Genomic DNA, 72,089 nt, shown 5'->3' on the forward strand with positions numbered 1-72,089 from the left:
AAATGAGAGTTTAGATTACATAACCATGTATTCCTTGAACCGAAGTTTTCGAACTTTGTTGATCAAGAGAAATCGGAAGGATTGTGGAATTGGCTTGCCAAGTCCGCGAACTCAGTCCGTGAACTGTCGGAAGTTCTCGACCGAGAATTTCTGCTAGATTTTCCAAAACTCGTTTGTGTGCTAAGTCCGCGAACTCAGTCCGCGAACTGGCGGAAGTTCTCTTTCCGAGAATTTCTGCTGAGTTTGGAAAACTCAACCAATTAACTTAAGTCCGCGAACTTGTTTGTGAACTTAAGAGGTTATGATCTAAAGATGTGCTCTGAACATGAAACTTAAATTACTAAGGAATGATTTATGCAAACCGTGGCTATAAAGTTCATGAGCCGATTCATCGAATCGAATCATCTTTGTTTCAATTGTGTCTTGTGTAGTTACATGAGATCTCATAGCAATTGAACAACTCTCTAACTAGTTCATTTGAGTCAATTGAACTAGTTATGGTGAAGAAGAATATGATTTATATGGAAGTGATCATATGGCTAGATACCACATGTATGAGTCTTAATTACCTAACTTGATTTGTGATTGAAATTCTTAAATATAACAGGCTAGAAGCAATTATCAAAGCCATGCATGCTGGTTTTTATTGTCAAAGAAACTTTTCATACTCTTATGGTAACCATTCTTGGTGTAAATCCTTGTGGAAAAGTTTATTCTTCCTTCTAAGCATATCAAGTCATGTTTATACAAGTTTGTATCTTAGAAAAGATGATCACATATTGTGTACTGTTACCATGAGATAGTTCTAAACTTTTTAGTAACATGATATCATGAGAGACTTTCAATGATTGGTTCTTAAATCATATCTCCTTGTAGGATTTCTAAGATCCATTATAAATCCTTCTCTCTGAAGTAAGGTCGCTCTTGTTGTTATTTCGGGAATGACATCAAATGGGGGAGAGTTCTTTTGAACTTGTGCTTAATGATAATATCTTGCGGGGTGTGCGGCTGTGGAATCTTGTAGGGGTTATCTTGTATCTTAAAACTCCTTGATGAATGCATTTAGCTTCGGCTTTATGATTTCATTGGTATGTATTTTTCTTTTAGTCTATGAAATGTCTCTTGTGGAAATTTCATTATGATCCCGTTCTTGTACCCTTGCCAATTTTATTGACAAAAAGGGGGAGAAATAATGTAGTTCACACTACAAATACATATGGTTTTCGGATCATTGTGTAAGGGGGAGTGGTTTTCATGATCGATATGGAGTATTTACTAAGGGGGAGTGATACATATCACCGTAGTATTATTGTCAAAGTTGTGATACAATGAAACTTTGATGTTGTGTAATAATACTATGATGGATCTTCAACAAGTACAAGATGAACACATGAAGAGTTCAAGAACCAATGAAATCAAGATTGTCGTTTTTACTTTTAACAAGTACAAGCCATATGTAAAATGATTTTGTCACTAAAATTGACAAAGGGGGAGATTGTTAGAGCACTGCTCGGTCAAACTCGCATGCGTTGCTATCTCAAGCATGTTTGTCAATGTTAGTGACCAAAACTATAAGTCTTGATTTCTAGTCTCTTATAGCTAAGTCTCGGACTAGGATAGTAAGTGCAGTTGAGCTCAAGGACTTCATGGCGATTCATCATACAAGTAGAAGATCTACTCAAGGAACCGGTGGAACTTCTCGACAAAAAGGTATGTGGAGACTTGAACTTATCTGTCACTCAAAAGTCTATCTATTCTATCTCCTACTCTTTGAGAGAAAAGTCGTATGCTATATATATAGACTAGATCATACACATTTGGTATTTCGAGCCGAGTATATCTCGCCTATTTATATCTCGAAATATGTGTTGGTAAGCTTTTCGCTTCGACCAAGTTTATCTTTACCTAGTGACGAAAGTCATGACTGTTTCAATCACTTTGAAAATTTCTTTGACGAGAAATAGTGTAACAACTATATAACGTCCTCTAAGAATGTTTCAATGATTGGAATAAGATTTTAGATTACATAACCAATGGATTCCTTGAACCAAAGTTTTTGAACTTTGTTGATCAAGAGAACCGGAAGTATGGCAAGTGACAAGTTCGCGAAGTCAGCCCGCGAACTGCCGAAGTTCTCAAACCCGAGAATTTCTGCTGGAGTTGACAAACTACTTGCGTGAGCCAATTCCGCGAACCCAGTTCACGAATCGGCGTAGTTCTCGAACCCGAGAATTTCTGTTGGAGTTTGTAAACTCTATCCGGTGTTTTAAGTCCGAGAACCTAGTCTGTGAACTTGATAAGGTTATATATCTAAAGATGATTTCTGAACTTAATCTTAAAAGACTAAGGAATGCATTTGCAAACCGTGGCTATTAAAGTTCATGAACCGATTCGAGTGAATTAAATCATCTTTGCTTCAATTGTGTCTTGTGTAGTTACATAAGATTTCCTTGCAATTGGACAACTCTCTTAACTAGTTCATTTGAGTCAATTGAACTGGTTATGGTGAAGAAGAACATGGTTGGTATGAAACCTCATATGGTTAACCTCTTTGGGTAGACTATTGTTGAACCAACAATGTACTCGTTTGGGTGTGGTTAACAAACCTAGAAGCGTACAGTCATTTGTGTATGAAAAAAATAAGTTTTCGATCTAACGGTTGAGAAATATTAGCTTGAATCTAAATCAGGTTTTCATCTAACGGTGAATATTGATTGCTTTGTAACTAAGGCAAAACCCTGATTTGAAAGGCTATATAAAGGAGACATCTAGTATTGTGCAAAACTAATCCCCACACCTTACGTGTGATACTAGTTTGCGTGCTAGAGTCGTTTCTCGTTTAACCTTTGGTTTTCTTCTTCTAAAACCAGGTTAACGACTTAAATACTTCATTGGGATTTTGAAGCCAGACCGATACTACTTTTATCGTAGTTGTGTGATCTGATCTTGCATTTTCTATCGTACGAGTACAATCATATTGATTGGATTGAGATCGTGAGAGTTCTATGATAGGCAAGATATAAAAAGTAATCACAAACACCTTCGTCTCATCGTTTGTGATTCCACGACATCTTGTTTCGCTACCATACGATTAAGATTATTGTGAGATGATTTATTAATCTAGGATGTTCTTCGGGAATATAAGACCGGATTATCAATTGGTTCCTGTTCACCTTGATTATTATCAAAAGACGGAACAAAAACTTTTAGGGTTTTTCTGTGGGAGACAGATTGATCCTTTGATAGACTTGTCTGTGTGAGACAAAAATTTGTTTATTGTTAAAGCCTGCGATTTTGGGTCGTAGAAACTCTTAGTTGTGGGTGAGATCAACTAAGGGAATCAATTGTGCAGTATCCTTCTGGGATCAGAGGCGTAGGGAGTACAACTGTACCTTGGATCAGTGAGAGACTGATTGAGGTTCAACTATAGTCCAGTTCGAAGTTAGCTTGGAGTAGGCTAGTGTCTGTAGCGGCTTAATACAGTGTGTATTGAATCTGGACTAGGTCCCAGGGTTTTTCTGCATTTGCGGTTTCCTCGTTAACAAAATTCTGGTGTCTGTGTTATTTCTATTTCCGCATTATATTTGTTTATATAATTGAAATGACGCAGGTTGTGCGTTTGAATCAATCAATTGGAAATCCGACCTTTGGTTGTTGATTGATATTGATTGATCCTTGGACATTGGTCTTTGGTACCGTCCAAGTTATTCCTTGTGTTTGATTATAGACTCGCTGATTTTATTAGCTTGAGTGCAAAACAAGAGAGATATATTAACTCCTTGAGATACTTTTATCTAGATTGAGTCTGACTGTCTAGTTGATTCTCTAGTAAGTGTTTCGGAGTTAGTCCATACAGATTGTTAATCTAAATATTGAGTGGTGTTGTTAGACCCCCGTTTTTCAGGAGCAATCTGATTCTGACAAGTTTACGGAACTTTCTTTCAAAAGGTTTTGGTGCTGTCTATTCAATTGTATTTCAGAATTTTGAAAATTTCGTGGGAGTGAATGATAAGGGGTGGATTTATATTGTTGGAAGGAGTGAAGTCCAAGATATAAATTCTGTTCCGGTGTTGGTTCATGAGCAGTCACCTGATCAATTACTTCAATGGATTGCAGGGCTTGATTTTGAAGTGTGCAAGGGCATTACATGGAAATATTTTTGGCCCTGCTAAATTTCTAAAGTTTCCTAGTTCGTTTTTGTTTTATAGGGGAAAATTTCTTTTAAGTTATGTGTGGGGATTGTGGTACCAACCGAGAAGGGATTATAGTTGGATATAATCCATCCTTGTGACGCTAGTACAAGTTCATCTTATAAAAATTGAAGCTCATTTTTATGATGAGGGTGGAAGATTAATTGCGTCTGCACCAAGGCCAGAATCCAAATCACTTTTTCTCCGTAGGGAATTGCGCACAAGAATGGCAGGCCCATTGCTTGCATTTCAGGGAGGCAGCGAGACCATTTATAAACTGTACACTTTGTAGGAAATTGGTCAGTGGACTGATGAGTCTTGTGTTGCAGAGTACAAGGGACTCACATGGTATTCCGATGATATAATGGCTACTTTTCTTCTAGTGCGCGACTGTCCAACACTCCGATTGACTCATTTATCTCTCATCCTTGAGGACAAGGATGTTTTGAAGGAGGGTGGAATGTCATATACCCGGTATAGTATTGGAGTGCCCATATCGTACTCAAGGGGGTAGTTAGTTGTTGTTGTTGGTATTTAGCTTAGAAGTGGGTGTCTTTATCAATTGTGATGAGTGGGTTATATATAAACATCTGGTGTCATTGTAGCCTTAAATGCTAGGTTCTGTCTCTAGCTTTATAAGCTAATCGAGTCTGTAAGAGAAACTCAATCAAATTATTAATCAACAGAACTTTGTTCTTAGGCTGTGTTCTTCCTGAACTAGAGAGGCTTGATTCGTGAGAATTAAGAGAGGTTTATCCTCAAATCTATTCACCCAACCTTGTCATCATACTTAGGTACATGACAGAAGTTTAAAGCTCAACTAAACATTATATCCTAATCCGAGACATAACTATAAGTAGACTAGAAATCAAAACTTATAGTTTTGACAACTAAACTTGATAAACAAGCTTGAGATAACAACTCTTGTGAGTTCGACCGAGCAATGCTCTAACAGTTATCGCTACGGATCTTCAACAACAACGATGGAGAGTTAAACACGTTTAGAATCATTGCAACTTGAAGTAACGAATAATTTAAGGAGTTGGAGAACCAAGGGAATCAAGCATGATGTATTCTGGAGTTTTGAAGCCTTATTTTTTTAATCAATTTATATTGATAGTTTTGTCACTAAAATTAACAAAGGGGGAGATAATTAGAGCGTTGGTCGGTCGAACTTACAAGTGTTGCTATTTCAAGCTTGTTGTCAAATTTAGTTTATCAAAATTATATCTTGATTTCTAATCTACATAAAGTCAAGTCTCAGATTATGATATAAATGTATAGTCGAGTACCAGACATCACTGCGTTCTACCGTTTGAAGGCGAATATCAGCCGAAGCTTTTGGAGAAATTCATAAACAAAAGGTAAGTGAAGACTGAACCACATATTACTCAAGTTTTCACCTTTATATCTATGAGAAAATGTATCATGAATAAATAGGACATTACATGCATAATATAAATTTTGAATCAAGTTTATCTTGTTAATCATTCTCGAAATATGTTGACTAAGCTTAAGAACATTTGTTCATACTTGATGAATTTGGTTAAGAACAATCTATTGTTTATGACCTAAATTATGATTCAAGATTTAATCACTTGAAAATATCCTGGAACAGTGATATGTGTCGTTGATGTTATTCGAGAATGTTTCAAATTGATTATTAGAGAGATATAGAACTACTATAAATCTCTAAAACCACTATATAGACATATTTGATCACATTATAACCTATGGTTGTGACTCAAGATTAAAGTCTTAAAGTGTTATAGTTTTTGCTAACTTTTCATGAACAAGTCATTGTACACGGTTGGGTTACGGTTCATCATAAGCAGAGTGTATATTTTGTTATGTTAATCTCAAGTCAAGTTTCTTATCTAATGGTGATTATTGATTGCTTGATTCCAAAGTTACCTTAGCTTAAATCTAAAGCAACCTTGATCTTGAAAGTCTATATAAGGAAAACCTCAAGCAGCTGGGATCTTTGCATCCCCGATACTGTTCTTGTGTGTCCTAGTTGTAACCTAGAGTCGTCCCCTCCTTTAAATCTTTTTAGGTTTAGCGACTAAAAAGACTTCACCTAGGGATTCATGAAGCCAGGTCCAACTATCTTTATCTTGATAGTTTGTGTATCCTGATCTTGCTACTGATTGTCGATCCTTTATCTCCAACAGACGAGATAGATAGAAATCACAAAGTTCTTCGTCTCATATTTTGTGATTCCACAGGTATATTCTTCTATAGCGATTCTTTGTTGAAATCGAAGTAAGAATTACTTGTAAGTTGAAGAATAATCTAGGATGCTCTTAGGGGGTCGTAAGTACCAGATTTTGAGGTTTGCTAAAATTTATCTAATACAATCGATTTCATATCTCACCTTGATCTTTGATCATAATGGAAATCACATATATGCTTATCTGTGGGAGGAAGATTGGTTTAAAGTCTTCAATTGATTTGAAGCAACTCTTAGGCTGTAAAGGACGTCAGCTAAGGGATTCAATTGTGCAGAGTCTTGAGAGATTCAAGAGGCGTAAGGAAATCGACTATAACTGAATCGCTGTAATGGTAGATTCAGTCTCAACTATATTTCAGTCTGAAGTTTTGATAGTAGGCTAGAGTCTGTAGCGGCTTAATACAATTTGGTGTTCAACTCTGGACAAGGTCCCAGGGTTTTTCTACTTTTGGGGTTTCCTTGTTAACAAAATTTCTGGTGTGTGTTTTTTCCGAATTATATTGTTTATCTATATAATTGAAATATCACAGGTTGTACGTAAATCAATCAAAGTAGATACATCCATCGTAATTGTTGGATATGACTTGATTGATCTTTGGAATCGTCCAAGAACTCTCACGATATAATCAGGTTTACAGACTTGTTTCCGAATGCATATTGATTGTGAGAGTAAAAGATATAAACTCTTTATATAATTCATGATTGAGATTCATTAAGTTGTAACTCTCGGAATTGTATTTGAGTTTAGTCCATACAGGTTGCCTAAGAAAAAGTTGGTGCTTTATTTTGGTACCCCTGAATTTTCAGACTCCTTCTCGCCAAGGCTGTGCTAGCTAGTATGGTTCATTTATGGCTTTCTTGTTTCCTTTTACTAAGAGGGCTATGAAAGAGCTTAATATAATATTTAAAAGGTTTTTGTGGGAAGGGTCATAGATAGGTAAAAAGCATAATCCCATTAGTTGGGATGTCATTTCTCTTCCTTACAATGAAAGAGGACTTGGTCTTAAAGATCTTACTGCCACTAATATTGCTATAACTATAAGACATGTTTGAGGTCTACTTACAAGTAAGAATACTATATGGACTCATCGGGTCCAAATAAATCTTGTTAAGGGAGGAATTTTTGGGATTTGAAGATGCCTAAGGATTGTTCTTGGTGTTGGAGAACACTCCTTGATGTTAGAGACATAACTAAAGGTCAAATTTGGTTTGTTTTTGGGAAAGGTACTAAGGTTAATTTTCTTCATGATGATTGGAATCATACTGGTAAACTTATAGACTGGATTTTTCGTGTTTCTGTAGACTTCATTTTTCATGATAAACCAAAGGTAGTTGTAGTTGCAGGAAATCCTACAACACACCCCTTGTATTATCATGACTATGATTTCTAGATCTAAACTTATTTGATATGAAAATAAAGATAAAGATAATGAAAATAGAAAATAAGACACAATATTTACGTGGTTCGATCAATTTGATCTACATCCACGGGGTTAGGTTTCACTATGATCATTGAATTACATATGAATTACATTGAGACTCCATTAATGAGTATTTGGAGCTCTCTCTCTCTCTCTATCTCTGGTTTTTGGGGAAGAATAAGAAGATAATAATACCAGTTACTTTTCTCCCTCCTACCTTTCTCTTTATATAGGATGTTACCTAGTGGGTGACAGCTCATATTTCATTTTATTTCCTATTTTCTTTTATTTCCTATTCTCCGTGCGACATTATCGCACAACCTTTTATGAATCTCGCACACTTACAAATACTTGTGCGATATTTGGATCCTACATCTTGCCTCTTTTTTCTTGAATATTGCTTGAAGAGCGATCTACAGGAAAAAATCCGTTGTTGTAGTTGTTGGAGCGAGATACGTGTTTTTGGAGTAGTCTTTGATCTTTGTTGATGAAGGAACAAGCGAAAGAATACTGGATTTGAAAAGTACGTACTTGCCTCTATTCTTTTGTGAAGTTCCGGAATGTTGCGAAGTAAATAAGAAGTATCATCTTTTGAAGTATGCGAAGTATGAAGTATCCTTGAAGAAGTATAAAAAGCATGAAGTATCCTTGATGAAGTATAAGAAATATTCAATTCTCGAAATATAAGAAGTATCTGTCCTTGAATGAGAACAATAAGTATTGTCTCTATTCATGCGAAATTATTACTCCATTTTTGGTGATTCTTGCCGAGAAGATAAAGAACATAAAATGTTTTCTTGGTAATCCATAGTTGCCTCTGTTCTTTATCTATGAGGGTAGAATCTTTGAGAAAATGTTGAATGTGCGAATTGTTTCTTCATTCTCATCTTTCCTCTGTCTCATGTTTTGTGCTCATGCGATAGTATAATCTCTTCAAGTTGCTTATAATTGTGCGAAATAATTGAGCGAAATGATCATATCGTTCGGAATAATCACATTCTGCAAAATTCTGACACATTCTGCGAAATTCTGACACATTCTGAATAATCCTACGAAACTCTAAATAATCCTACGAAATTCTGAATAATCTTGCGAAATTCTGAAAAATTCTGCGAAATTCTGAAAAAATCTGCGAAATTCTGAACAATTCTGCGAAATTCTGAAAAATTCTGCGAAATTCTGCGATATTATTGCGAAATTCTGCAATATTATTCCGTACAGTTTTGTAAAGTACTTGTGCGAATATAATGCTTATGTGATGATTATGTTATGAAATGTGTATGCGATGTTTATGCTATGAAATGCTTATGCAATGCTTTTATGATGCGAGTATGATGTTTGTATGATGAGAATGCTTATCTATTGCAATGTATAGCTAATGTTTGCGTTACTTAGCTCATTTTGCACGCTAAAATTGATGTATCTTTAAATTGCCTCCATTCTCTATTTCTCTGGCTTTTTCTTTAGTGTATGCATTCCTCTTCGTGTAGTTATTATTCCTCACAAGTTCTTACTTGTGTTTCATCTTTCCTTTTTCCTGCACTATTAGTATCTCATAACAGTATGATCATAATATCAAGTCTGCGGCATTTTCACTGCCTCAGTTTCATTTCCATGTACATATTCGCAAGCTTGTTTGCTTACATATAATCATTCTCACAAGCTTACTTGCTTACTCATTTTCTTATGTGATCTTATTTTTCCTTCCTAGTTAAAGGTTTTATTTTGCCACCTCTTGTCATTGCGACAAAATCGCAGGACGTCTTTGCACTTTCATGCAAAAACCCATTGATCTTGCCTTAACTTTTTCTTTTGTATTATTGCCTCTTCAGGATTGTTGCGACAATATGACAGGCCTAAATATTCTTGCAAAAATAAAGCCCCATGACATTGCCGTCTTGCGACAAAATCGCAGGACGTCTTCACACTTTCATGTAATAACCCATTGATCTCGTCTTATCTTTTTCTCTAGTATTATTTCCTCTTCAGGATTGTTGCACAAATATGACAAGCCTTAATACCCTTGCGAGTAAAAAGCTTCATGACATTTGCGTCTTAAGACACTTATCATCTCCCTAATGGAGGGTGCCGCCCTTATCTCCCCCTGGTTACCCCTTCAAGGAGGCGTACTTCTACCATACAAGGTTAGCTCCTCCCATCCGGTCTTAACAACAACCAGTTGTTTTCGCAGTCTCTTATCCCTTTTACCTATAGGGCTTATGGTTACGAGACTGCACCCTAAGTGATGTTTTCTTCGGGCCGAGTGCAGTATAAGCCAAGACTTGTCAAGAATGGCAAGGACGCTTCAAACGCCCATGACACTCTTGACTCAACCGTGTAGCTCGACGCCTTGATCAGATTCTGCACTCCTTGGGAGAGTCCTTATTACCTTAGTCTCTCAACCTAAGTCATATGCTTAGGCTGAGAATCCAAGGTGCCTCTCCCGGATGGGCTTTATTGACCCCAAGTCTCCATGACTCAGGTTCCAGGGGCGGTGTAACCTTTTCCCTGAGTCATGCTACAGGTACCCCCTTCTATGACGTACTTTAGGTCTTACATTTGCCTCTTGCGAAATTTTATTCGCGAACTAGGGTGTACGCCATAAAGGTTCGCCCCATTCTAATCTTAGATTTTTATGGATCTTAGATTGTCTCTTGCGAAATTTTCGCGTTTCTTTGTTCTTTTATTCTTTCATTCTCATAATATCATATCATTTGAAGCAAAGTAAATATTCAAGAAAAATTCTAATACATTATAATTATGAAATCTTTGTAATTCTGCGATTGTTTCGCATTTTGTAAATCAAATCAAAAATCTTTTTTTCTCTGTAAAAGAGATATTCTAGAGAAACATATAAATTAATTTTTTTCAGTTCTCTGTAATTTTGAAATCTCGCAATCTTTGTAATTTTGAAGTCTTTGTAATCTTGAAATCTTAGTAATCTTTATCATCTTTGAAATCTTGAAATCTTTGTAATCATGCGATTGGATCGCTTTTTTGTAAATCAAATCAAAAATCTTTTTATTCGTTCTTAGTATAAAGTAAAATGTTCAAGGAAGTGGTACTTATCTTTCATGTGAGTCGCTGTTGTTGTCAAAGAAGTGAATAAATGCCTTAAAATGTATGAATTTCGTGCAGCAAAAAGAAGTGTGAGAAGTGAGACTTGAACCCTCGATCTACTTCTTGGATTTTCTCGCACCATACCAACTGTGCTAAACCTCTTTTGCGAAATAACCAAAGTTTTTGCGAAGTAATCAAATTCCAACTGTGTAAGAGGCAATTCTGTATAAATTTCGCATAATAAAAATAAACATGCGAGAAGCAAGAATTGATCCCGCGACCTGCTTCTTGCATTCATGCCTCCTGACCAACTGTGCTAACCCTCTCTTGCGAAATAATCAAAGACTGTGCGAAGTAATCAAATATCAACTCTGCGAAATGAATATTTGTGAAGCAAAAATTATTTGGTCGCAGGAGAATCGAACCCATGTCCTCTAGTTTGCATACTCCTTCTCTGACCATTTGCGCTACTTGTTACTTGCGAAAGAAACACACAATGTTGTACTTTATTCCATTTCTTTGCCTTTAGGATTTCAAAAATGTGCGAAAATTAAGCTTGATGAGGGATTCAAACTCGAGTCTTACAACTCACTCTAGCGAAGCTTGACCAACCGTGCTACCTCATGTTTGCGAACTAATGAAACAATATTGCGAAATTATTCATTTTTTCGCTATCTGTAAAAAGAAGAAAACTATGCTCGCAGGGAAGTTCGAACTTGCGACCACGAACCAACGTACATATTGTTCTCTTGACGAACTGTTCAAGAATCTCTTTGCGAAATAAACACACAATGTTTTTCTCTTTTTCTTTTATTCTCCCATGCAAATGAGAAGAAAATAAAAAATATATGTCTCTGCGAAATTCGAGCCCGTGACCTATCGCTTACTCGCTCCAGCTCAAACCATCTGTGCGAATTTCTGTTTGTGATAGAAATTGCAGCATCTGCCTCTTATCTTTTCTTCGTCCTTCCTTAGCTTCTTTCACATTTGCCTTCTTCTCCTGAACATGAAAATCTTCCACTGAAACTTCCATTTTCTCCTTAAATTTCACCACAACAACTAATTTTTTCTCTCACTCTTTTCATGTCTTTGAATTGTTGATGATGTTTACTCCCTGAAAGTGTGATTTCTTCCATAAAATTTCCATTTTTGAACCTAAATTTTGTAGATCTAGAAAAATATGAACAATAGCTAATCTTCATGAAAATTTCTTGAATCAACAAGTTACAGGAAGGATAAATCCTTTACTCGTTCCCTGTTTCTAGCGCCATTATGTAGTTGCAGGAAATCCTACAACACACCCCTTGTATTATCATGACTATGATTTCTGGATCTAAACTTATTTGATATGAAAATAAAGATAAAGATAATGAAAATAGAAAATAAGACACAAGATTTACGTGGTTCGATCAATATGATCTACATCCACGGGGTTAGGTTTCACTATGATCATTGAATTACATATGAATTACATTGAGACTCCATTAATGAGTATTTGGAGCTCTCTCTCTGGTTTTTGGGGAAGAATAAGAAGATAATAATACCAGTTACTTTTCTCCCTCCTACCTTTCTCTTTATATAGGATGCTACCTAGTGGATGACATCTCATATTTCATTTTATTTCCTATTTCCTATTTCCTTTTATTTCCTATTCTCCGTGCGATATTATCGCACAACCTTTTATGAATCTCGCACACTTACAAATACTTGTGCGATATTTGGATCCTACAGTAGTTGCTGATTATATTTGTAATGGTGAATGATCTCTTCCTACCTCCTCTGATCCCATTGTTACCGATATTGTCACTCAAGTTGCTGAAGGGGTCTTTAACATTGCTGAGGAGGATACTTTAGTGTGGAAGTGTAGTACTTCTAGAGAGTTTATTACGAAAGATACCTACAGATCCATTTGTTCTCATAAAAACCTTTTTTTTTGTTTGTTGCATTCTTTAATTTGGTTTAAGCTTCACTTTCTTAGGTTCTCCTTCTTTGCTTGACTGGTATGTATGGTAGGCTCAAGATTAGAGAGAAATAATTAAAATATGGTCTTGTTGAAAATGTCGTTTCTATGTTATGCAATTCTGGTATTGAAAATGAGAGTCATCTCTTTCATGATTGTCATTTATCTTGTACTATTTAGAAGGGCATGTTATTGAAGCTTGGTTACTATAGGGATATTCTGCTTACTTAGAAGGGTGAGGTGAGACAGTGTGTTGAGTACTTCATAGGTTCCTATTTGATCGACTCCATTAAGAAAATGGTTTTTACTGGGTTTATTTATCACATTTGGAGGGAGAGAAGTAATTTTCTTCTCCAAAAATTGCTCTTCTCTTCAAGTGTGTGCTTTAGCGATGCTTTCGAGTCCCAACGGTTCATGCTGATGTTCACTACTGTAAGGAGCGGCGTGCTAAGTCTTCTTATTATTCAAGATATTCATAGTGCCCATCTTAGGAAGATTGTTGATACTCCTGGTAATAGAAGGTTTCTACATAACTAAAATTTTGATTGTCAGTTTATTGTTAAATCTTTTCAAGAGTACTGGTGGATTGATCCTAAAGAAGATGAAATTATGATCAGCTCTGATGGTTCAATGAAAGAGTTGTCGGCTGGATTTGAAACTTTACCGAGGGATCACTTAGGGGAGGTGATTGACTGTCCTTTTTGAGGGAGCAAACCTATCTCTGTAGATGCTCCTGAACTGGAGTAGAGCTTGGCCTCAAATTGACTATCTTTCACATGATCAACAAGATTCACATCAGTCTTGATTCAATGGGTCTCTATTTATTGTTGAAAAATAGTGAGGCCAAACCCCCTTGAAATTTGCTAGATACCCAGTACAACCATTGTTTTAGAGAAACCAACCGGGCGGCTGATCAATAGGATTCACATCAGTCTTGATTCAATGGGTGTCTATTTATTGTTTAAAAATAGTGAGGCCAAATCCCCTTGGAATATTTTGCAGATTTGGCGGAGAGTTGAGATCCTGTTATACAATTTACCAGAGACCCATTATAACCATTATTTTATAGAAACCAACCGGGCGGCTGATCTATTAGCCAATTTTCATCCAATGAATTTGTTAGATTGGAGCTTAGTATGTTTAGCTCTGAGTTCCAGAAAATTTTACTTGAGGATATAAGTAGGAAGATCCATATTGTGTGGTCCCATATTATTGTCGATAAGTTTTTCGCTTGACTTTCTTCCGCTCCGTAGTTTGCTAAACCATATATTACTTGAATTCCTTCTATATAGTTGTGTTGAATAACACATTGCGGAATTTGTCGAATTTTTTATTTTATTTCAGAAATCATTTCTTTCCCAATTGGTTTTACTTGATAATAATATGACATCACAGATTATTTTTCATTATTCCTGGAAAAATGAAGTGTGGCATTACAGCCCTCCCCGGTCCCCACCATAACTCTCGCCAAACTCACGAGATGCACAGATCCCTTATCCTCAGCTACTCTCAGCAGTATAGCCTACCACTCTACCAGAGAAGAAGAGAACATACACGAGAGCGAAAGGATAGACAATGTGGTGCGCAAATTCTCAAGTGATTATCAAATGAATAACGTGTCACACTGAACTCAAATTTTTGTAATATTTTGGAGGGACATCCAAAATCCAAATATCCCCGATCCATAAAAAAAATCAAAATAAAATATTATTAGTTGTATACTATTACTTTTTCTTCCGATTGTTTTTTTAGAGAGAGAAAACATAAATTTGAACAAAGTACAGAACGAAGCCAGGTCGGAGAGAAGACGGATTAGAAAGAAAAAATAAACCCTAAGGCTACATTTAAAAATCTCTTTCTCTCTCGTACTATATCGTTCGAATTTACTCGTCTTCAAGAAATTTGAATTGATTGTGGGAGGAGGAGATCTAGGGTTTGTGTAATTAAATGGGAGAGCAGAAAAATAGATGGAACTGGGAAGTACCTGGTTTTCAACCAAGGAAGTCATTTGAGTTATTAGAAGATGATGATGATATTAATAATGGTTCATTATTAAGGAGATATTCGGTTTCTACAGCTTCAGTCATACCATCAGCTCATTCTTCTCTGCTGGTTTCTAATAAGCAGAATTTGGCTTCTAAAGTTGATAAAATCAAAGACAAAGTTAAGGTATGAAATGCAATACACATTTCTTATTCTTCAACCTCTCATTTCTTCATCTATGTATAATGTTTTTGTTTTATGCAAATTTGTGGTTTCAGTAGAGTATTGAGTGAGTGGTTTTTTCTTTTTAATGAGATATGAAGAAATGAACACACGCAAGATTGAACGTCGAGTGGAAAGTAAACCAAAATGAGATTTTTTTTCTTTTTCTTTTTGGTATGTTTGTGTTTTTTTTTTTAATTGAGTGAGGGGATTGAGTTGTATTGGAGCTTTTGTCATCGTAAAGGTAGAATGATTTTCAAGTTTAAGTTCACATTTTGATTGAGTGGATAGTATATCGGTGAAGTAAATGTTTTAATACATTCTGAGATATTAGTGGTAGAAATGGAATCAAGGAAAAACTTAAATGTTTGTGTACTCACGAAAATTGGAATGGATCACTTGATTGGGGATTTAGTGTACATTAGGTTGAACTTAGTTGAACTTAACTTTTGAAGTGAAATGGGGTGGATGAAATCTAGGAAAAACTGAAATGTTTCTGTACTCACGAAAAATTGGAATGGATCACTTGATTGGGGATTTAGTGTACATTAGGTTGAATTGAGTTAGATTTAACTTTTGAAGCGAAATGGGGTTATGGTCATCATGATGGATTGTGGATGCTACTTCTAAGCATTGGAAGGACCTCGTGATTACCTGATTTACCACGCGTTTGAATACACGACTCTAAGAGTATCAAATACGCCAGGGGTATATACTTATTCGATACTCTACTAGGGGAAAGGGCAAAAGGCATTGGATGATTAGAACTGAACAATAGCTCTTTGTATTCTACTTCTTAGTTTTCTTCACTTCCAACACTTATTTTCTAGTCACGAGTTGTGATTTATGAATGTGAGCATTATTTGGTAACGAATGTTAAGTGTTTAATGCTAATGCTTTATTGAATTTAAAGAGTGATGTGTTTGTTGCAACTTTTTATCAATATTATACTTCAACTTTGGATTATTGGTACACTGAAGTATCATAAAACAACACTCAAGTATCAGATCACATTTCACACAGGTCACTAGAGTATCTTGCAATAAGTTGAAGCCTTTATGAGTTTTTTTTTGTTGATGCCCTTGTTGAATAGTAATTTTTTAGATGGAACTTTAGTGCCACATATGTTATGTTCTTTTGGTGCTGTGCACATTTGTTGTTTGCCTATTAAATCAAATAAACATGTTCTTGTTTCTTGCATGTACTTGATACCTTGTTACATCTGAAATGATTTTGTGCATTTGTTTGGTAGAGGGCCAAAGAAGACTACTTGGAATTGAGGCAAGAAGCCAACGACTTGCAGGAGTACTCGAATGCGAAACTTGATCGAGTTACACGTTACTTGGGTGTTCTTGCAGATAAAACTCGTAAATTAGGTAAAGAAGTGACTGTTGTACGTGTTGCCAAATGAAAGACTTTCAGATGCGTAAGTTTGTTTATAAGGATAAGAAGTAGGTGCTGCAAGGTTATGCCATATACAAAAAGGCCTTATATTTGATGTTTGAGTTACCTGTTAGTTGCAATACATTCTTTTAAAGTCCGTTAGTCGTTTTATTTGTTATTTTTGAACTGCTCAGTCTGTTTCAAGACCATGAAGATGCTTTCGTATTCTGAGCTGCCTTTGACAATTTTAGAGCCATGAGACCTGTGATAGAACTATACCTTGTAAGCTAGGTGCGTGAGACCATGACATAATTCCTCTTCTACATTGGGTTATTATGTCTAAATTTTGTTGTTCTTAGTGATCTATATTCTTCAAGCTAAGATAGTCCGTAAACTGTTTTTTTGTTCTTTTTTTGATGAAGAAATGTTATCTACTTCCAGACCAAGCTGCCCTTGAAACCGAGGCTAGAATATCTCCGCTTATAATTGAGAAGAAAAGGTTGTACAATGACTTGTTGACAGCAAAAGGTACCAAGATTTACCATTAGTTCTTGAATCTCTTATTTTATGTATTTGGTATAGTAAAAATTTCATTATTTTTTAATCTGTTTCTTTTTACATCTTTTTTTTTGGAATGTGTACTGATGGTTTCAGGAAACATTAGGGTGTGTTGTCGCACAAGACCACTATTTGAGGATGAGGATTCGTCTGTTGTTGAATTTCCTGATGAAATTACAATTCGTGTTAACACTGGCGATACTTCTTTCTCCAACCCAAAGAAAGATTTTGAATTTGATAGGGTTTATGGACCTCATGTTGGACAAGGTGAGAGAACGCAGTTGCCTCACGTATTTAACTCTGTAGTCTGTATTTTGCTCGACACCAGAATTCAGCCGTTTCTTCTGGATTTGTGGCAAGAAACATATGCAATAAGAAGTGGTTAGTTAGGGGGTGGTGGTGGGGAACCAGAAACAAAATTCGAATTAAAGAGTAAGAAACAGGGATAATGTCCCACATAACTAATTTGATGTCCATAGTTCCAAAGAATTGGCTCATCGCTTGCTTCTAATGTGAAAGAAGATGATAGGCCGTCCTCTAGTCAGTCCCTGATATGCTTTATAAGGTTCTTTAATGCCAAACCCATGCATAGAGCTTTGAACTTCTAACCTCTGCCTTAAAGTTTTGGATAAAGATATTATTTTTGTTATGCTTATACTGGTTACATGTGTTGCATACATTGTACTTACCTGTTGGCATATGCTTTTTGCATGTAGGGGAGCTTTTCCAAGATGTTCAGCCATTTGTTCAGTCAGCATTGGATGGATATAATGTCTCCGTGTTTGCTTATGGGCAAACTCATTCTGGAAAAACACACACCATGGTTCTCTCTCTCTCTCTCTCTCTCTCTCTCTCTCTCTCTCACTGTCATCCTTAAACAGATCTGTCTTCCCTGGCAATTTAATGTAATTGAAGTTAGTTTCAATGTTAGGAAGCCGAGTATAAGATTTTCATAATGTATTGAAATTTTTGGCTGCATGATGTTTATCAACTGTTTTCTAGTTTCAAAATCTCTGACTGCATTACCTAACCTATTGCAGGAAGGATCCAGTCAAGAGCGTGGCTTGTATGCTCGATGTTTTGAAGAGCTATTTGATTTATCAAATTTAGATTCGACTTCTACTTCTCTCTTTACGTTTTATGTCACAGTCTTTGAGCTCTATAACGAACAGGTTCTATTCACTTATACTCACACAATTGCTAATGTACCCTTATACCCTTATCAGCTTATCTTAGTTTCTCTAATTCTGGTGTGTTCTTTATAGCTACGAGATTTGTTGCCTGACAATGATCTGCCAAAAGTGCGCATGGGGTCAGCAGACTCTTTTGTAGAACTTGTGCAGGAGAAAGTTGAAAATCCAGTGGACTTCTCCAAAGTCCTGAAAGTGGGAATTCAGAATAGGGGCACAGACACATCAAAATTCAATGTCTCTCATTTGTATGGTTCTTTTACTTTGTCTGCTGAGTTTTTCACGTCCTTTCTGTCCCAAACCCCTTCTTACCTGTTTGTAGCAAACCACATGGTTCTCAAGTTTTATTATGGGCTATGCTGTTTTCAGGGTCATCACTATTCATATACAATACAGCAATTGGATCACTGGTGAAACTTTATACAGCAAGCTTTCTCTTGTAGACTTGGCAGGAAGCGAAGGTTTGCTCATGGAAGATGCTACTGGAGAGCATGTTACCGACTTGTTGCATGTGACGAAATCGCTATCTGCGTAAGTGTTTTCATTACTTAACATGTCTATTGATTGAGATTTTCTAGCTTAGATGTAAGAAATTTCAGCCTATTTAATAAAACATGAAGTTTTTTACAGGTAGGGCCAGACACAAAAGATTTCAACTATTTGTTTGTGATACGAAAAGACCCTCTAACTTTCTTGGTATTTCACTTGTAGTTTGGGTGATGTCTTATCTTCGTTGACCTCAAAGAAGGAGGTGATACCTTATGAGAACTCAAGACTCACAAGACTGCTCGAAGATTCAATAGGTAATCAGTTCTTTCTACTTAAGTGCTGAAGTTGGCGGTTAAAGTTTTAACCAGTGATCCAAACCTTTTGTTAGAGTTTTAATGTCAAACCTTTTGCAGGTGGAAGCTCAAAAACATTGTTGATCGTAAATGTCTGTCCCAATGCTTCTAATCTGCCTAAGACACTGTCAGCTCTTACTTTCTCTGCAAGAGCTCGGAGTGCTGAGCTAAGTCTTGGGAATCGAGATACCATTAAGAAATGGAGAGATGTTGTAAGTTTGCATTAAATCTTCTGATGGAATATTGAGATGCCGATCTCTCTTTCCTCAAAGTTTTCTTTACTGTGCAGGCAAATGATGCCAGGAAGCAGTTGTATGAAAAAGAGAAGGAAGTTCAAGATCTAAAGCTAGAGTCTCTGGGACTAAAGCATGAGCTTAAAGATGCAAATGAGCAATGTATTCTTCTTTTCAATGAAGTACAGAAGGCCTGGAAAGTTTCTTTTACATTGCAGGCAGATCTGAAGGTTCTTCTTAAGTTCTTTAATATCTCAAAACATTCTATTTATGCTGTATCGAGGGCAATTGGACATTATGTTCATTGTATCATTTTTGTTACAGTCAGAAAATCTGATGCTGTCCGAAAAGCATAAAATTGAGAAGGATCAAAACGCACAGCTCAAAAATCAAGTTGCTCATCTTTTACAACTGGAGCAAGATCAGAAAATTCAGATGCAAGAACGCGATTCGACAATTCAGGCCCTACAGGTAGAACTTCTTACCTTCTTTCTTTGTTTCTTTCTTTCTTTCTTTATTAATATTCATTATTATTTTTCCCTCAATGTAGGCGAAAGTTAAGAGTATTGAATCACAGCTAAAGGAAGCCATCCAAACTAGTGATGCAAGGTCAACTGTTGGATCCCAATCTGGATCTATTGGTGCTTTGTCGACTTCCATGGCAGCTGGGGATGAAGTAAATTCCTCAGCAGTTACCAAGAAGCTTGAAGAAGAACTATCAAAACGAGATGCTCTTATTGAGGTCTGCTATATATTTCCATATGTAATTCTGTTAAGTTTACTTATAGTTACAAGTAATTGCTGTTTCCGTGTTATCAATGGGTATTGGTGGTAACTCTATTATATTTCTTTGAGATTTTTGGAAAATAAGGTGCGTAGATGTTGACTGTTGAGTATTCTGGTACATCATACTCTTGTCTGTATTATTCTTGAGATTTGTGTTACTTTTCTAAGCAGGCTAGCTGAGGCATTAATAGCATCATGTTGAGTAATATGACTGTTGATTTATAGTTCATTTGAGTTTCCCAAAATGCTTCGTTGTTGTTTTTTAGGGTTTGTACTTTGAGTTTGTTATGTCTCAATAGGAAAGTGCAGCTGTTTTACATTTCTAAGTGAAGTGTATTTCATGTCGACCTGTTGATTATTCACGGTATTTTGAGTTGTCTTTTAATTTTAATAAATGTGTTATTTGACAGAGGTTGCATGAAGAAAATGAGAAGTTGTTCGATCGATTAACAGAAAAAGCTTCATTAGCGGAATCATCACAGGTTGATATTCTTTGTTAATCTGTTAATCGTTATGCCCATTACATAATGAGTTTGTTGAGGTACTGAAAATGAAAGGTTAGGTCGTTAAGGAGATGTCGATTTGTCAATGGATGTACGCCTATGTTTTATCTTATTTCATTTGTTCAGTTCCCGCTTGCGACCTAGACAATTTTTTGATAATGACCGCCAGAAGTCTTCTTAGATGTTGTGGTGTTCTCCTTACAGTGGGATTGAGGTGCCTGCTTTTGTGGGCCGTACAGTTTGCTCCTCTGCATTTCACCATGTCCTTTGGGCTCGAATGGAATTTATTTTCCTTTTTTTTAATTATTATTATTTGTATTAGTAGTGTGTATGTGTGCTTACTTTTTAAACCACTAAGATTTTCTTTACTTGTTCTAAGACCTGTGCTTATTTTTGTTTAGGTATCAAGTCCATCAGCTAAAGGGTTGGCTAATCAGACAGCGAGCAGGTTTACAGTTTTACAACATTTCGCAATTTTCATTTTTGTTTTATGGACCCCCACTTTTGTAAAAACAGAACGATGACTTTTTGTGTGGATTTTTCTGCAGGAATGTTCAAAGCAAAGGAAATCCTACAGATGTACTTGCATTGCCCGCGCCAGCAGAGAAGACGAATAGCTCAGTTGCACTGGTTAAGTCAGGTAATGATAAAGTGAAAATGACTGCAGCTGGAGAGTATCTGACCGCAGCCCTTATGGAATTTGATCCTGAGCAATATGACGGCCTTGCTGCTCTTGCCGATGGAGCCAACAAGCTTTTAATGCTGGTAGCTTCTTATTCTTTATTCTTTATATAGGTTTATCTGTAGTTAGTGATTAATCAACTTTTTAGGCTAAAATGAAACAGTGAAAGTATCTCTTTTCCAAAAACAGAGGGAGTATTATTTTTGTATCTTCTGTAAGATAATTATTTTTAGGTTGAAGGAACAAAAAGAGCTCTACTGTGGTCGCCATTGTTTGCTAGCATGATTGCGAAATATCTGTTTCTCTGGATGTTGTGTGTTTCTGTTTTTATTTTATTTTGGATGATGTGTTACTTATGCAGAGCTGCAGAGCATAAATATCCTATTTTTCTGTCGTTTGCTAGCATATTCAGCAAATTAAAAATTTCCATTAGCGGAGTACGTTGTGTGTTTCTGTTCTGATGATTTTGGATGATGTTTTGTGAAGGCAGAGCATGAAAATCCTGATATTCTGATCACCAGTTACGAAATTTGAATTTCAGGTTTTAGCCGCAGTCATTAAAGCAGGTGCTTCAAGAGAGCACGAGATACTTGCTGAAATCAGAGATGCTGTTTTTTCATTTATCCGTAAAATGGAGCCGAAAAGAGTGATGGATACGATGCTTGTTTCTCGTGTTCGAATTTTGTATATAAGATCATTACTTGCTAGGTCTCCGGAGTTACAATCCATTAAGGTAAATTAACAGCTCCTTTCATTTACTACGTCTTTTCTACTCAAGAATCTGTATGCCTTTGGCGTATGTCCTGGATCACTGATGCTCTCGGTTATAGGTTACTCCAGTTGAGCGTTTCTTAGAGAAGGATACTGGTCGCAGCAGAAGTTCCAGTCGAAGTAGTAGTCCTGGTAGGTCTCCTGTGCGTTATGACTCTAGTACCAGGAACGCTCTGATTGAGGAGCACATACATGGGTTCAAAGTAAACATTAAGCAAGAAAAGAAGTCAAAGCTCTCATCGATCGTATTGAAGTTGCGAGGAATTGATCAGGTACGTTTAGTAATCATATATTTTACCTTGCACAAAAAACCGTTACAGCGAGCATATTAGCTAGATCAAAAATTTATGTTAGTAGGGCTGGAGTTGATCAACTGGTTTTCATGTTACCATAGAGCAATTTTTCATTTTTTTTTCCTAATATCGTGCAAATATACTTTGGGCAGGAGACCTGGAGGCAGCATGTAACCGGTGGTAAATTAAGGGAAATCACTGAGGAGGCGAAAAGTTTTGCAATTGGTAACAAGGGGCTCGCTGCTGTCTTTGTCCATACCCCAGCCGGTGAGCTGCAACGTCAAATCAGAGCTTGGCTTGCAGAGAACTTCGAATTTCTTTCTGTTACTGGAGGTGATGCTATGTCAGGGTCAGCTGGACAGTTAGAGCTTCTTTCAACCGCTATTATGGATGGATGGATGGCCGGTCTTGGAGCCGCACTTCCACCCAATACAGATGCTCTGGGACAGCTCTTATCTGAGTACTCAAAGCGGGTCTACACATCCCAATTGCAGCACTTGAAGGTACTCATTATATCATTATCTCAAATCATTCACATCTTGAACTTGCTCTTCTGAATGAGCAATTGTCTGTGACCTAAGAAGATAACTTCTTCTCTTCTATGTTAATTACAGAAAGAGATGTTGCTGTTTTTGTGTTATATATTCCATTCAGTTAGAAGTATATCCATTTTGCATGGTTTTATGTTCTCCTGAATTGCATCGTGCAAGGGTTGTTGATACCTTTCCTGGCCTTTGATCAGGATATCGCGGGTACCTTAGCAACAGAAGAGGCAGAAGAGACTGCACAAGTGGCTAAGCTGCGCTCTGCTCTTGAATCTGTTGACCACAAGAGAAGGAAGGTGAGATTTTTATATTTCTCAAGTCATGGTTCATGACCATGTTATGCCTCAGGAATGTTACTTCTCACTCTGAAATTCTATTTTCGTTTCTAACCTACTGCTAATCTAATGTCCAGCCTCATGTACTTGGACGATTTGGTCAACATGCAATTATTTCTACATAAGCATGTGTTTTCTATCTTCCTTCTGGAGTTCTACACCAAACAATAAAATCCAATCAAGAATGACCACGTTATAATATTGATTATCAGGATATAGATATCGTATTTTAGTGTCCGGTAAATTGTAATTTGCACAGACAAGTCTGTCTCTAAATTATATGAGATACATATGTTGATTTAATCTCTAAATCCTATTATTCTATTGTCAGATTTTGCAACAACTGCGGAGTGATACTGCTCTATTACGAGTAGAAGAAGGTGGTTCACCAATTCGAAACCCTTCTACTGCGGCTGAAGATGCAAGACTGGCTTCTCTCATTTCCCTTGATGGCATGTTGAAGCAAATCAAGGTTTTCCATAATTGTTGGCTTTTATTTCAATTTGTGCAGAATTTAATAGTTTTTCATGCGTAAGCGAACATCACTCTCAATTTTCCTCTGTTCCCAGGATATAATGAGATTATCAGCTGTAAGCTCACTGACTAAAAGTAAGAAGAAGGCGATGCTTGAAACTTTGGACGGATTAACCGAACAGATGCCTTCTCTTCTTGACATCGATCATCCTTGTGCCCAGAGACAAATAGCGGATGCTCGTAGTGCAGTAGAGGTATTTCTACATTTTGAAGTTTGCCACATATTAATTTGTATAATAATTGGTATCTCCTATATCAATTTCTCATTGCTCCGAGTTGCATATATGCAGTGCATTCCTGAGCAAGATGATCGTCAGCCTGAAGAATCACGGGCTCCTCACCCATCTGGAGATTGGGGGCGAACTGCAGAGATTGATGTTAACCAGTGGAATGTTTTGCAGTTCAACACGGGTTCGACAACCCCATTTATCATCAAGTGTGGGGCAAATTCCAATTCAGAGCTGGTAATCAAAGCAGATGCTCGTGTACAAGAACCTAAAGGCGGGGAGATTATTAGAGTTGTACCAAGACCCACGGTTCTTGCTAATATGAGTTTGGAGGAAATGAAGCAAGTATTCAACCAACTCCCAGAAGCACTTAGCTTGCTAGCACTAGCAAGGACTGCTGATGGAACACGTGCCAGGTATTCTAGATTGTACAGGACATTAGCTATGAAGGTCCCATCATTGAGGGATCTTGTCAGTGAGCTTGAAAAGGGGGGAGTTTTGAAAGATGTAAAGTCATGAATGTTACAATATCCACGTGTATTTGTTGTTGTACCGAGTGTCTCCTTTCTGTTCGTTCTCATGTCTCATGGAACAGCTTACCCCTCACATTTTCACCAGAGATGTATAGCTTAGTGAGAGCTAACGCTAGGTTTTGTTAATACCATTCTGTTTGTAGCAGTCCTTTCCGCCACTTTGGTACTGCAACCATATTGTTATTTTTGTTATAGTATCATATTTTTATTTCTGTGTCTGAAAATGAGACCCTTTTGTTTTGTAAAATGCTTAATTTTATGTGCCTCTGTTGTCATTTACAGTGATTCGTTTTGACAACATGCTGGCCATAAATTAACATGTCACCTGTTATCGACTTGAGCACATCTTTTTCTTAACAGAAATTAATTGGCCTTGTAATATGCTACAATCGGAAGTGTATTTAGAAGCGTAAGCTTTGAATGCCGGATAGTATCTTGCGGTACGTGTATCTCTCTTTTTGCGTTGCTTTTGTGTCTGGAGTGGCTGCATTCAGGAGTAAAAGTTAATAAAGATTAGGTGATATTTGTATTTATATGCCGTAGTTAATTCTAGTTTTAATGTTGTCCGCAATAAAAGCTTCAAGATTTTCTTTTCGCAGAGATGAAGGAGAAAAAATCTTGAAGGATTAGCTTTAACCAGGCTTAAGTTTTTCTTTGTTTTTGCCTCAATTCTTTCTTGTATATTTCACCCTGTCTATATATCTGGAGAAAAGGTTTGATTCACTTCCATTTCTAAGGAAATCAAAGACTAAAATTTTGTGATTACAAGAGAGCCAAAGCAATGACAACCATTTCAAGTTCTTTTGATGGATGCCCATCTTCAAATGAAGTTGCGCGCGTAGACTATGGCCATCATGTGTCTAAAGTTAGCTCATCTTTCGCAGGGACGAAGCGTAGTCGTACTACTGCTAACAATAATTATGTTGTTTCATCAAAAGATGCATTTGATGTTGATGGCGACAAGCTACTGGAAAAAGAAGAAGATGGAGCTGATCATCGTCCCCCTACTAAGTTTAAGAGCCATAAGGAAGCCGAGAGGAAACGTCGAGAACGAATCAATTCCCATTTCTTAACGCTCAAGTCCGTCCTCTCTAATACCTGTACCAAAGTAAAAGTTCAAACAAAATGCATTAGTGAAATTTCTTTAATGAGTTTTGCCTAAATAAAAAGTTATGGATTTTACATGGGGCAAAAATTCTAACTGTTTTTTTTAATGGCAGACAGATAAGGCCTCCTTGCTGACTGCGGCGGTGAATAAAGTGTTGGAATTGAAAACGGAAGCAGATAAAGCCATGAATCCTCCAGATGAACAACAGTATAAAGAGAACTTCAAATTCTGGCCGTTTCCGAATGGGAATGATGATCTTGTCTTGGCTTATTACGACGACGAGAACTCAACTAAGTTTCTTAGAGCTACGTTTAGTTGCGAAGATAGGGTGGGTTTGATGAGTGAAGTAGCAAAAGCAGTGAGGTCAGTTAAGGAAATAGGAAAGATTGTTAAGACTGAAATGTCAATTGTCGGAGGTCGAACCAAGTGCACGATTCTCATCAAACTCTTGAAAACTTCTGCTTCTACTCCTCCTGGTGCTGGCGGCACAAGTGGTGGTGGAACAGAAACAGCAGTTGGTGGGGGGACTACCAAGTCTACTGTTAATCGCGGTAAGGATTCTAGCACCAATACGAGAAGAAGTATTATTTGCGACGATGATGATTTGGTTAAACTTCGAAGAGCACTGAAGCCTGTTGTTAATAAACAAACGACTACTACTGGTTCGGGTTATAAGGTTTCTTTATACAACAATCGCTTCTTTCATCATTAATCATCATTTCGCCCGCATTCATCTATCCTGGAACTCTGCCTTCTCTAATTCTCTGCGAAGCTCTTTCTCTGCCTCATTTTAATTTTTACAAGATACACTGTACTAGCCTACTAGGTAATGGTTTTGTGATTTTTTTTTTGCTCTCTCTATCAATATATATAGATGCAAGAGACAAATCTGATACTAAATAAACAAATAAACCTGTCTAATATTTTTTAATGATTCGACAATCCTTGCTCTTGTTCTCGTGACGCATCATTATTCATTCTTGATTCACGATCTTGTGTTCTTATTTTTACTTAAACACCAGACACACCTTTACTCTTAAGGACAATTCCTACGAGAATTTGCTAATTATGATATTTGGTCAACCACGTGGATTAACAAACGTATGGGCAAATATATCTAACTGCAAGCGTGTTGTTGAAGTTTTGACGCACGTGGTTGAAACATAGACGTAAACGTTTGAACAATGATTGCTGACGGTTAAATAAAAATCGTCAGCGTCTAACTTGCCAATGGCTCTATCCCAATGGGTTTAATTTTAGAAATACTATAATTCTTCAATCATTTTCACTCCATTCTCTCCTTCCTAAATTCTCTAAGCGGAATCTTCGACTTGCTCTTTACAATTCTCAGTAAAATTAGTTTACAAAAATGAAGGTTGTCGCAAACAGTATAAGGAAAAAAAGAAATCGGAAAGATGAGAGAATACCGACACCTGCTAAAAATGTCGATTTTACTTAAAATCGTGTTGTTGAGTTTGCTTCACCGATTTTATTTTTATTTAACACCAGACACACCTTTACTCTCAAGGACAATTCCTATGGGAATTTGCTAATTATGATATTTGGTCAGCCACGTGGATGAAAAAACGAGTTTTTCACTATGGGCAAATGTATTTAGCCACAACGTAAGAAGCGTGCGGTTGAAGTTTTGACGCGCATAGTTGGTTAAGCCCCGGCCGTTGAAACATAGACGTAAATGTTTGAACAAGGATTTCTGGCGGTTAAACAAGAATCGTCAAAGGTTTTATTTCCAACGGTCTAATTTTTGAAACACTATAAATTTTCAATCATTTTCACTCATATCACTCAATTCTCTACTTCCTAATTTCTCTAAGCGAAATCTTCAATATATTCTTTACAATTATTAGTGAAACTAGTTTACAAAAATGAAAGATGTTATAATCAGTATAAGGAAAAAAAAGAAATTGAAAAGACGAAAGAATATCGATGCCTGCTAAAAATGTCGATTTTTTACTTAAATTATCCCGTTGAGTTTGTTTAACTGAATATAAGTGCGGGTCCCAAGTCATTTCCACGTCATATGTTGGGCGTTAAGACCGAGCCGAATATCATTGAATAAGAGGTGGATACAAAAACTTAAATGTTGTTTACATAGCTTTACCCGACGCAGTCTGAGAAAGAATGAATAAATGTCGTTGGCGTTGGTTTTATTTTGTAGATTACAAAAAACACAACAACGTTGTTGTTCAAATATTGGTAGAAAGATGGTGACCTATGACGCACAGGTTCCATTTCGTGGACTTTGAAATTGTTAATTTTACTAAAACAAAATTAATAGTTATTTTAAACAATTATTGATTAAACCAAAATAAATAATTAAATGATATCATTTTTGTTGTAGGAATTACTCCCCTTGATTTGTATTTAATTTATGGAATACCAAATGGTGTGGGAGCTCCCTGTACCATTCAACCCAAACGAATGGATGTGAAATAAAAATTGGAAAACGGTTTACCCATTGTTTTGGCATCCAATATACGTAAAATCTGTTTCATTCCAATATATACTATGGTGATCTCATCCCATAAATCTGTTTATGTTCTGTTTCATTACCAGCTGTTATATTTATATTATTTTTTTTTCTTCTTGCAGGTTAAAATTTAATATTCCATTCCTTCTAATGAGGGGTAGTTGGGTTTTGGTTTGTATATGGATCTGGTGATCTTGAGTAATCGGAACGGCAGGAGCATCGCGCGTGCGTGTTATACTAGTATATATAGAAGTAAGAGCCAAATCTGATACTAAATAAACGAATAAATCTGTCTAATATTTTTTAATGATTCGACAGTCCTTGCTCTTGCTCTCGTGACGCATCATTATTCATTCTTGATTCATGATCTTGTGTTCTTACTTTTACTTAACACCAGACACACCTTTTACTCTTAAGGACAATTCCTAAGGGAATTTGTTAATTATGATATTTGGTCAGCCACGTGGATGAAAAAAACGAGTTTTTCACTATGGGAAAAATGTATTTAGCGGCAACATAAAAAGCGTGTTGTTGAAGTTTTGACGCGCGTGGTTGGTTGATCCCCGGTGGTTGAAACATTGACGTAAACGTTTGAACAAGAATTGCTGGCGGTTAAACAAGAATCGCCATCGGCTTTATTTCCAAACGGTCTAATTTTTGAAACACTATAATATTTCAATCATTTTACTCATACAACTCTATCCTCTACTTCCTAATTTCTTTAAGCGAAATCTTCGGTATGTTCTTTAAAATTATTAGTGAAGCTAGTTCACAAAAATGAAAAATGTTATAATCAACATAAGGAAAAAAAAATCAAAAAGATTAAAGAATACCGATGCCTGCTAAAAAAGTCGATTTTTTGCTTAAATTACGCCGTCGAGTTTGCTTCACTAAATATAATTGCGGGTCTCACTTCAATTCCAGGTCATATGTCGGCGAGTTAAGACCGAGCCGGATATCATTCAATAAGAGGTGGATACAAAGACTTAAATGTTGTTTACGTAACTTTACCCAATACAGTCTGAGAAAGAATGTATAATGTCGTTGGCGTCGGTTTTATTTTGTAGATTACAAAAAACACAACAATGTTGCTATTAAAATATTGGTAGAAAGATGGTGACCTATGACGCACACGTTCCATTTCGTGGACTTTTGAAAATTTTAAGTTTACTAAAACAAAAATTAATAGTTATTTTAAACAATTATTGATTAAACCAAAATAAATAATTAAATGATATCATTGTTGTTGTAGGAATTACTCCCCTTGATTTGTATTTGATTTATGGAATACCAAATGGTGTGGGAGCTCCCCGTACCATTCAACCAATACGAATGGACGTGAAATAAAAATTGGAAAATGTTTTATCCATTGTTTTGGCTTCCAATATACGTAAAATATGTTTCATTCCAATATACACTATGGTGATCTCATCCCATAAATCTGTTTATATTCTATTTTATTACCAGATGTTATATTTTTATTGCTTCTTTTTTGCAGCTTAAAATTTTATATTCCATTTCTTCTAATGAGGGGTAGTTGGGTTTGCATATGGGTCTGGTGATCTTGAGTAATCAGAACGGCATGCGCATCGCGCGTGCGTGTTATACTAGTATATATAGAGGCAAGAGCCAAATATGATACTAAATAGACGAATAAATCTGTCTAATATTTTTTAACGATTCGACAGTCCTTACTCTTGCTCTCGTGACGTATCATTATTCATTCTTGATTCACGATCTTGTGTCCTTACTTTTAATTAACGCTAGACACACCTTTACTCTTAAGGACAATTCCTATGGGAATTTGCTAATTATGATATTTGGTCAGTCACTTGGATGAAAAAACGAGTTTTTCACTCTGGGAAAAATGTATTTAGCGGCAACATAAGAAGCGTGCTGGAGAAGTTTTGACGCGCGTGGCTGGTTGATCCCCGACGGTTGAAAAATAGACGTAAACGTTTGAACAAGAATTGCTGGAGGTAAAACAAGAATCGCCAACGGCTTTATTTCCAAATAGTCTAATTTTTGAAACACTATAAGTTTTCAATCATTTTCACTCATACCACTCTATTCTCTATTTCCTAACTTCTCTAAGCGAAATCTTCAATATGTTCTTTACAATTATTAGAGAAACTAGTTTAAAAAAATGAAAGATGTTATTATCTGTATAAGCAAAAAAAAAAAAAAATCGAAAAGATGAAAGAATACCGATGTCTGCTAAAAATGTCAATTTTACGCCGTCGACTTTGCTTCATTGAATATAGTTGCGGGTCCCAAGTCAATTCAAGGTCATATGTCGGGGCATTAAGACCGAGCTGGATATCATTAAATAAGAGGTGGATACAAAAACTTAAATGATGTTTACGTATCTTTACCCGATGCAGTCTGAGAAAGAATGGATAAATGTCGTTGGCGTCGGTTTTATTTTGTTGATTACAAAAAGCACGACAACGTTGTTATTCAAATATTGGTAGAAAAATGGTGACCTATGATGCACACGTTCCATTTCGTGGACTTTGAAATTGTTAAGTTTACTATAACAAAATTAATAGTTATTTTAAACAATTATTGATTAAACCAAAATAAATAATTAAATGATATCATTGTTGTTGTAGGAATTACTCCCCTTGATTTGTATTTGATTTATGGAATACCAAATGGTGTGGGAGCTCCCCGTACCATTCATCCAATACGAATGGATGTGAAATAAAAATTGGAAAATGTTTTATCCATTGTTTTGGCATCCAATATACGTAAAATATGTTTCATTCCAATACACACTATGGTGTCATCCCATAAATCTGTTTCTGTTATGTCTCATTACCAGTTGTTATATTTCTATTTTTTTTTCTTGCAGGTTAAAATTTTATATTCCATTTCTTCTAATGAAGGGTAGTTGGGTTTTGGTTTGCATATGGGTCTGGTGATCTTGAATAATCGGAACGGCAGGCGCATCGCGCGTGCGTGTTTTACTAGTATGTATAGAAGCAAGAGCCAAATCTGATACTAAATAAACGAATAAATCTGTCTAATAATTTTAATGATTCTATAGTCTTTGCTTTTGCTCTCGTGACGCATCATTATTCATTCTTGATTCACGGTCTCGTGTTCTTACTTTTACTTAACACCAGACACACCTTTACTCTTAAGGACAATTCCTAAGGGAATTTGTTAATTATGATATTTGGTCAACCACGTGGATGAAAAAACGAGTTTTTCACTATGGGAAAAATGTATTTAGCGGAAGCATAAGAAGCTTGCTGTTGAAGTTTTGACGCGCGTGGTTGGTTGATCCCCGACGGTTGAGACATTGACGTAAACGTTTGAACAAGAATTGCTGGCGGTTAAACAAGAATCGCCATCGTCTTTACTTCCAAACGGTCTAATTTTTGAAACACTATAATTTTTCAATCATTTTCACTCATGCCACTCTATCCTCCTGGTGCTGGCGGCACAAGTGGTGGTGGAACAGAAACAAGAGTTGGTGGGGCGACTACCAAGTCTACTGTTATTCGCGGTAAGGATTCTATCACCAATACGAGAAGAAGTATTATTTGCGACGATGATGATTTGGTTAAACTTCGAAGAGCACTGAAGCCTGTTGTTAATAAACAAACGACTACAACTGGTTCGGGTTATAAGGTTTCTTTATACAACAATCGCTTCTTTCATCATTAATCATCATTTCCCCCGCATTCATCTATCCTAGAACTTTTCCTTTTCTAATTCTCTGCAAAGATCTTTCTCTGCCTCATCTTAATTTCTACAAGATACACCGTACTAGCCTACTAGGTAATGGTTTTGTGATTTTCTTTTTGCTCTCTCTATCAATATATATATAGATGCAAGAGACAAATCTGATACTAATTAAACGAATAAATCTGTCTAATATTTTTTAATGATTCGACAGTCCTTGCTCTTGCTCTCGTGACGCATCATTATTCATTCTTGATTCACGATCTTATGTTCTTACTTTTACTTAAACACCGGGCACACCTTTACTCTTAAGGACAATTCCTATGGGAATTTGCTAATTGTGATATTTGGTCAGCCACATGGATGAAAAAAAGGGGGTTTTTCACTATGGGAAAAATGTATTTAGCGGCAACATAAGAAGCGTGTTGTTGAAGTTTTGACGTGCGTGGTTGGTTGATCCTTGGTGGTTGAAACTTTGACGTAAACGTTTCAACAAGATTTGTTGGCGGTTAAACAAGAATCACCATCGGCTTTATTTCAAAACGGTCTAATTTTTGAAACATTATAAATTTTTAATCATTTTCACTCATACCACTCTATTCTCTACTTCCTAATTTCTTTAAGCGAAATCTTCAATATGTTCTTTAAAATTACTAGTGAAACTAGTTTACAAAAATCAAAGATGTTATAATCAGTATAAGGAAATAAAATAAATCGTAAAGATGAAAGAATACCGATGCCTGCTAAAAATGTCGATTTTTTACTTAAATTACGTCGTCGAGTTTGCTTCACATAATATATGATTGTGGGTCCCAAGTCAATTCCATGTCATATGTCGGGGCGTTAAGACCGAGCTGGATATCATTGAATAAGATGTGGATACAAAACTTAAATGTTGTTTACGTAGCTTTACCCGATGAAGTCTGACAAAGAATAGATAAATGTCGTTGGCGTGGTTTTTTATTTTGTAGATTACAAAAAACACAACAAAGTTCTTATTCAAATATTGGTAGAAAGATGGTGACCTATGACGCACACGTTCCATTTCGTGGACTTTGAAATTGTTAAGTTTACTAAAATAAAATTAATAGTTATTTTAAACAATTATTGATTAAACCAAAATAAATAATTAAATGATATCATTGTTGTTGTAGGAATTACTCCCCTTGATTTGTATTTGATTTATGGAATATCAATTGGTGTGGGAGCTCCACGTACCATTCAACCAAAACGAATGGATATGAAACAAAAATTGGAAAATGTTTTATCCATTGTTTTGGCATCCAATATACGTAAAATATGTTTCATTCCAACACACTATGGTGATCTCATCCCATAAATCTGTTTCTGTTCTGTTTTATTACCAGCTGTTATATGTCTATTACTTTTTTTCTTGTAGGTTAAAATTTTATATTTCATTTCTTCTAATGAGGGGTAGTTGGGTTTTGGTTTGCATATGAGTCTGGTGATCTTGAGTAATCGGAATGGCAGGCACATCGCGCGTACGTGTTATACTAGTATATATAGAAGCAAGAGCCAAATATGATACTAAATAAACAAATAAATCTGTCGAACATTTTTAAATGATTCGACAGTCCTTGCTCTTGCTCTCGTGACGCATCATTATTCACTCTTGATTCACGATCTTGTGTTCTTACTTTTACTTAACACCAGACACACCTTTACTCTTAAGGATAATTCCTATGGGAATTTGCTAATTATGATATTTGGTCAGTCACGTGGATGAAAAACGAGTTTTTCACTATGGGAAAAAATGTATTTAGCAGCAGCATAAGAAGCGTGTTGTTGAAGTTTTGACGCGCGTGGCTGGTTGATCCCCGACGGTTGAAACATAAACGTAAACGATTGAACAAGATTTGCTGGCGGTTAAACAAGAATCGCCAACGGCTTTATTTCCAAATAGTCTAATTTTTGAAACACTATAAGTTTTCAATCATTTTCACTCATACCACTCTATTCTCTACTTCCTAATTTCTCTAAGCGAAAACTTAAATATGTTGTTTACAATTATTAGTGAAACTAGTTTACAAAAATGAAAGATGTCATAATCAATATAAGGAAAAAAAAGAAATCGAAAAGATGAAAGAATACCGATGCCTGCTAAAAATGTCGATTTTTTTTTTTAAATTACGCCGTCGAGTTTGCTTCACTGAATATAATTGCGGCTCCCAAGTCAATTCCAGGATATATGTTGGGGCGTTAAGACCGAGCTGGATATCATTGAATAAGATGTGGATACAAACACTTAAATGTTGTTTACGTAGCTTTACCCGATGTAGTCTGAGAAAGAATGGATAAATGTCGTTGGCGTCGGTTTTATTTTGTAGATTACAAAAAACATAACAACACTGGTAGAAAGATGGTGACCTATGACGCACACGTTCCATTTCGTGGACTTTGAAATTGTTAATTTTACCAAAACAAAATTAATAGTTATTTTAAACAATTATTGATAAAACCAAAATAAATAATTAAATGATATCATTGTTGTTGTAGGAATTACTCCCTTTGACCTGTATTTGATTTATGGAATACCAAATGGTGTGGGATCCCCCCGTACCATTCATCCAAAACGAATGGATGTGAAATAAAAATTGGAAAATGATTTATCTGTTGTTTTGGCATCCAATATACAAGTGCATTGTTCAGCGTTGCAGGCTTTCCTACTATCCAAGTAGGGTTCAAATAATGAAGATGAATATGATAAAATCGAAATAGTCTTTGTGTTATGGTTATTGGGTCGAACATTCTTTCCTAACTCAAGTATTTCTCATGCAGGTTGGCTTGAAGTACAAGATCTTCATGCTGCATTATATCATGCTTGGGGGTCTGCAATTTTAGCAGAAATGCACTACAACCTGGATACAACAACCATTGGAGAAACAAACTTCATCGACTTTTGGGGAATTATAAAGGTAAACATCTAAATTTTTCTTTTTAAATTGAGTATTTTTCTGAAAAAATACATGGTCGAATTACTAAATTATGAATTTATTTCTACTATTGATGGTATACTTACTTCCGTGTTGATAAACTTGTTCTGAAAGACAAAATCTAGAGAGTTCCAATAATGGACATATACTACAAGAGGAACTGGGATAAGAATACTGATGCCGATGGGATGCTTTCCATTTTTGTTCAAAGATATCAACAAATGATAAGGACCTCCCGAAATGTTGTTGTTCACCCTGTGTTAGGTTTGGAGATCCTCAGGTACAAGGTATTCTATATTATCCACTCCGAAGATATGTTTCTTTCACCTAGGCATCGCACAAGGGTGTATTTCGGAAAAAGACTATTTTTTTTCCAGTTACAGAGTACTTTTGCAAAGGTGATTAACCCCCCAAGACAGGCTCACATCTCTGCATCATATTTGTATAGGTTGAGAGAGATTCCATGGGAGAGGTTATCTCAAATGGTACCAGAGAATTACAAAGCCGGTAATTGGTGTTCACGATATACACATCTATGAGTTTGATATGGCGGCGTTATCTCGTATTGATCATCATATTTATCAAATATGCCTCAATTAAATAGGGAGTTTTCAAGTATAACTTCACAAGGGGAGCCAACCACGATCCTAATAATTTCGACAACTATCGAACGTACATATCCTCATTACGATGTAGATGCTGCTGAAGATAAATTAAAGTTAAAGTTGTTAAATTATGGTGGATAATTCAACAAATGGCGGCTCTGCACTTGCAGGCGTTTCGAAAATAGCAGGTGGATATCATCCTGTTTCGATTTAGACCATTTGTAAATCCTAATGGTCGTGAAAATTATGGTATTACTTTTGATGAGCAATTCATCATGGCACGAGAATATGGGAGATACACAAGTTCCACAATTGTGCCTACTTCTCAACATCGAGTAATTCAACCAGATCCGAGATGCTTTTTTGCATCAATTCCGACCTGGAATCAGAATAGAGCTTATCATCCCGCTACACCAAAAGTAACATCTTATACGTTTTTACCAACCACTTTCAGTTTACAACCATCCACTTCTGCTTTTCAACAATTCATAAATATAAGTCACTTCACAAATTTGTTGGCAAGTAGGAATATTCCGGGTCGTGGAGCCTGGAATCAAGATGAAGAAGACAATGATGAACGACATTAGAATATTTATAACTTATATTTCTGCTACTAATGTAATTCTAAATTTAATTAATGAAAACGTACTAATTAATCCTTGCATTGCTTGATATAAGCATTTACTTCCAATAAGAAACAACAATTGAAGTTAAATAACCGTAATACTCAATAAACATCTTCATCGAGATGTTGGAACAAGATCCAACAAAAAGGGGTTGAGTTTTTTCAACACCTTAAGGATTTTGAAACAACCTTCAAAAATGAATACTATTCTTTTCCATATTTGTCATTCCTTTATCGATTTTCTATCCAGTTCAACATCAATTTCGCTCCTTACTCTTAATCGGTTGACTTGTATGGTTAAAGTTACAAATTCACTTACTTCTTTGTTAATTGTTTTAAAACGAAATTGTAGGCCTTATATAGCATGACGACCCATGTTACGAGTATCACTGTAGAACTTTTATGCCAGAAATTCACACTCGGTGTTTATGCTCCAACAAGCTGAGTTTGTAATACAAAGCTTCTGCAAATAGTTAAATCGTCTTCTCGAGTATACTGAGCTCGACGAAGAAAGGGGTCCAGACATCTTTCAACAAATTATACTGATATTGGAAGATATTTTGTGTGATATTTGAGGTTTTGAAGAAAGTGTAATTTGATATGATGTGAGAAATTAGTATTTATAGAGAATCCAAAGATAGCCGTTAAATCTAGCCATTGATGGGGTTGTTGGGCAGTGGAACTTTGGCCACGTGGATGGACTGCAAACGTCAGCGGTTGAACTTAGACTGCGCGGCCGAATATGTGTCATGTGGTGAAACAAAAGAAGTGCATTTCTTGTTGGACCGCAATGAGCAAGCCCTCAAATTTGTTGGTTAGCCCATCCATTTTTCATGTTTGTCAATTCCATAGTGGGAGAAAAATGGAAGAATATCATAAGAATTTCCCTAATATTTATAGTTTCAGTACCATGCATGTCTTTTATATTTTATTATGGAAAAGATCCGCTAACAGTTTTAATCTCAGACTATCTCACATTTTCGGCACCATTTTGTCTCATAAAATAAAACAAATTCCAATAAACTTGATGCTAAAATTTTGGTGATATGTCCCGCTTACAAAGCTCTCCATTCTTACTAAAAATTTATGCATTCAGAGGTGTATAATATTGCTATCTACCACTGTGAAAATCAGTCATCGAAAATTAATGATATTAAGATAGATAGATGCTGATAAAGTTTGGTATCTTAGGATAAACTATTTTTTTTTTAGGATTTATAATAGGAACATATCAACAGAATATTATCTTCAAATTCATTGTTGTTTGAGTTTATTATGAAAATGGCGCCAAAAGTGTGAGAAAACATTGTCAACAGATCTTCCCTTATAATAATGTATTTTTTTTGAAAGGCTATTTGAGAAATACTTTTATTATTTTCACATTTTTTTTAAAACACATTTTTTCTCTTCTACTTCTACTTTCAAAAATTGTTTTTCTATTGAAGTTTTTTATTACTTGCTTTCTTAGATACAAGAAAACTGGGCCCAATTTTTATGAACCGATCCGGCTAGATGGAGTAGTTATATTGCTAATCCAACCCCCCCCCCCTTTCTATAGACATGCTTATAAATGGTCTATCCAACAATAAAGATACATACTTGAATGAATTTTCACCACTCATATATCTAGAACATATAAAAAAGTCACTGTAAATATTAGCTCGTTAACCTGCACCAAAAATTCTCAACAATCCCTTTTGGATAAACATTAGCTTTGTTAAGAAGTGGAATAACTACGTTGTTTTCTTTGAGAGCAAGCAAAGCTTTTGTAACTCGGATTACTAATTGTGCAATGAATGTTGAAGTTACAAGATTTTTCAATTTAATGGGAGTTTCATTTAAAGAAATTCCGAAGCATTCTTCCCAAACTCAACATTTCATTACCGATTAGCTTTTGATTTTTTGTATACTAACTCCTTTAAATTTTTTTTTTGCAAAACTAGGAACTTGCTTGATTGCTTCTGAAAAGGAAAGGGTAACTAGTACATCACACACCTTTTTCGCTCGGGAACCTATATGGAAAATCTTTGTACAATCTATACGTTTGGTTAGGAAACTGTATAAAAGTTTGTTTTAACAAGGTAAACCTAGTATATACCTGAAATGTACACGAACCAAATTCCAACAATAACAAGTCTTATAATCCATATTTCAAGACACGAATTCAACAAGAACGAATCTTGTAGGTTCTTTACATTTGAGTAAACTCTATCAAGGTTTCAAGATAAAATAATAAAATGCGGAAAAGGAAAAACACAAACATCAGAAATTTTTGTTAACGAGGAATTTATAATTTTGTCGAAAAACCCCCGCACCTAGTTCATATTGAATACTCACTGATTTAAGTTGTTATACCAATCACGTACTACCATATTTTGAACTAGATGTAATACCTGATGCAGTCGTATTCGTGCACCCGTAAACTTCTTAGTAGAAACACTGATCCTCTTTAGGAATTTCTCTTGTAAATCTTCTAGCAAAACGTAATTCTCTTTAGAAGATATTACTCGACAGTTAGGGTTTACACGTCCCGTAATCCACTGGAAATATTTTAATGATATCTTGATCTATCAAATCTAGGGTTTATGATAAACAATCACTTAGATACAGGTTATATAACTACCTAAGAAGATTATCAAAAATCTTCGCTTTACGACCCCCAAGTAAGTCTTTAACGTCACATACTTGTTTGTGAAGAACAAAGATGTGGAAAACAACCTTGTGTAGCACAAATACAGTTTTCCAAGTAATTCTTTGTGTAACAACATGAAGCCTCCTTTTATGACCAAGGCTAAGTTTCTTAGAATTCAAGTCACCTTGTTCAGGAAAGGAAATACCAAAAACTTGACTAAAATAGGCTGATGGATAAGGGGTTGGTGTGAGTGAGTAAAAGATAATTCATGTGTTGTCCCAGAAATTTTTACTCCAACAAAAGGTGGTTCACTGCGGACATGCATAGATATTCATGACATCAAAAAATTTACAGTCTAGCATTTGTTCCCAATTTCTTGTTTAGATGATATGTTTGATATGCTAGTTGGTTCTACAGTTTTCTCTAGGCTATATTTGCAGAATGGGTACCATCGAATCAGGATGCGAAAAGGTGATGAGTGGAAGAAAATATTCGAGACTCTCGATGGACTATATGAAAAGTTGATGTTGTCATTTGGACTCTCTAATGCGCGTAACGCCATCATGAGAGTCATGATTGAGCAAGGACGGAGCCAGAAACTTGTTATAAGAGGGGGATAATCTATAAAATATAATTTGGAGGGGGCTAATTATAATTATTTTCTCATAAATACTATAACTTGTAAAGGGTATCTTATGAATTATCACAAAATAGGGGGTGGGAGCCACCCTTGGCTGCCACTTAGCTCCGTCCCTGTGATCTAGGGATTAAAACCCTTTTGGGATCATTTTTGTTATTGTTTATTTGATGATATATTGATATTTATTCGAATTAAAAAGGAGCTTCTGTTCACTTGAATAAAGTTATACAAGCTCCTGATAAGAAAAAACTCTATTTCGACAACAAGAAGTGCCCATTCTTCCATGAAAAAGTTGTGTTCCTTAGTTGTATAGTTTTAGTTAAGGGATTACAAGTTCGTATGATGAAGGTTAAATCTATAAAGGAAGGACCAATACCACCATCTATTAGCGATGTTCGTGGCTTTTATAGTTTGGCATATTTTTATGAAAGATTTATAAGGAATTTTAGTGATGTGATGGCTCCAATCACTGGATGTCTAAGGGAACTACCTTCATTGATCAAAATCGGCAAACCTTGCTTTTGAGAAAACCGAAGGGTTATCGACAGAAATACATGTTTTTGCTTTACTATATTTTGAGAAGCTATTCGAAATAGAGTGTGACGCATCATGTGTGTCTATATAAAATGTTCTTAGTTTAGAGATAATAACTTATTACAGTGAAAATATAACTGATGCTAAACGTCGTTATTCAACATATGACTTTGAGTTTTATGCTTGATTGCAAGCTATTTGTCATTGGTAACACTTTATAGCTTGTCAAGAGTCTGTATACATTGATAACCAAGCACTCAAGAACTTAAGATATCAAAAGAAACTCATTCCTTGACATCAGTGGAGCGTTTATCTTCAAGATTTCACATTCTCACTCAAATAAAGTACATGTAACTCAAACAAGGTGGCTAGTGCATTGAGTAGGTGTTCTTTGATCTTGACGGAAATGCATGGTTAAGTGACAGGCTTCGAGGAACTGAAGAATCAGTAAACAACTGACTCATTTTTCAGTAGAGTTGTCGCAGACTTTAACAATTCAACAACATCATTTCAGCGCCCATATAGAATGAATTAACGATAGCCAATTGTGCATTCCAGAAGTTTCACTACGTGAACACATAATCCAGGAGTTCCATGGAGATGCTGATCGTTATTATTGGCTAAGGATGTTAGGCTACATCAGATGCTTGATCTAGTTCCACTACCACAAGATGCTCGAGTGAGTGATGAAGGAGAAGCTTTTGCTGAACATATTAAGAAAGTTTATCGGTTAGTGAGGAATGAAATCAGATCAAGGAATGATTCATATATTATCGATGAATCCAGAGTTTTGAAGAAGTCAACCAATTTTTGGTATATTTGAGGTGAGAATGATTCACAAGGGAACTTAATCCAAATTGTCGAGTCAAGAAGGTTTGGACCTTGCAAAATATTGAAGAAAATCAGTTCAAATGCTTTTGTAGTAGGACTGGCTAAGGATTTTCACATCAATCCAATCTTTAATATTGTTGATTTGTATCCTTATGATGGGTTCGATGGAGAGGTCGTTGAGGTAAATCGTTAGGTAGCAGAACTTTTCAAAGGACCAACAGATATGATTGAAGATGTATTAGACATTAGACAAGCAGTTACACGAATGGGCATACAATATAATCGAATACTCATCAAGTGGATATGGAAACCAACTAGTGAAAGTACTTGGATTGCAGAAGAGGAACTTATGAAGAATTTTCGAAAGTTTTCTTGACCATGATCAATTTTTCTTCGCTCGGAACATTGATACATGTGTGTAATTAGTTTTACTGAATTTTCCTTCATTTGCGTTATATGGTTTCCCATACCTCTGATGACTTTCTTATATTGGGCTACGATTTAAAGTATCTTTATTTATGATTCTTAACCTGGAAACCTGATATAAATAGCTCTATCAAACTCTTTGTAGGATCTTATTAATATTGAATTCTATTTTTTGTTGACTCTCTGCATAAGAACTCTTCTTATCTACGCTATACGTGAAACAACCTTAGTCTTTTTCTTTACTATTTTTTTGCGGCATAATTAACCTTAAAAACACTCGATGAAGTATACTCAGAAGAGATAAGATAAATATATATATTGGATTGTAAATACTAGACAAACTTAATTCTGAAAACATGTTTAAGCTTGCATACGCATCTAATCCAAAAATCAATGAATTTATTGGAATATACACATGCGTCCAATCTGTTAAGTGCACGGATCGTTCACCCATATGTAGAAACTCAGGTGGGACAATTCTAGTCGGGGGATTAGGTGAATTCTCACCCCCTATATATGCTCCCTTTAAAACTCATTCACTCACCCCCTACTTAGGCTGTGTATAGTGGAGGAGGTAAGGTAGTGGTTGCACAGTGACGCCACGTCACGTTGAAGAGAGGCCTGAGTATAGCGGTGAGGGAGGTAATTTTAATATGGGCGAGGACCCAATCCTCGCTTGAGCAAGGTCCCAAACATCACCCAGAAAGCGAGACCACAATCTTCGTTGGACTAGTCAACACGCGTTGAAGAGATGCCAAGTTCCTCGCCCTAATTATATTACAGAGAGAAACTTCGGTTTCTCCTCCTCATTCGACTTTAGTAGAAGTTTTTCAACATTCACTTCTTCATCCTAGGGTTTTCTCTTCTTCCATTTGAGTGATTGAGTGTGAGTGATTGGTGAAATATTAAGAGAATTCATTGGAGGGATTTTATCATTATGGGATGGTGATCATATGGTTTCAATTAATTTTATGTTAAAGACCCAAAAATTAGTGAGGTATGTAATTGAACCTAATTTTCTTGATTGTTATTGATTGTAGTATTTCTGTTGATTGTTACTGATTATGTATTAAGTAATATGTTGATGGTTAATTGATGTATGTTTTATTTAATTTGATTTAGAATTGATCTTGGTATCTTAAGGTTTTAGGGTTCCATGAAGCATGAGAGTAATATATACATTTGGGATTTTTTTTTCAATTTAGATTGAGATGAATGAATTTTTACTGATTTATAATGCTTGGGTAATTTTTTTTAATTTAGATATAAATGAAAGAATTGTTAATGATTTAGAATGTAATGTTTGGGTAATTTTTACAATTTTCAATTTACATGAAAACTTTATAATCATAAATGGAGGATGTGGGTAATACATATTGTGCTTGTTTTCATTGTAGTCAATGGCAATGGCGTCAAGTGAGATTTTGTCTAGGAAGGGTGATGTAAATCATAAAAATCATGACAAATTAGAAACGAAAAGGAATTTGCAATTTAAAACAAGTTGGTCTCAAGTGAAGAAATACTATGACATAGTGGTGAGAAATAATCCTCAATCCTTGGATGTGTTACAAAGGTGTGGTTTTTCTTCGGTGTTTTAATTTGATTTATCTTGCGCTGATTGTAAATTAACCGAAGCACTTATGGAGAGATGGTGGAAGAAAACTAGGTCATTTCATTTTTCAGAGATCGAGTTAGGAATCACACCTTTAGATTTTGTAAGGCTAACTGGTATTCCAATAGGTGGTGGACGAAGGTTGCCAAGAATACCTGCTGGTTTGAAGAAGACAAATTATTTAGGATATGATAGCACGTATCTTTCTTGTGTGAAGGAAAACCGGAATGCAAGAGCAGCTGCTGCAGAGCAAGCGGCTAGAGAAGGTCGTAGGGCTGAAAAAGTTGGTTTATGGGAATCTTCAGCATGCAACATTCCAATCAGTTTTCTTATAAACTACATTAGTAGTACGGAAAAACTAGACAACCGAGGTGTATGGGAAGAATTGAGTAGAATTTTTTTATTGTGGTGTATTGGGAGATTTCTGTTAGGCAACACCACGACAAGAGTACATAAGGGATGGTTATAATTGTTGCAGAATTTGCATGACTTGGGCGAATATGATTAGGGTAGTGCCGCATTAGGAAATTTGTGTGATTTCCTTGACAAATGGACCTCTAGCGATCGTACTGAAATGGGTGGGATGTGGAGTATTCTAGAGTATTGGTACTACTTTTATTTCTGCAATTTCCAACCACTTTTGAGAATAGACGAGACTATCATCAATAATCAGTGCATGTATCCCGCAATTTTATTATTTAGGAAGGAAAATCGTCGAAGTCAAGTTGATAACTTCAAGCATTCAATTGGTATAGCCAGACACCAGATAGACATGAGAACTAGAGAAGTTGTAATATGGCAACCTTAGAGAGATGATCAGTATAGCTATTTTCAAGAGGTGATGGTGGCAAAAGAGTTACCAAAGAAAAGAGTTGTATTATATAACGGGAAGGATGAGAGGTTGAGTGTGTACCTCGGTGAGAGATTTATGCGTCAGATTACGAGTGAAATAGTTATCCCATGTGATCCCCCCGATTTAGATTATGTCCAGCCAATCGATGTTGAAGCCGTATATCATTACTGGTTGCCCCCTGATGCCGAGTTGTACAATGCATGGTGGAAGGAGAAGAGTTTTGGAAGATTAATTCCTGAAGGAGTTACACACATAAAGAACCATGATGTGATTGGCGTAGTTAATAGTACACATCGAAGCCGACCCTCCCATCCACCTCCTAACATGATGTCTCAGTCCTATGATGATTATCCCGAGGACTAGTCGGTGAGTGAACTACCAATAGTCGACTGGCGTTTCCCTGTTTACATTAATGGTGATCTTACAGATTTGGAGGTGCCGAGGCCAACATCTTATCCCTATAACTTTGATCATATTACCGCCGGACGGGTAAGTATGTTACATTTTTTTACTTGTTTAATGGATTAATTGTTTAATTTGTTGTGAAATGGTTTAATTGTTTAATTTTTATGTTTTGTTAAGAGGATTTGTTGAACTTGTGTTTCGATCAATACATGTTTATCAACGAATCTAAAAGAGTTGTTCTGGACCATTCCAGAAAGTAATGTCTTCGTGGGAGCTCTTCTTCTTCTGGTTTTACCAAAGGCGGGACACCCAAAAGTCATTTTTCAACCCAATATCCCGAAGAAAAAATATTACACGGCACGTATCGACAACATGAAGGTGTTGCAGCAACTCCACAACCATCAGGTACTATTATGTATAATCTTGAAGAATGTTACCAGCCGGTTCAACACACGGAAGACCCCTATGCAAGTGTATATCAAGGAAATATGGATATTAGCTTGGGGAGTCAGGTAGATGATTCGATGGGTATGGATATCAACATTGGTCTTTCGATGGATAGCACTTTTGATTGTGTTATGGATATCCCCCAGATTCATGATCTTCAAATGACCAAAAATTAAGATGAAACTAGTATGTATGTTAAAGAAAAAACTTTATTATATTTGTAATTTTCTTTCCATCTTTAGTTTGATGTTGACTAGACGTATTTGGAGATTTTTGTATCTGTATAATAATCTTGTGATACACCTTGTGGTAGAGGTGCATTGTGTTATTTTTTGTGGTAGGGGACACTGATTTCTTCCCAACTTGCATTATCTCTGATTCCTTTAATAGTGTTTGCAAGGTATCCAACACAATATTGTAATCAATAATGCAGATATGGTTTACTGAATTTGCAAAACAACCAATTTTAATTGTTGTTGTTTTCCCAATAAAAGTGTTGGCTCTCTGCGTTTTCAGGGTTCCATCGTCTCGTTCAACTTTTATAGCTAGGTTGTATTCCGAAAATAATGTACTTATTTAATTTAAAAATATTTGTAGTTTTCCCAAATAAAGTATTGGCCCTACAACTTGTCAGTTTTCCAACGTCTCTTTCTGTGAATATGGCTTGTCAGTATGCCGTAAATAGGGGAATGATTTAATTTAAAAATATTAGTAGTTTTCCCAATAACCTGTATAACATTACATCTATTTTTCTAATGATTTCTAAATTATATCCGTGGGTCCCTTGTGTGTATATAAAGAGGATAACCTATTTTGTATCATACACTACTTTATTCAGAGAAATCTTTCTTCACTGTTGATTTTTTTTCATTTGAAGATGTCAAGTCCATCATCATCAACTATCGAACACATACTTAGAAGATGTAAGCGAACAACCAAATAAATTACCGAAATGGAATAAGAGATATAGAAAAGAAGCGAACATGCAACTACAAATGCAACTTCGTCTTCATCACCTAACAAATATATTAATGTAATGGATGAGTTGTACGCCAATCGAAAACCTACAACAGAAAGCATAACATCGCCAGAGGCTGTGAAAAATATGAAGAGAAAATGGCGTCAAAGAAACGAGGTGAAGATCAATTCAACCTAAGGGAAAGAATGAAGCAAGTTGAGGAAGAGACCGAATGGGTTAAAAATTATACATAGTCAAGGATCTTCCCGAAGAACATCAACATGAGAGTTTATTTAGGCTTCAGGTAAAGGATGGTCCTTTCGTACGAAAGTTGGGCGATAAGCGGAAAAAACCACGCTTTAATTATGATTCAACCCACGTTAGAGATAGATTCTTTCATGTTAGGAAATTGTGCACCCAGTACAATGAGTTTCTCGCCAGGCATAGAGATGACAGGTTTGCGGCACATGATGCTTATACCAAGTGGAGAAAAGAGTCGTTTTATCATTTCGAAGCTGCATTGATATTTCAATCTCGCACGGAGAAATAGAGAAATTTAATTTTATGCTTTTTAAATTAAACCATTGTGGTAGTGTAGTACCGTTCTAGTTTAAAAAACCTCACCAAAGTTATGAGATGTAATTGTCAAAAACAATTGAGGTGGGGATAATGTGTTTAAGAGATTAGTTATTTATTTGAGTATTTAGTGAGTATCTCTATTATAAGATTTGTCATTAGTTTTGTGTCTTCTTCTATTGTTGCTTTGTATGTTGTCCGTAACAGGGGATCCAGTGTTTCATAAATCTTTTTTATTTTCCTATTACACTCGTAGTCCATCATTTTTGTTAGTTTCGTATTTTTTCTATATTATTTAAAAGCTAGGTAGGATGTCGGTCACCACTGTGGCCTTTAATAAATTCCAACTTGTCGTATTACTAATGGTTTATATAGCATCATGATAGGTGTTGTAAAACACCTAATTTTATATCTACTATTTATACTTTCTTTGCTATTATCCTTGTGAATTGCATTTCTTATGTTTAGTTTTGAGTTTTTTAGGTGTTTTGGATTCGTTGGAGCAAAAAGAAGTGGAACTCGCTCTGTAGGATCAGAATCTCGCAACAACAATGTTTCAGCGAAATTATCAATGACACAACACAACAGCGTCGCAGAAAAATTTCAGAAATGATAAAATAAATGACGTCAGCAAAGATCACGAGAAAGATATGATAGTTCTGCGAAAATTAGAGAGTTTGCGAAATTAACATTTGTAAGGTTGCGAGAATGTCGCAAACCATACCCGAAAACAAGTGACAGATTAGTTGTCATCCACTATGTATTTCTTTATAAATAGTCGTTCGAGTTGTAAAGAAGAAAGAGATCTTTTTTGAAGAAGAAACAAGTAAATAGGAGAGAGAAAGTTCAGAGCAGAGATCATTCTTGTTTTCTTTATCTTTTCTTGTAAGAACATTCAAAGATTAATCAATAAAATTAAGAGTGTAAACCTAAAAATGAGTTGATTAATAATGAAATTATATGAGTGGTGTAGTGTAGGATTTCCTGCAACTACATAATGGCGCTAGAAACAGGGAGGAATACAGATTATGATAGGGTGAGCATACACACTTGGTAATCAAATTCGGCAGAAGAAGTAGAAGAAGAGCAATAAAACAAAAATTATAGACAGGAAGAGAGAAATCAAGAAGTAGATGAAGGAATAATTCATGGGGATGAGGAAATTGGAGCATTAGAAACGTTGAGACGAAGAATACATGAAGAAAGAAGAGCTAAGGCAAAAGAACGTGCAAATTTAACAAGGAAAAATCACGAATTAAGGATGAAGAATATAAGACTACAGAATAGAAGATCGAGAAGCATTACAAAATCATATTCAAGATCGACTAGAAGAGAAATGAGGCGAAACTCACCCACAATCAATGCTGGAAACAATATTCAAGAAGAAATATCAAATCTAATGAAGAATGTCGCGAAAATAGAGAAAGAGATGATGATCGTTACGTTCCACAAAATGAAACTTTTGATGATGGGCAAAATGGTGGAAACCAAGAGAACGAACAACATCAGGGACGAAATGACCGAGATGGCGAAGGAAATCGAGAGGAAGGAATAAGAATTTTACATGTGAGAGAAACTCAAAGAAATCAACAGACAATTGAAGAAGAAATTGAAAGACATTATGCTGAACAAGCACGTTTAATCTGCGAACGTGAAAGATTGAGAGCGAAAATGGAAGAACAAGAGCTCCAGGAGAAAATTCTCCAGGACAATCATGACAATCGAGAAAGAAGACATACACAAAACCGGAATAACGGTAATCTCAATGAAGAGTATGATAGAGTAAAGAGGATGGCTGAAAGACAGCGTGTTGAATTGATAAGAAATGAACAAAATCATGGAGGGGAAAATGAAAGGCATCATCATATGCGAATTCAAGATAGAGATGAGGAAGAGAATCGCAGAAGAAGACGAGATGAGGATAATGAAGAAGAAATGCAAAATTTCACGAGAGAAGATAGACATGAACGCAGAAGAAGAGAGGCGAAATTAAAGAGACCAATGGATCAAGATTCAGGTGTAAATAAACAAATCTTGAAAGAATTAGAAGAAATGAGAGGAATGCTAAATAATAGAGGAGAAGTAGGTAGAATACAATTGGATGAAGCAATAGAAGAAGCTGCGAAAACTCCATTTACAAGGGAAGTACAATTAGGAGGAATACCACCGAAATGCAATTTGCCCGCATTAACCAACATTTTTGATGGAACAACTTGTGCAATTCAACACATTAAAGCCTATGTGAGGTGCATGTTACAATGAGAAAATCATGATGTCGTATTGTGCAAATATTTCGCATCCAGCTTAACAGGAGAGGCGTTAAAATAATTTGAAGGTATACCAAAGAACACAATAACCTCCTTCAATCATTTGCAGACTACATTCTTTGGGGCGTATATAAGTAATAATTCATCGCGACCTGGTATAGAAGATGTGTTTGGATTTAAACAAAGGATTGGCGAAAGTTTGAAACACCTGACTAAAAGATGGAGAACTATGTGTAGCGAAATGGCTGGCCGTGTAGATGAGAGATATCTTATATTATCATTTATCAATGCTATGTTCGCAACAAACCTATTGTATGTCCAAATTTTCAGAGTCAAGAATACGATCACAATGACTGAATTGCGGGAACTTCAAGAAGAATACATTGCTCTAGAAGAAAGACAAAATGAAATGGAATCATATCCAGTTGCGAACACCAGCTCACAAACAGCGAATGCAAGCTTATTACCCAAACTAATAAACACAGTGGCGAATACTTCGCAAGTACAACAAGAGAAGGTGATAAGTAACAATCAACAAAAACTAGTAGCTATGGGAAGCCGAGATCAAGAAGAGTATGAAAGAGAAAGAAATTTCTACAATCGTGGAGGAAATAATAAGATTCAAAGACTCAGTCAACCGCAAGAAACTTATGGAGGTCAAAGACAAAACTATAATAGAGGACAAGGAGGTCACAAGGTAGTATGGGAAGAAATCAAAATGCCCCCTCTAAATGCAAGTGTGTAGAAGATATGGGAAGCTATAATCTTGATGGAGAATATACCAACACCATGGAACATGGGAACGGAACCACCTCCAAACCACAAAAGTCATGAGTTTTGTTCTTATCATCATTTTCATGGACATACCACAAATGATTGCAGAAATGTAAAAAGAATTATTTTGAGAATGATAGATCAAGGAAAACTAAACGACTTTCTGGTAGGGCATCCACAATCTCAACCACTTCCACCACCACAAGAACATCACAAAATGAATACGATGAAAAAGAAAGAAACATTCTTCATAGAAGTTGGTGCAAAAGAAAAAAATCTATTCTGTCACTCTATCGTACATTCATATAAGACAATTGAAGATTTTCATGATAATGTTTTGAGTAGAGTGTTCGCAAGAGATAATGATGGAAGAGAAATTATGAATATTGCGAAAATTTCGCCACTAGAGGAATGGCAGAAACAGATCATTTCTTTTACCGCAGAAGAAATTCCCAAAGGAGAAGAGGTGCATGACAATCCATTGGTAGTGAAATTAGAAATTAATCCAAAACCGAAAGAAGATGAGGATGATGAAGCTGAAGATTCATGGGCAATCAATAGAAATCTAATTGATATTGGAAGCTCTGTGAACATCTTATTTTATCATACTTATAAAACCATGGGTGGAAGAGATGATGATCTTATACCATCAACATATAAGATATATGGTTTTAATGGTACTGCTAACAAGCCTAAAGGGGAGGTTACTATGCGAATTCCATTGAAGGGAATATCTTCTGAAATCTTATTCTGTGTCGTTGATGTAGAATCACCCTACAATGCGTTAATTGGTCGACCTTGGCTACATGGAACTCTAGGTGTAGCTTCAACTTTTCACCAGTGCATCAAATTCCCTCACCCCAGTGGTGTAGGAATCATAAAGGGAGATTGGGTTGAAGGAAAGAGGTGTTACGAAACTGAGATAGAATCTTGCGAAGGAAGAGCAACCAAGAAGGAAAATTGGCGACACAAAATTAAAGATACACAAAGAAGTGAGAGGTTGATGGTGGATACAATCGAAAGGAAAGGAGAAGAGATGTTGCGAAATTAATGCTAGCTCAGAATAAAAGTAATGAACATACCACTACTAAGGAAGCAGTAGCGGAAAATAATAAAGAAGCAGAGGATGACAAAGGTAATAAAAACAAGAAATGTATGAATGATTAAGTTGTTGCGATACTCTCGCAATAAGAAAAATTCTCAAAAATATATTTGATTGAATAGCAAAACTGAGATTGCGAAATTCAGATACAATATGATGATTTGCGAGACTCTCGCAGAGATAAGGAATTTTACAGAAAATAATCAGAGAAAAATGACGAAAGAGAAAGAGGCAAACCTTCATGGCGTACACCCAATACAATTTCGCAAGAGGAAAATGTAAGACCTAAAGTACGTCATATAAGGGGGTACCTATTACATGACTCAGGGAAAGGCTACACTGCCACCGGAACCTGAGTCATGGAGATTTGGGGTCAATGAAGCCCATCCGGGAGAGGCACCTTGGATTCTCAACTTAAGCATATGACTTAGGTTGGGCGACTAAGGTAATAAGGATTCTCCCAAGGAGTGCATATTTGATCAAGGCGCCGAGGTACACGGTTGAGTCAAGAGTGCCAGAGACGTTTGAAGCGTACTTTGCCATTCTTGACAAGTCTTGACTTATACTGCACTCGGCCTGAAGAAAACCCCACTTAGGGTGCAGTCTCGTAACCATAAACCCTATAGGTAAAAGGGATAAGAGGCTGCGAAAACAACTGGTTGTTGTTAAGACTGGATGGGAGGAGCTAACCTTGTATGGTAGAAGTACGCCTCCTTGAAGGGGCAACCAGGGGGTAGATAAGGGAGGCACCCTCCATTAGGGAGCTGATAAGTGTCTTAAGACGCAAATGTCATGAGGCTTTTTATTCGCAAGGATATTAAGACTTGTCATATTTGTGCAACAATCCTGAAGAGGCAATAATACAAAAGAAAAGGATAAGACGAGATCAATGGGTTTTCGCATGAAAGTGCGAAGACGTCCTGCGATTTCGTCGCAAGACGGAAATGTCATGGGGATTCATTTTCGCAAGAATATTGTCCAACATTCCTGAAGAGGCCATAATACAAAAGAAAAAGTTAAGGCAAAATCAATGGGTTTTTGCATGAAAGTGCAAGGACGTCCTGCGATTTTGTCGCAATGACAAGAGGTGGCATAATAAGACCTTTAATTAGGAAGGCAAAATAAGACCACACAGGAATGAGATTTTGAAAAGAAACAAAATTCACTTCGCATAAGATTGCAAAGTTATACAATAAGATTTTTTTTATGAAATCTCTCATTTGGATTCAAATAACAGAGGCAAGTATGGGAATGTATGAAATTAGAAAATGTTATTTGTCTCCATATGAGAGATTTACTCAAAGATTCAAGAATTAATGATTATATTTATTAACTGTATTGCAAAGAAGAATTGTTTTAATTAATGCAGGTCAAAATGAAAGAAACACAAATATACAGAAAGAAGAAATAAATGTACAAGTATTACAAAGAATCAAAGAAAGAAGGAAAGACTATTTCTTAGTTAATACTTCATTATCTTCATCAGACTTGTTTCCTTCTTTGTCTGCGTCAGAATCTTCATCACCATCAGAACTTCCATCACTATCAGATTCTTCATCGTCATCTTCGCTATCAGAGATAATCAAACTGTGAGTATTTTGTGGGATTTCTTCTAAAATACAAGGATAATCAGAATGTGGGATATTATGATCATCACAAACCATTTGGATGGTTTGATTGCGAAAATGCATAGCGTCATTCTTAAAATTCGCAACAGTAATCTTGATTTGATTCTTTAATCTAGAATACTTGTCGTTGCGAGAAGAAAGATTCTTTGCGAGTTCCTCCTTTTCAGCATCAAGTTCTTCAATCTTTTCACGATATTTATTTTCAGAATCTGCGAACAAAAGACAATCAATTATCAACTTGATGAGAATTCATAAGAAGCAAAAGATTAGTAAAGAAAAGAAGTTAGCAACCTTCTCTGTCAGAAATCATATCTCTAATCAAGGTTGTATGTTCAACTTGGAGACTAACATTTACGCCTAAATCTTTTATAGCATCATCTAAAATTTTCGCAGCCCAAACAAATTCATCCTCACTACTTATGAGAAGACGATAACGAATTTGATTTTCCCTTTCGCAGAGTTCGATATTCTTGCGGTTAGCTTCATCTTGTTCAAGTTGAACTTCAAGGAGAGCCTCTTGGAATTTCGCCAAAGCCTTGGCACCTTGATCAGAGATACGATCCTTATCATTTATGAGACCGCTAATTTTGGTTCTTAACTCATTGGTTTTCTCTTTGGAATCAAGGAGACGCTTAAATCGGTTGGCTAAGCCTAAACTAGATCTATGATCAATTTCTAAGAGGCGAAATTTAGATCTAAGCTCATTTAGAGAAAGAGATGAAATTCTATCATTTGAGAAGCTATTTAAGGAATTGTTAAGACGCTCAAGAAGGGTATCATTATCCAAGGCATTAGGAAATGAACGAAGAAGGGTAGCTTCATCAGAAAGACCATAAATGTCTGCAAAAAGGATCGTTTAAATAAGATAAAACAACAGGATGAATGAATAAAGGGAAAAGAGAAAAGTAACATACCGTAAAGATGATTATTAGCTTGCTGAAGACTAGAGATTTTGTTCTTATAAGAAGAAGAATCAATTTCTAATTGTCTATTTTCTCGCGAAGACCTTTAACTTCAGCTTCCAATTCTTCATTCTTTTTGCGAAATTGAAGATTCTTCTTTTCAAGATTTTCGCGTCTTCTCTCTAGATCTGAGGCAACAGCAAAAGAAGCTTTTCCATACTTCGAAAATATATAAAAAATATTAATATAGAAAGAAATTTTGAGTTATAACAATGAAGAAGTAAAAGGATGAAAGTATACCAGACTATTGAGAGAATTCAAGAAGTCGGGAGTCACTGACCTAGAAACTCCACGAAGAGAGCTATCACCATCTAGTAAAGGGACATCGCAAAGGGTAGCGAGAGATTTGCAGGTATTTGCGAATTGGCTATCTCCCATTCCTTGAAGAGAATCAGAAAAGAGGCCAGAGAGCTTAGCCATAGAAGATTCAGGTGGAGAATCTTCACTTGCGGCAAGATCATCGTTGTCCTCATCACCTTTGTCACTTTCGGAATTTTCGTGAGGAAGAATATTTGAAGGAGAAGAAGAACGAACTTTCCTTTTCTTTGGAGGAGGACCAGTTGATTTTTCCCTGCGAAGAGCACCTTTACCTTTATCACCAATCTTCGCAACATCGGCAGATTTTTCTACTTCAGCAGTAATCTTCACACACAGATAGAAATAAGAGATGGAAATATGGAAGTAACGATATACTGTTTAAAATCATAAGATAAAATTTCTTACCTCATCAGTGTATGAGAGAAGAGCTAACAGAGTACTAGACTTCCCAGTCCTGTTATAACTATCTTTCAGTTTTTGAATCTGTGGAATGTCGCAAGAGTTAGCGAATAGAATAATAAAAATCAATAAAGAAATATAAAGTGAGTTAAATGGGAAGAAACATACCTCTTTCTCCTTTTCGGGCCAAGAGAAGACCCAAGGTTGATAAGCAGCGAGATTCGCAGGAAGAACATTTGACCCAGCAATGTAGGGTCCTTTTAGCATTAAAGGAAAAACACACCATTTATCATCTTTGGATTGGCGAGGAGTTGTGTTTTTACCAGAAATGCCAATCAATATCTTGCATGGGAATTTTGGCTTCATCAATGCTATTTTTTCTCTTTAAGCGAATACCCCAGCGAGTATTCTCTTTCTTCATGGAGATAAGTTCATAGTTCTCAAACAAATTCGCTACTGTGTATTTTTCAGCAACTATCTCTAGGTTTGTGAATTTAGGATCCCTAAGTTCTTTGGAGTAAAGAGATCCTCTACCAGCACCACAATTAGCAAACTCTAGCATCAGACGGAGGCAGTCCCCACTCAGTTGGAAGATAGCTCGCGAAAATCCCGAGTGAGCGAGAATTTCATAAAATAAAGGAAGATCTGGGTTATAAAGAGGAATAGGGAGACCTGCGAGAATCCGACCTAGCGAGATTATGATTGATTGATCATCACAATATTGATCAGAGAAAAGTTAGACAGAAAGAATTGATTTGGCATTTTCACCAGGAATGGTGGAGAGTGTGAAACCTTTATCAGCAAGATCTTTTTGGACATCCTGTAAATTCTTTTCATATCTATGACCACTTGGACCCATGTTTGAATATAGAGTATGGGAATGTATGAAAAGTAAGAGGATTGAAGGAGGAAAAAATTACAGCAGCAGAATTTCCAGAAGAATAACAGAGTTGCAGAGATGAGAGAATAAAAATAGAAGAGAAAGTAAAAAGAAAAATGGAAAGAAGAGTAAGAAGAGTATATAAAGGAGATTTTTTTTTACTCGAAGAAATAAACATCATTAAGACGAAGAGACTTGAGCGGTTGAAAAGTAGCGGTTACAAAAGACGTGTCAAGAAACAAATGGAAGAAAGAATACGTGTGATAAATGCAGAATATGAAAAGATGAACAGCTGCGGCATTCCTCACATCATTCTCTACTTTGCAGAGAAGATATGAGAAGAGGCAAGATGTAGGATCAAAATCTCGCAACGACAATGTTTCAGCGAAATTATCAATGACACATCACAACAGCGTCGCAGAACAATTTCAGAAATGATAAAATAAATGACGTCAGCAAAGATCACGAGAAAGATATGATAGTTCTGCGAAAATTAGAGAGTTTGCGAAATTAACATTTGTAAGGTTGCGAGAATGTCGCAAACCATACCCGAAAATAAATGACAGATTAGCTGTCATCCACTATGTATTTCTTTATAAATAGTCGTTCGAGTTGTAAAGAAGAGAGAGATCTTTTTTGAAGAAGAAACAAGTAAATAGGAGAGAGAAAGTTCAGAACAGAGATCATTCTTGTTTTCTTTATTTTTTCTTGTAAGAACATTCAAAGATTAATCAATAAAATTAAGAGTGTAAACCTAAAAATGAGTTGATTAATAATGAAATCATATGCGGGGTGTAGTGTAGGATTTCCTGCAACTACACGCTCAAATCTTGGATTTCTTCTTATCACCTTGAAGAGAACGAAAATACGAAGCCAGCGGGGAAGGAATGAGGTCACTACGACGTCATACAAGAAAGTTATGAGCGAAAGATTGATGAAGTTTGTCAGTTCCCTAAAAATGACAGGCTAAATGAAATATGGGCAGCCCTTATCCGGATTCTGGGTGTCTGTAGTAATTCTTGTTATTACACCCATGGATTTGAGAGAAAATGAATCCTCAATCATTATCCCCTTCAAACTCGAGAGAAACCCATGGCGGCTGTTAGAGACCGAGAAACAGTGAGATGAGAGCAGATTTTCTGTGGTTGTTGATTAAATCAATTGAGGAGATTCCGCTGCTCGTGATAGGACTGATCAGAGGGGTTAAGGCAGGTTCTGAAGCCGGATCCAGTAAGAAAGAAGAAACAACAAGGAAATTGAATCAGAATTGTGAACTTGGGGTTATCTGAAAGTTAGGTCAGTTCTTGAGTTCGAATTAGAAGGATGGAATTAAGGGATGTGAATCTGTTGATGATGAAGAATTTTGGGTTTCACTCGAAATTGAATCACAACAAGATAAAGTTGGAGATTTACCAGGGTCATGACTTCTGAAAGCGAAATTAGGGTTTTCTTGGAGTAGTTCAGTGAAGGTTAAAGTGGTGAAATTGAGCTGCAAAGCTACAGATTGTGTTGGAATGCTGATGGTCATGGGTTCAGTGTATGCAAGTGGTTGGAAGTTACAGGGACACTGATATGAAGTGGTTGTGCTGATGCAGAATGGATGAAATTTCAGTTTCAGGTGATGTTGGAGGAGAAATGGTGATTACTGTTCAAGAGTGAGTTGCAGTTGCAGGTCAGATGGAGATTTTTGATAAGGAACTGAAGTTGTTGCAGGTCATGGGTATGTGTTGGATTTAAGCTCCATGGAGAAGAAACTGAAAATGGTGTTGGCGGTATTGAAGCAGAAGAACAAATTGATGTTGCTGCTGTTTATGTGGTGTTGTGAAGCTGCAGGATTGCTGCTGGTGCCATTGATTGCAGGCGGAGTTGTGAACTGATACTTGAGTCGGGTCTGAATTGCTGAGATAGTGCAACTGGAGATCTGTAATGGATGAAGTCTGAACCGGAGATGAGAATTGATGCTTGAGCAGTGGTGGTTGAGCTAGATTGAGTCTGAGATGCAATGGATGCAGTTGAGATGGTTGTGAGCAGTTCAGGAGCAGGGTAATGAAACTGTTGGTGCTGTTGTTAATGGATTGAACTGAATGGTTGATGATTTGAGTCTGATAATGGTTAATTGAAGCTGTGGACAAATGGGTATTGTCGAAATGGGTTTTGTATATGAATGTTAGGCTTATTTCAAACTGAATTTACAGGGAAGATGGAGGTGGTGCTAGAATTGGTTGAGAAGATTGGGTGCTAACTGAGATTGCAGGCATGTTACATTGCAGTCATAAATATGGTTGTTCTGGTGGGGTTCTGCCAAGAATATGGAGCTGGTGGTGAGCTGAACAGTAAATGAATGAAGAAGACATTGGTTTTGTTGCTATAATGGAGGAGCTAACTTGTCATTGTTGCTGCTACTGAGATGGCTTGAGCTGTGGAAATAGATGAGTTGTAGTTGCAGGTGAACTAGGAATGTTCTGCAGCTTCTATCGAAGCTTGAGTTCTGGGTTGAGCTTGAACTGCAATGGAAAGAGGTGGCTGTGTCAGGTGGTGCTAAGACAATGAAGCTGCATAATATGGGTTTTCTGGCGATGAGATTGGTTTTTCGAAGGCAATAGCTGGGACTGAATTGCAGGTGGCCTAAGGAAGATGCAGCAATGGTAGTGATGCTGTCTGTTATGAGTCAAGCAAGGCATTGGTGGTGTTGCTGTTGGAATGCAGTGATAGATGCATGTTAGGTTGCAGGTTTTTGAGTAGAGCAAGGATTGCAGTCAAGAGCTAAATGTGCTGAGTGTTGTTTGAATGAGGCTGGTGCTATGAGTTGAGGTAATGCAGTGTTTGCAAGGCTGAGATAGTAGATCTACAGTTATAGAAGTGGAGATGAGACTGGTCACTGGTTGTTTGATTCTGTGTGAGAATGGCTCTAGGCAATGATGAAGTTGTAGGAAGAAATTGTGTCAGTGCAGTTATGTTGCTATGGGTCGAAGCAGGCAGCGATGCACAACAATGGGTTTGTGACAAGGTGCAAGATGGTGCTGATGGCCTAACTGTTTAGATGGTGGTTGCAGACTCAGGTTGAGGGTTGTTGCTGTTGTGAAATGAGCTGGAATTGGCAAGTTAGAGTGACAAATGAAGGTTTCTGATGCTAAATTGATGACTGTAAGGAGCAGCTGTATATGAATGATCAAGTGGTGAATGATCAAGTGGTGAACAGTTCAGGCCTATGCAATGGTCTTGGCCAACACTAACTCAGACAAGTCAGCCCAGTTAGCTCACTTGACTAGCTGACTCGGTTCTGACTTATGGGATCAGCTGATTTGAATCGGTCTTGACTCAGTGTGACTCACTGAGCTTGACCGTGTTGACTGACTCGTTTGACCGGTAACAGGGTGGACTTTGCCGTACCTGAGCTATTTTCCGGCCAACTTCCGGCCGATGCTACCAGTTTTCCGTTGACGTATTTTTGGCAAGATTTTTACATGGGTTTTCACACACATGGGCTTGGTGGACCACTTGGACTTTGGGCTTTGAAGACCTAGTTTTGGAAACAAGAAGAGCTACAAAAGTGAAAGTTTTCTACAACTTTATATCACAATTTTTTTTTCTACTTGGAGTTTGGAGGAGAACGGAGACTAGGGTTTGCTTTCGTTTATTTTTCATCTTCTTCAATTTATTTTTGATTATGATTATGATGAACTCAAAAGCTATGAGTAACTAAATACTATTATTGGTTATGGGATAAAAGTTGATTTCTCAAGCATGATATTTAAATCAATGGATTAGTTTTGTCTCAACTTTATTGTTTATGATATGATTCATGGTTTATATTGTTTTATGATTGGAATGCTAGTTTGGTTGAGTCCGGAATCAATTAGATTAGTCTTCATCTCTATTGCTAGATTAGGGTTATTATACGAAAAAGTGATAATTCCTAATTACAAGTAGCATAAATGTGAGTAGTGCTTGTAGTGATATATCCTACTAGTCACATATGAATCATAACCTTTGTTAAAACGAATTAGTGCTTTTACACGTTTGTTTGCATTGATTAGTCTTATTTCATAGAACTTATTGCTCTTAGAGAGTTAAACTTAATTGTGCTTTTACACTTTAGGTTGCTTTCTAGGTAGATTTCACAATAGCATCTTTTAATGTTGTTTGTGATAAAATCGGGAAATAAACGGGATACTTTTGCGATCAAGATATCCTAGGACTTTTGATAAATGAGATATTAAAATTTCAATTCTAGTCATTGATGAAAATACATGTTTGTGAATGATACTATCCCGTGACCAATATCTTATTCTTATTGATTACTTTCATATTTTATTGCTTGCAATTTATTTTTATTGCATTGATAAACAAAAATCCCCCCTTGGTTACTATGAAACTGAAATTTGATAACAACAAAAGCCTCTCTGTGGGAAAGAACTCCTTCTTACCACGTACTTCATTTTAAATTTAGTTGAGTAAGAAAGTGAAATTATTTTTGACGCATACGACAGCGATCAAATTTTGACTTTGCTGTCGGGGAGGCATACGACTTGTTATTAAGTTTTTAATTTCTTATCATCATTTCTGCATTCATATTTGCTTTTTGTTTTCTTGTCTTGTTTCTCACTTGTTTGCGAGAATTGTTTTCAGGTACCTAATCCCTGGCTTCTAAAGATTGGAACTATCCAAGGTGCGGGATAGCTACTCGAAGAGGCACAATACTCCAACCAAGTCAAGACACAATAGAAGAACGAGAGTTAGAAGTGGAAGAAGAGTTACAACTAGAAGAAGTTCTAGAGCAAGAGGTTCCGGTTGAACAAGAACCACCTTTTGAATAAGAAGAAGAAGCAATGGGTGATCGTTCCCTCAAGGACTTGGCTTCTCATAGGCTTGATACACAACGATGGTGTATCCAAACAAATTCAACCTTCGAGATCAAGCCGGGGTTGATTAGAGAGTTACCGAAGTTTCATGGCATGGGGAATGAGGATCCAAACAAGCATCTCATGGATTTCCATACCATAGTCACGGCCATGCTACCACCGGAGACTAATGCCGATGGTGCAATGTTGAAAGCTTTTCCATTCTCTTTGGCGGACAATGCTAATGAATGGTTGTATTATTTACCATCCGGAAGTGTCACTACATGGAACGGGTTGAAGAAACTCTTTCTAGAGAGGTATTTTCCTGCGTCAAAGGCTACTCAAATTCGCAAAGACATTTGTGGGATAAAGCAACACGTAGGAGAATCTTTGTATGAATGTTGGGAGCGATACAAGAGATTGGTGGCAAGCTGTCCACACCACCAATTCAGTGACGCTATGATAATACAATACTTTTATGAAGGCCTCCAAACAAGTGATAAATATCTTCTTGATGCAGCGGGTGGTGGTGCACTAGTGAACAAGACGGTGGCCCAAGCTACCGAGTTGATTGAAAGCATGGCTGCAAACTCGCAACAATTCTACACAAGAGGTGAGCCAATGGTTAGGCGAGTGCATGAAGTTACGGATTCATCATCACACCGTGATCAGAGAATGGATAATATGGAGCAAATGATGGAAAAGATGGCTGCAGTTATTTTACCTTCATATGGTGAAGAGTTGGAGCAAGCTAGTGCGGTTTTTCCAAACCAGCAAAGACGGTATGATCCCTATTCCAACACTTACAATCCGGGATGGAGAGATCATCCCAACTTTAGCTATGCCAACAAGCAAGGTGCAGTCCAACAACCTACCTTCAACCGTTCGGGTGGATTTCAACCACAACAACAACAATTCCAGCCGCAACAACAACAATTTCAGCAACCACAAACACAACAACCAACTAAAATCAAGGTTCCGATATCGATGCAAAGCTTCAAACGTTTATGCAAGGCATTTCTACCATGTTTAAAGAAAGTCAGCAAGAAACTAAGAGTGTTATCAAGGAGTTGCAGACACAAATGGGCTCCATGGCGATGGACATAAACAAATTAAAGGTACAAAATAGTGGGAAACTCCCTTCTCAACCCATTAACCCAAAAGAGGGTGTCAATGCTATTACGTTGAGAAGTGGTACACAACTTGTGCAACCCGAGGTTACTGATTCGGGCAAGGTGGAAACACCAGAGGAACCTGTTTTGGAGGAGAAGAGTGATGATTCTCCCCAAACTTCTGAGGTACCTATTCCTAACTCTAAAACTCCGGTTTCTACTTATGTTCCTCATTTACCTTTTCCTCGCAGATTTGCAAACTCCAAAAAGGCGGAACTAGAAAAGGATATTTTAGACGTTCTAAAGAAGATTCATGTGAACATACCACTCATAGATGCGATCAAGCAAGTTCCAAGTATGCAAAAGTATTGAAGGACTTGTGTACCAATAAGCAAAGGCTCAAAGGTAATGAAGTGCTAAGTGTGGGGGAGAATGCTTCGGCAATCTTACAACACAAAATCCCACTGAAATGTAAGAATCCCGGTAGCTTTGACATTCCAGTCACAATTGGTAACACCACATTTAACAAAGCTATGTTGGATTTAGGTGCATCCGTTAATGTTATGCCTGCATCTATGTACAATTCACTTGAGTTAGGTCCTCTTAAAAAGGCTGGAATTGTATTGCAATTAGCCGATCGCTCTAATGTTTACCCAATGGGTATTGTTGAGGATGTTCTTGTGCAGGTTAATCAACTTGTATTTCCAGCTGACTTTTGCGTGTTAGAGATGAATGAAGGGTCACCGGACTCGTCTCTTCCATTGCTACTCGGGCGTCCCTTCATGAAAACGGCGAAAACCATTATTGATATGGACAAGGGAACGCTAACTATGGAGTTTGATGGAGAAACAATACGTTTCAACATTTCCGAGACGATGAGATATCCTAGTGATGTCCACTCTTGTTTCTCCATTGATGTTATGGATACTTTGGCACAACAAGTGTTTGAATTGAATGGTGATGATGCTTTGGAAACTGTTTTAACTACATCCATGGATAATGGTGTAGAGTGTGGTAATGAAGTCAAGGAATACCTTGGTGATCTTAATTCACTACAAGGATGCCCGGAAACTCATAATATATCTTTTATTTCCTTACCATGCAGTGATGAAAAGCTTGTACCTTCCATTGTTAAATCTCCAAAGTTAGAATTGAAACCTCTTCCCGATCACCTAAAGTACTTATACTTGGGTGACAAGGAAGATTTACCTGTGATTGATTCTAACAAGCTTAGTGAATTACAGGAGCAAAAACTTCTAAGGGTGCTAAGGAAGTACAAGACGGCCATAGGATGGACAATTGATGATATCAAGGGTATAAGCCCTGCCGTTTGTATGCACAAAATCCGTTTGGAGGACGATGCAAAGCCTACAAGGGATGTGCAACGTCGTTTGAACCCTCCCATGATGGAAGTTATGAAAAAAGAGATACTAAAGCTTTTGGACGTGGGTGTTTGATAAGTACTTTATTTACATGTTTTGAGTGTTAATTCCATACTTGTTTTAGCTATATTTCTTGCATATTATCTTGTATTATTTTACTTTTCTATTTATTGTCTTTCATTAGGTGAATTGTATGAAAAGAAGTGGAAATAGCTACAAAAGTGAAGTTTACATTTGGAAAAGGGCCAAAGACCAATTGGAACTCGTTCAAATATAAGATTTCTTGTCATCAATCTGTAAGGGATGAGAAACCGAAGTCAATGGCGAAAGAACAAAGTCATTCTGAGTTTGTATGAAGGAGTTATGAGCAAAACAAGAACTTAGAAGACTATAAAGGTAAAATGGTCATTTAAAGGTCAAGTGCTATTGGAACCCCCACTGTACGTTAAGGGACATTCATCTGTTAAGGGGTGGACAGTTTCAAAGGAACTGCTAAAGGCAGTCATGTCATTTAATGGGGGAAGCTGAAATTCAAATCGTGTTAATGGCACCCGGCCTAATTACTCAAGGCTGCCGGCTTCTTCTTCACTTCCATATCACGACCGGTTCAGGGAAGAGTGTTGCTGGTGATGCTCGTGCCGTTAGAGATGGATCATGATGAGAGCTTCAGAAAACAAAGAAGATGAAAGGTGTTAATGCTGTGATGAACGCGGATGGTTTGGCTTACTGCCATTGCCGGAAACTGAAGATGATCCTGATGATGAAGGATGGTGCTATTGTTCATGGATTCTTGGAGCTCGAGTTTGAGTTGTTGCTGTCATTAGCTATTGAAGGCAGTAATGATAAGACTTGGGTTACGCTCTGATTCAGAGTTTATCCCGAGAACATGTTGTAGTTGCTGCTGCCATTATCAGCAGTCGCGCCGATGAACTGGTGGTTGCTACCATCATCCAAAGATGAAGAAGAGTTGTGGACTGAGCTTGGCAGAGGCATGAAGAGCTTGTCTGGTGACTGCAAGTGCAAAGATGGAGAACAAAAGTTGGTGGTGCTGATCGTTGTTCAAGATTGTTGGACCACCGAGAGATTGGAAGCTCAGAAGAGTTGAACTCTTTATGAAGACATGGTGGAGTCTGTAGCTCGAGCTGGTTAATGCCATTGATGGCAGTGACGATGAGTTGATATATAGTTGATAACAACATATTCGATAGTGGTTATGAAGATTGGATGTGGCTGATGGGTTGAGTTCTACAGCAAGGTTAAGAGATGGAGTTGGTTTTGTGGATGATACGAGCACGGGTGGTCTGGTCTCAGGTAGAGTTTTCAGCCGAGAAAACAACAACGAATGTGCTGTTGTTGATGGGTACGACTCTGCTGGATTTGGATGAAGTTGGGTCGCTTGACCGAGAACCAGTCGAGAAGATACAGAGGTGATTACAGATATGGATACAAGATTTCAAGATTAGAATAAAATGTTTCTTACGCGGCAATCGAGAAGAAACACGCATGAAAGAAGAGATCCGGTGCCGCCTATAGTATATTAAGTTGATGTACACTCAGCCTTAAAAGACGACACACTGGTGCACCTGGGGTCCGCTGAAATGCGTAGCCAATTACAAGTTAGGAGTACTGTGTTAGAATTGCTTCCCTTCACACAGGATCTACAGTACTTGATTTCTCAAACAACAGATTCTTCTCAGCCGACTTTGAATGTTTATCGACTACGAATTTTGTGGATCGTACCCGGATCACTGATGCCTATATAAAGCAGCCAAAGCTAGAGAAGAAACACAGTTCCAGGGAGAAAAATAAAGAGAGAGGAGAGAGGTTCTTAATCCATATTTTAGGGTTTACCCCTTTAGCGGGAAACCAAGCTATTTTCTTCTACTTTCTTCTTATATTTTTGTAGGTTTTAATAAATCCATATGTAACTAATTTCTATTGATTAAGGATGAATTCAATGTTCTAAGTGTGATTCTTTGTTAGTTATACAAGTTTGTTCGGAGTTTTTATCATTATCGTTTGTCTTTACACTATCTAAGGTTTATGAGTGAAAACTAGATTGATTTGGGATGCATACTAGATTAGTCTATTGATTGTTCTATTGCTAGTATAGGGTTAGGATATAAGTAATCGTCGAATAATTCATACACAAGTAGAAATTGCGAGACCTTGTAGAGGGATTCTGTGGAGCAATTGCGAGTGAAGATAACACCAGCAAGTGGACCTTGAGCTAAGAGTTTAACTACTGGGATCAACCTAATTTACAAATCCTAAAGCGTTCGATTAGATTACACCTTGAGTGAGCTACTACTTGGTGGTTCGGTTGGATAGAATCTGATATTGGAGAGCTTCTGTATCCGTGGTATAAGGAGTTTTGGGGATAGCACTGAGCTAGCTGCTGTTTTACGGTTGGTGATGAATGGTTCTAACGAAGATAGATAAGTATACTAATCCAGTTATCGCTTAGTAACTGCGAATGATTCCTTGATCATCTCTTTATTTTATTTTTTATTCTTTTTATTTTACTTTAAACCAATCCCCCTTTGTATTTTATTATTTTGCTGAATCAAATAACATATCAATTTCATAGCTCTCTGTGGGAACGATCCTTACTACCGCTAAATTATTATTTAATTAGTGGGAAATATCTCTATTAATTTGTTGTGGTTACGACACGCATCAAATTTTGGCGCCCCTGCCGGGGAGCGGTTGTTAATTGATTTCTTATTTGTTTAGCTTGTTTTTGTTTTTAGATTTTTTCTTTTGTTCTTGTGAGTCGTCATGTTTCCTTACGAACATAACATGTACGGAGCACAAGACCAATCATTATATTATAGTGGTAATCAATTTTGTTTTCAATCTCAATATTATGACAACTACCAACCATTCCATGGGTATAATCAAAACCAATCTTTTGGCGGTGATCAATATCCTACGGAACCTTATGGTTATTCTCGTGCATATCAACAACCTTATGACGGGTATGTAAGTGAAAAACACAGGGATGGGGGGATAGTTATGCTTCTAATCATGTTTCTTCTAGTCTTACAGATCTAATGCACCGATTTATGGATAATATGGATCGGGAAAATCAAAAGTTGGACCGGCACATTCAAATGATGGATGAACGCGACCAGACTATGGAAAGTTATGCTCCTAAAGATAGTTCTTCTACTCTCGAAGATCTAATGAACCAATTTATGTGTAGTTGCAGGAAATCCTACACTACACCCCTCATTTGATTTCATTGTTGATCAACCCATTTTTAGGTTTACACTCTTAATTTTATTGATTAATTTTTGAATGTTCTTACGTAAAGATAAAGAAATCAAGAATGAACTCTGCTCTGAACTTTCTCTCTCCTATTTACTTGTTTCTTACTCAAAAAAGGTCTCTCCTTCTTTTTACAACTCGAATGACTATTTATAAGGAAATACATAGTGGATGACAGCTAATCTGTCCTTTATTTTCGGATATGGTTTGCGACATTCTCGCAACCTTACAAATGTTAACTTCGCAAGCTTTATAATTTTCGCAAGACTATCACATCTTTCTCATGATCCTTACTGACGTCGTTTCTGAAATTGTTCTGCGACGCTGTTGTGCAATACAATTGATAATTTCGCTGAGACATAATTGTTGCGAGATTCTGATCCTACATCTTGCCTCTTCTCATATCTTCTCTGCAAAGTAGAGAATGATGTGAGAAATGCCGCAACTTCTTATCTTCTCATATTCTACATTTATCACACGTATTATTTCTTCCATTTATTTCTCGACACGTCTTTTGTAACCGTTACTTTTTAACCGCTTAAATCTTTCCGTATTAACCGTGTTTATTTTCTCGAGGAAAAATTCCCTCTATATATATTTCTTTTCATTCTCTTCTTCTTTCCTTTTATTCTCTCTGCAACTTCATCGTTCTTCTGCAAATTCCATTATTGCAATTTTTCTTCTTTCCTCTTCAATCTTTTTAAGTTCTTCTTCATCTTCAAACTAGATCTTCATAGTTCGTGATCTTCTTCGAGACAATCTCACTGCTATCATTTTTCATGGATTCATCAAGGTTAGTCTTCTCTTTTCTTCCTTATAAGTTTTGCTGAAATTGATATATTTGAAATTAATCTTGTTTATTGCCTTATGTGATGTTATTTATGTGATTCCCATACTCTTTTTATTTCAGCAAAAGCGGCTCCAACACTAAATTTACAGTTCAGAACCCTAACAATCCCAAATCACAACATAAAGTTGTCGCACACAAAAGAAAGTCTGCAAATGAGAAGGTAGTAAGAAACACTATCTTTTTCTAATAACAATATTGTTGCCTCTGTTTCTTATCTAGATTGTAATTCGCAGGGCGATAAAGATCTTCATAAACCCCACAAGAAATCTCGCCACCTCAAGACTGTTCCAACTTCTGTTCCCTTCCACCTACTCATTTCTTCAAAATCTCCTGCGACATCTTCGCAAGATGAACCTTTGTCTCCAGTTCGTCAAGATGCTGCCTCTGATTTCATTTCTCCAGTTGATATTTATATGATTGAAATTCCCCTTATGGATCCTTCTACAAATGAAACCTCTTCTATTCCCATTGAGAATGTTTCTCAACCTTCTATTTCTACTAGTTCTCTACCCAAGTCTCTTCCTCTGTCGAAAGAAACCGTGGAAGGGATAGATATTGCTTTCAAGGTTTTATCTGAGATTCTGGATGATGGAAAGAAGTCTTCTACTGATCCCATCAAGTCTAATGTTTAAGAAATTCTAAGCAAGCATTTGGGTTCTGATAAAGCTGCTTCGCAGACCACTTTAGAAAAAGAATGTAATGCTCTTCGTCTTGAAAATCAGAAACTTCAGAATGTTTTGCTGGATCGTGACAATCTTCGCAAGAAGAATGATGAATTAATAGGTATGATTTCCTCATCTATGTCTTTAATTTGCCTTTTCGATGGTTTTATCCTTCCCATGTTTAATTATCCTTTAAATCCCTCTTTCGCATGTTAAGCATTAAATCAGAAACGAGTAATGGAGAGATATCAATTTGAATCTGTTGTTGAAGAAGCCCGTGTTGATAAAGAAGTTTTAATGGATCAATATAACCAATTAGATAACCTCTATTCATATTCCCTTGACCAAATAAATAATCTTACCAATGAAAATACCCAATTAGTTCAAAGACAAGATCTATTAAGTAATGAAGTATCTCGTCTTTCTTATTCTTTAACCAAAGCTAATTTAGGGATGGAAACTTTATCAGATGAGAATAAAACCTTATCTCAAGAGAAGCGAGTTTATTTAAACAAGATGGCGATATCTTCGCAACAACTTAATATTCTCCAAAAAGTATGTGCTGACCAAGAGAAATCTCTTCACTCTTTAAGAAATGAACTTAAAGAAGTAACAGAATCATCTATCGCTGAAAGAGATACACTCATTCAAGGTAGAATAGCTTTAAGTGTGAAGGCAAATCATCTTAAAGGATAATATTCCAAATTAGAAGAATCTTATTCTTCTCTTGCGAAGAAAAATTCCTTCCTTGTTTCTAAAGAGAAAAATCTTCAGTATCGACTTAAAGGTTTAGTTGGAGATAAATTTGATGACGCAATGGACCATTGGGAGAATAGTTGTCTATCTATGATTCAACACCTTATTTCGCAAAAGGAAGGTAGTCATAATAGTTTGACTGCCTTAATTATCTTTTCTTTGTCATATCTCTCTGAATTCCTTATTTTAACAAAATTTTGTATTCTATTTTTCGCAGAGTCTGAGAAGAATCTTCATTCCTCTATTTCTGACTTGGAGGCTAAATATGCCAAAATTCGCAAAGAGAATGCCTTGCTCGTCTCTACCCTCACTGGTTCTCGCGATCGAGCAGAAAGAAGACTTGATTACCTTGCTTATTTTAAAGATATTCAAGATAGGAATCATCAAAGAGCACTTCTTCGCCAAGTTCATCTCCGGTCTGAAGTCCTTGTAAATGACATCTTACTGTCCAAATCTCTTCCTCCTACATCAATTGATCCTCTAGAAGTAGATGATGATGAAGTTCCTCGTCATGCTGATAGTGATTATGATTACGAAAGCGGTGCAGAGGATAATTTCCTGGAAGATGAAGAAGAGGTTCCTTCTAAAGAAGTATCTGCTGGTGTTAATCAGAATGAGAAAGAAATTTCTCCTGAAGAAGTAATTGCTGGCGATAATCAAAATGCTGGTCATGGCGAAGATCAAAGCCGAAATGAAGGAGAAGCTTGCGAGAATGTTGGCGAAGAATTTTTGTCATCTCCTGCCACTGATATTAATATTGAAGCTTGAGTTTCTTTTCTAGCTTTGTTTTCTTGAGCTGTCTTATTTTTATCACTTTTGAGAGCTACATTTTTCAATAACTTTGAAGTCAACTTTTCCTTTAAATATTTTGTTGATAAGAAAGATAATGCTTCTTGTATATCGATTCCCATATTTGCCTCTCATTATCTTTCTTTCACAAAATAATCTGTTGTGAATGCTTATCATCAATTTTTTTCATCATATGGTCTTATTTTGCCTTCCTAATTAAAGGTCTTATTATGCCATCTCTTGTCATTGCGACAAAAGCGCAGGATGTCCTTGCATTTTAATGCAAAAACCCATTGATCTTGTCTTAACCTTTTCTTTTGTATTATGGCCTCTTCAGGAATGTTGCGACAATATGACAAGCCTAAATATTCTTGCGAAAATAAAGCCCCATGACATTGCCGTCTTGCGACGAAATCGCAGGACGTCTTTGCACTTTCATGCGAGAACCCATTGATCTCGTCTTATCTTTTTCTTTTGTGTTATTTCCTCTTCAGGATTGTTGCACAAATATGACAATCCTTAATATCCTTGCGAATAAAAAGCCTCATGAAATTTGCGTCTTAAGACACTTATCAGCTCCCTAATGGAGGGTGCCGCCCTTATCTCCCCCTGGTTGCCCCTTCAAGGAGGCGTACTTCTACCATACAAGGTTAGCTCCTCCCATCCAGTCTTAACAACAACCAGTTTTTTTCGCAGCCTCTTATCCTTTTTTCCTATAGGGCTTATGGTTATGAGACTGCACCCTAAGTGGGGTTTTCTTCAGGCCGAGTGCAGTATAATCCAAGACTTGTCAAGAATGGAAAGGACGCTTCAAACGCCCCCAGCACCCTTGACTCAACCGTGTACCTCGGCGCCTTGATCAGATTCTGCACTCCTTGAGAGAGTCCTTATTACCTTAGTCGCCCAACCTAAGTCATATGCTTAAGTTGAGAATCCGAGGTGCCTCTCCCGGACGGGCTTCATTGACCCCAAATATCCATAACTCAGGTTCCGGTGGCGATGTAGCCTTTCCCTGGGCCATGTAACAGGTACCCCCTAATATGACGTACTTTAGGTCTTACATTTGCTTCTTGCGAAATTTTATTCGCAAACTAGGGTGTACACCATAAAGGTTCGCCCCTTTCTTTTATGTCATTGTTCTTTGGTTATCTCTGCGACAATTTCGCACATCATGATCTTCTTTTGATATGAGTAATTATGCGATTATTTTTTCAGAATTTATAACTTCTCAAAGCTTCTTACTGATAATATCTTTTCAAATACAACTTGTTCCACGGTCTGTCTAATCTATGACCAACATCTTTCCCTTCTGGATCCATTAATCTATAAGCTCCTGTTCCAACTATCTCCTTAATGATGTAAGGTTCATCCCATTTTTTCGCTAATTTTCCACCATTTTCTCGCTGATATATTGGTGTTTCTCGCAGAACTAAATCTCCTGGTTGAAATTCACGTATTTTGACACGTTTATTATATTCTCGAGCTAATCTTCGCTGATAATTCTCCATATGTTGTAAAGCTTTTTCTCTTTTTTCTTCTAATTCATCAAGTTTGTTTAAAATTAAACCCTCACTAAGATTTTTATCCCAAGCTTCTCTTTTTGTTGTCGGAATAACAACTTTTGTTGGTAACACCGCTTCAACTCCGTATGTTAAACAAAAAGGTGACATTCCAGTAGCTTCTCTTCTAGTTGTATTATAATCCCATACTGCATTATGTACTTGTTCGCACCATGATCTTTGATGTCCTTCCAATTTCTTCTTTAATATATCTGCAATTGTTTTATTTGAATGCATTAAGTAACATTTCTATATTCTGCCCCTCAAACTGTTTCCCATTATCAGATACCAACTGTGCAGGAATTCCAAATCTGCAAATGATATTTTCGAATATGAATGTAAAGATATCTTTGTCGCGAATATGCTGTACTGCCTTCACGTTTGTCCATTTTGTGAAATAATCTGTTGCGACTATTAAGTATCTTCTTTGTCCAGTTCCTGGTAAAAATGGCCCCACAATGTCTAAGCCCCATTTTCCAAAGGGCCATACACTGGTTGAAGATGACAATGATGCTCCTGGTGCATGTATTTTCTTTCCATGTCTCTGACAATCTTCGCAACGTCTTGATATTTGTTTTGCATCTTCATGCATGTATGGCCAATAATAACCTTGCATTTTTGCTTTATGTGCCAAAGATCTTCCTCCACTATGATTGCCAGCATCTCCACTATGTAACATTTTCAGCACCTTTTCGCCTTCCTCTCATGTCAAACATCTGAGTGATGGTCCACTAAAAGATTTTCGGTATAGCAACCCATCTCTTAATTCATAATTCGTTGCTTGGATTTTTAACTCGTGTGTTTCCAATCTATTTCTTGGTGTTTCTCCTTTCGCCAAATATGCGTGAAGTTCCATTCTCCAGTCTGCGACATTATTCATTTGTTCTTCTTTTTCATTATCTATCACCATCACATCCACATCTTCCTCTTCTTTATTTATTGATGGTGACAGAAATGTTTGTATTTTTATGCATCTCGCAGTTGGATCTGTTATCATGCTTGAGATAAAAGCAAAAGCGTCTGCGAGTCTATTATCCTTTCTTGAAATGTGCCTCCATCTTATCTTTGGGATTTTCGCTGATAATTCTTCAACTAGTTTCTTGTATTTCTTCAAGGATGGTTCATTTGTAGTATACTCTCCTTTTATTTGGCGAATAACTAGCTGCGAATCACTAGTGATCCTGGCATTTTCTAGTTTCATCTCTATTGCGAATTTTAAAGCATGTATCACAGCTTCATATTTTGTTTCATTATTAGTGGATGCAAATTCCAATCTGAATGAAAAGGCCATCTTTATTCCTTCTGGCGAAATTAAGACAATTCCAACTCCATTTACTTCTCCATTTGATGATCCATCTACCAATATTTCCCATCTATTTGGTTCTGTTAATAAATCTTTTGGATCTCCATGTTCTTCTTCTACATCCATCATCTCTTCTACTGCTTCATCTTCTTTTAAAGGAAATTCTGCCAAGAAATCCGCAACAACTTGTGATTTTGGTGAAGAAAAAATTTCATATTTAATATCAAAGTGGCATACTTGTGCATTCCATCTCTCTACCCTTCCTGATCTTTTAGAATTCTTCATCACTGATTCAATTGACACTTTTGTTAATACCTTTATCTTGTGTGCTTGAAAGTATATGCGGAGCTTAAATGATGCATAAACTAATGCTAAGATTAATTTTTCAATCTTTGAGTAATTCTTCTCAGCAGTATTAAAAGTTTTGCTAATGTAATAAATGGGTTTCTCCACTCCTGCGTCTACTCGCAATAACACAGCACTTAATGCATGCGACGTTGTCGCAAGGTAAATCAATAATTCTTCTCCTGGTTCTGCCTTTTGTAAAATAGTTGTATTCATAAGATGTTCTTTGATTCCTTGAAAATCCTTTTCACATTCATCACTCCATTTAAATTTCGCACCCTTCTTGAGTATGTCGAAAAAATATTTGCATTTGTCTGATCATCGCGAAATGAATCTCCCCAGCGAAGCTAGAAGCCCATTCAACTTCTGTACATCTTTTATTATTGCTGGTGTTGGCATGTCACGAACTGCTTGCACTTTTTCTGGATCAACTTGTATTCCTTCCTTTGATACAATGTAGCCTAAAATTTTTCCCGATGCAACTCCAATAGTACACTTCTCAGGATTTAATTTAATGTTATACTGCCGCATTTGTTCAAAAATATCCCTCAAGTCTTGTACATGGTCTTTAGCTTCTTTACTCTTTACTAACATGTTTTTATCACGTATACCTCCAATGTTTTATGTATCCATTTTGCGAAAACCTTCTCTACCATTCTTTGATATGTCGCTCCCGCATTTCGCAAACCAAATGGCATTTCCGTGTAACAATATAAACCTCTAGGGGCAAAGAAAGCAGTATGTTCTTGATCTTCTTCGGCGAGAGGAATTTGGTTATACCCTTTATACCCATCTAAAGATGATACCCTATCATTTCCAGCTGCAGATTCCACCATTTGAGGAATATGGGTAACGGAAAACTATCTTTGGGGCAAGCTTTGTTCAAATCAGTGAAATTTATGCAAATCCTGATTCCCTTGTTTTTCTTTGGGACAATGACCATATTCGCTATACATTCTGGGTATTTAGATTCTCTTATAATTCCTGCCTCAAGCATTTTCTGTAATTGT

The 72,089-nt window shown here is 36.5% G+C and overlaps 2 protein-coding genes across 2 annotated transcripts; both read left to right on the plus strand.

The window, feature by feature from the left end:
- The first annotated feature begins 14,486 nt into the window (after positions 1 to 14,486).
- Positions 14,487 to 24,708, plus strand: LOC113297241 (kinesin-like protein KIN-14B). Its single transcript, XM_026545671.1, has 23 exons — positions 14,487 to 15,033; positions 16,322 to 16,445; positions 16,894 to 16,980; positions 17,107 to 17,277; positions 17,727 to 17,833; positions 18,051 to 18,182; positions 18,276 to 18,448; positions 18,570 to 18,731; positions 18,912 to 19,003; positions 19,103 to 19,254; positions 19,332 to 19,505; positions 19,600 to 19,746; positions 19,826 to 20,017; positions 20,472 to 20,543; positions 20,966 to 21,012; positions 21,113 to 21,329; positions 21,788 to 21,979; positions 22,077 to 22,289; positions 22,463 to 22,813; positions 23,053 to 23,151; positions 23,522 to 23,662; positions 23,760 to 23,918; positions 24,015 to 24,708. Exons 1-23 carry the CDS (start codon positions 14,812 to 14,814, stop codon positions 24,468 to 24,470), a joined length of 3,882 nt encoding a protein of 1,293 aa, XP_026401456.1. The 5' UTR covers positions 14,487 to 14,811; the 3' UTR covers positions 24,471 to 24,708.
- Positions 24,709 to 25,265: 557 nt separating this feature from the next.
- Positions 25,266 to 26,437, plus strand: LOC113349454. Its single transcript, XM_026593428.1, has 2 exons — positions 25,266 to 25,592; positions 25,705 to 26,437. The coding sequence occupies exons 1-2, from the start codon at positions 25,266 to 25,268 to the stop codon at positions 26,302 to 26,304; spliced, it is 927 nt and encodes a 308-aa protein (XP_026449213.1). The 3' UTR covers positions 26,305 to 26,437.
- The last annotated feature ends 45,652 nt before the right edge of the window (positions 26,438 to 72,089 follow it).

This window comes from Papaver somniferum, chromosome 1, assembly GCF_003573695.1.
Source record: "Papaver somniferum cultivar HN1 chromosome 1, ASM357369v1, whole genome shotgun sequence".
Taxonomy (NCBI): domain Eukaryota; kingdom Viridiplantae; phylum Streptophyta; class Magnoliopsida; order Ranunculales; family Papaveraceae; genus Papaver; species Papaver somniferum.

What these genes read in the sequence shown, in the direction of transcription:
- LOC113349454 (XM_026593428.1), top strand. Translation starts at nt 25,266, where the DNA reads ATGACAACCATTTCAAGTTCTTTTGATGGATGCCCATCTTCAAATGAA. An exon ending in TCTCTAATACCTGTACCAAA is followed by an intron (nt 25,593 to 25,704) that starts GTAAAAGTTCAA and finishes TTTTAATGGCAG; the next exon opens with ACAGATAAGGCCTCCTTGCT.
- LOC113297241 (XM_026545671.1), top strand. Translation starts at nt 14,812, where the DNA reads ATGGGAGAGCAGAAAAATAGATGGAACTGGGAAGTACCTGGTTTTCAA. An exon ending in CATTGCAGGCAGATCTGAAG is followed by an intron (nt 19,506 to 19,599) that starts GTTCTTCTTAAG and finishes TTTTTGTTACAG; the next exon opens with TCAGAAAATCTGATGCTGTC. An exon ending in ATGCTCGTAGTGCAGTAGAG is followed by an intron (nt 23,919 to 24,014) that starts GTATTTCTACAT and finishes GCATATATGCAG; the next exon opens with TGCATTCCTGAGCAAGATGA.